Source organism: Miscanthus floridulus, chromosome 4 (genome assembly GCF_019320115.1).
Source record: "Miscanthus floridulus cultivar M001 chromosome 4, ASM1932011v1, whole genome shotgun sequence".
In the NCBI taxonomy this organism is placed as follows: domain Eukaryota; kingdom Viridiplantae; phylum Streptophyta; class Magnoliopsida; order Poales; family Poaceae; genus Miscanthus; species Miscanthus floridulus.
The window spans coordinates 117,324,320-117,394,039 of record NC_089583.1 but is presented as its reverse complement, the minus strand read 5'-3'; the positions used below and the strand labels follow the sequence as shown (position 1 = coordinate 117,394,039).

General features: G+C 44.5%; 6 protein-coding genes, 1 long non-coding RNA gene and 1 pseudogene across 16 annotated transcripts in view; 6 read left to right on the top strand and 2 right to left on the bottom strand.

The window, feature by feature from the left end:
* The first annotated feature begins 3,070 nt into the window (after positions 1-3,070).
* LOC136552818 (uncharacterized) lies at positions 3,071-4,119 on the top strand. Its single transcript, XR_010782883.1, has 3 exons — positions 3,071-3,134; positions 3,423-3,828; positions 3,920-4,119. It is a non-coding gene; the product is annotated as an uncharacterized lncRNA (long non-coding RNA).
* A 14,254-nt stretch (positions 4,120-18,373) lies between these two features.
* LOC136552817 (uncharacterized) lies at positions 18,374-22,651 on the top strand. The gene is made up of 6 exons (XM_066544390.1): positions 18,374-18,544; positions 20,019-20,069; positions 20,145-20,187; positions 21,091-21,131; positions 22,141-22,200; positions 22,294-22,651. Exons 1-6 carry the CDS (start codon positions 18,479-18,481, stop codon positions 22,351-22,353), a joined length of 321 nt encoding a protein of 106 aa, XP_066400487.1. The 5' UTR covers positions 18,374-18,478; the 3' UTR covers positions 22,354-22,651.
* On the top strand, positions 18,988-19,998 carry LOC136550667 (uncharacterized). Its single transcript, XM_066542284.1, has 4 exons — positions 18,988-19,011; positions 19,080-19,170; positions 19,368-19,384; positions 19,499-19,998. Exons 1-4 carry the CDS (start codon positions 18,988-18,990, stop codon positions 19,625-19,627), a joined length of 261 nt encoding a protein of 86 aa, XP_066398381.1. The 3' UTR covers positions 19,628-19,998.
* Positions 22,652-25,219: 2,568 nt separating the features above from the next.
* On the bottom strand, positions 25,220-27,080 carry LOC136552816 (10 kDa chaperonin, mitochondrial-like). The gene is made up of 3 exons (XM_066544389.1): positions 26,875-27,080; positions 25,927-26,069; positions 25,220-25,467 (listed from the first exon to the last, which is right to left on the bottom strand). Exons 1-3 carry the CDS (start codon positions 26,977-26,979, stop codon positions 25,419-25,421), a joined length of 297 nt encoding a protein of 98 aa, XP_066400486.1. The 5' UTR covers positions 26,980-27,080; the 3' UTR covers positions 25,220-25,418.
* A 292-nt stretch (positions 27,081-27,372) lies between these two features.
* LOC136552813 (protein-lysine N-methyltransferase efm3-like) lies at positions 27,373-31,420 on the top strand. 2 transcript variants are annotated; one of them, XM_066544387.1, is made up of 8 exons: positions 27,375-27,559; positions 27,658-27,725; positions 28,527-28,646; positions 28,721-28,794; positions 29,128-29,179; positions 29,267-29,368; positions 29,482-29,590; positions 30,961-31,420. In XM_066544387.1, exons 1-8 carry the CDS (start codon positions 27,468-27,470, stop codon positions 31,079-31,081), a joined length of 738 nt encoding a protein of 245 aa, XP_066400484.1. In that variant the 5' UTR covers positions 27,375-27,467; the 3' UTR covers positions 31,082-31,420. The 2 variants fall into 2 exon arrangements, with proteins under 2 accessions (XP_066400485.1, XP_066400484.1); XM_066544388.1 differs by lacking the exons at positions 29,482-29,590; positions 30,961-31,420 and having other exon boundaries at positions 27,373-27,559; positions 29,256-29,361.
* An 8,159-nt stretch (positions 31,421-39,579) lies between these two features.
* On the bottom strand, positions 39,580-49,644 carry LOC136552812 (uncharacterized). 9 transcript variants are annotated; one of them, XM_066544381.1, is made up of 7 exons: positions 49,240-49,644; positions 48,603-48,803; positions 47,949-48,472; positions 47,555-47,729; positions 46,459-46,584; positions 46,158-46,229; positions 39,580-40,058 (listed from the first exon to the last, which is right to left on the bottom strand). In XM_066544381.1, the coding sequence occupies exons 2-6, from the start codon at positions 48,640-48,642 to the stop codon at positions 46,207-46,209; spliced, it is 888 nt and encodes a 295-aa protein (XP_066400478.1). In that variant the 5' UTR covers positions 48,643-48,803; positions 49,240-49,644; the 3' UTR covers positions 39,580-40,058; positions 46,158-46,206. The 9 variants fall into 9 exon arrangements, 7 of the variants coding, with proteins under 7 accessions (XP_066400478.1, XP_066400480.1, XP_066400479.1 ...); XM_066544383.1 differs by lacking the exon at positions 39,580-40,058 and adding an exon at positions 43,182-43,249; XR_010782881.1 differs by lacking the exon at positions 39,580-40,058 and adding an exon at positions 45,672-46,036 and having other exon boundaries at positions 47,893-48,472.
* A 6,185-nt stretch (positions 49,645-55,829) lies between these two features.
* LOC136552811 (uncharacterized) lies at positions 55,830-58,953 on the top strand (annotated as a pseudogene).
* An 8,662-nt stretch (positions 58,954-67,615) lies between these two features.
* LOC136549182 (uncharacterized) overlaps positions 67,616-69,720 on the top strand; it is a 2,314-nt gene continuing 209 nt past the window's right edge. The window contains exons 1-4 of the mRNA XM_066540452.1: positions 67,616-67,756; positions 67,970-68,582; positions 69,136-69,284; positions 69,351-69,720. The exon at positions 69,351-69,720 is cut by the window's right edge and continues 209 nt beyond it. Coding sequence (XP_066396549.1) covers positions 67,616-67,756; positions 67,970-68,582; positions 69,136-69,284; positions 69,351-69,720 — 1,273 coding nt within the window. The remainder of the gene's footprint in view (positions 67,757-67,969; positions 68,583-69,135; positions 69,285-69,350) is intronic.

Sequence of the window (69,720 nt, the reverse complement as noted above, 5' to 3'; positions counted from 1 at the left end):
GAATGATTCGGTAAGATTTGGACTCAAAGTGACGGTCGAATTGGGGTTTGACTTTAAAATTTTTTGTATAGGCAATAGAGAACATAGATTGAGTCATGTATAATTTTGGTAATTTTTTGGATCCGTTTGATAATTTTAATTTATTAAGTGCAATTATAAAATTTTAATTGATATAAATTGAATTTAAGATATAACTGCATAAAATAATAAGTTTTTTTCTCTTCTGAGCTTGAAACTTTTTCTACTCTTTGCATACAATATGTGGTACTCCGTGTTAAGATTTGATATATTTCTGGATCTGTTTGCTATATTTAATTAATTTATTGTATTTTAAGGAATTTTTTAGTATAAGTCAAATTTGAACCGCAAGTGATTCAAATAATAGAATAAAATGAGTAGGAAAATGATATTCATGTTATTGAGTCCAGTGTGAGGCCTTACCCGGTAAATGAAAAGGAATTTTGAACATCTTGTTTAGGAAACACGACCACGAACATATGGTCGAATGATTTTTAAATTCTAAAAAAAGCAAACGAAGTCTAAAAATCATGACATTTGTCAAGATCTCATGATATCATACTTAGAGACTGTGGTAAAAATTGAGAAGGTTTCACATAATATATCATGTACGATGTTTACAATCTGAAGCATCTCAGAAGAAGAATCGTAGCGATGAGAATGATTCGGTAAGAAGAACTGCATGAAATAATAGAATAATATTCATAGAAAAATCAAATATATATTGTTGAGTGAATTTAACAAGGTATTTTCAAAGTACATCGGAACAAATTTAGAAAGACACATTATGGAAAAGAAGGAATTTAAGAAAAATGAAAAAAAAAACTAAGTTTGTCGGGTGCCCCTCATCTCCGAGTGTCAGATCTGGCACACTCGGCAAACCCTCCCCCCCCCCACCGGCCTAACACACGCACAGTCACAAAATGAAAAAAAAAGGGTTTACCGAGTGCCCCTGATCTGGCAGTCGGCAAATCTGGGGTTTTGCCGAGTGTCATATCAGGGGTACTCAGCAAACCCCCCTTATATGCACCCCACGGCTGGCCGCACGCACACACACAGCCACTGGCACACCCAGCGCCCTGCGCCCGCGCCCGCCGTCCTCCTGTCGTCGGCGCGCGACCCCCGTTGCCCGGCGCCCTGCCCCCGGCTTTCAACCTCCCGGCCCCGCCTCGCGCCGCCTGCTCCTCCGCCCCTGGCCCCGCTGCGCCCTCCATGGGGCCCTGCTGCCGCCGGCCACACACTCCCTGCGCTGGCCCAGCCTCGCGTCACTGGCCCCGCCTCGCGTCGCTGACCCGACGCGCCCGACCACGCCACCCCCACCACCGGCCTCGCGCCGCCGGCCCCGTGCCCCCTCCGCCGGCCTCACGCCCCTCCACACGCCCACCCACGCACCGCTGTTGCCCCCAACACCCAAGTAGGTGAGTGCCCTGGACCATGCATTGAAGGTGTTTGATGAAATGTCGATGAAGCTGTTAGCTTGTCAATAGCACCTGTTTGCCATATAACCTGTGAATCTTGATTTCAGAGAACTGTGAATTGTTTGAATGTGACATACTTGGTGGTTAGAAAAGTTGTTTGCCATAGAAAAGAAGTGCCGAAATATCTTACTAGAGACATAATAATTTCTTGTGTTTTCTGCTTGTCAGTAGTTAAAAACTATGGTGCAGCAGTTGTTAAATTGATTCTTGATAGGGCTGAATATATAGCAGAATGTAGCAAAATTAGTAGGAAAGATACAAATTTGACGTGAAGTAGTAGGTTACTAGGTCCGCATCTCATGTGAACCTGTTACTTGTGAGTTCAGTATAGTTCATTCAGGATTAGCAATTCTTGCATGAGGTAGGTTAACATCACATTTTCTGTTGAGAAAAACTGAATGCAAACATGATTTATTCGAATATTTTAAAACCACATGGAAAAGGAAAGTATGTTGAAAGATTAAGTTATATATGTTGTGTCTAATTGCCTTCGATATGGGACAGTACGTTCTTTCTTCAGAGTTAACTTATAACCATGAATCATGGTTGAACTGTTTCGTAGCTGGTGTTCTCCCTCATATTGGTTTGTAGATCCTTATTGTATTAAGCACTCCATAATGCACAGGGACATATGTCCATACACCTCATATTTAGAACTCAGTCCATACTCCATACACCTTTCATGCCAACTATTGCGCAATGTAGATGGCCATACGCCTGTTGTATCGCGTCTTGAAAAAATTAATAGGCTTTTTATGGAAATAACTATAAGTTCTATTTCAGTTTGTAACCTGTTGACTGAGAAAACTTCAAAAGGCTGCACATGTAGTGAAATATTTGTTTGAATTTTGTGTGGCACCCATCCGCGCGCCCACCCACGACACCGCTGCTGCCCCCGACGCCCAAGTAGGTGAGGGCCCTGGGCCATGCATTGAAGGTGTTTGATGAAACGTCGATGAAGCTGTTAGCTTGTCAATAGCACCTGTTTACCATATAACCTGTGAATCTTGATTTCAGAGAACTGTGAATTGTTTGAATGTGACATACTTGGTGGTTAGAAAAGTTGTTTGCCATAGAAAAGAAGTGCCGATATATCTTACTAGAGACATAATAATTTCTTGGTTAAACATACTTTTAGAAAGATAGTATAAAGAGATACTAGATGGAAAATGGCATAATTTTTTACTTAAACATACTTCGATTACATGCCATGAGCATAAGAAAGTTAGGAAATTACAAGTTCTTCTCTCGCTACACGCACATTTAATTTCAACATTCAAGTGACATGGCTTGTTTTATGTTTTAATAGGTTACGCGGCCGCCGCTCCCTGGCCCGCCCTACCGCCGCCGTCCGCCGCTCCGTACCTCGCCCTCCCGTGCCCCCCACCTTCTTCCTGTCGTGGTTTTACAAGGTATAAGCTGTGTATGTGGTTGTCGGCCATCGTGCCATTGGTTTGCTGTGTATGTGGTTGTCGGCCATCGTGCCGTTGGTTTGTTGCGGGTTGTGGTTACCTCACCGTGCAGGGGAGGTGCTGCCAAAATTTATAATTAACACTATTATGTTCCTTTGTTGCAGGAGAGGCCATTGCAAAGATCGTTCCCCACCGTCCTCAACTCGTCACTCTGCCCTACAGCAAGGTGAGGAATCCTACACCCCTCTTTCCATATGATGTGAAACATAGGATGTTTGTATATCACGTAACCTAGCTAGGCGTCTCCGTTCGAAAGAGATACGGTTGGAAATATGCAGATCTTTGCATATCTATAACCGTATCTGTTTCGAATTATTCACGTTTTTTGGATAGCCCAATGATGTGTAGATGGGGTTAGTTTCCATACTCTACTCTGATCCAAGACAAAGTTTCTGTAGCATCTCCCTATTGTTCTCCGGATACACAATCTCCATGTCAGGACATTTAATTGCAGGTGATTGAACAATGGTGGGTGGTATGAAGAGGATAACATCGCTTTACTCAAAAGCGACAGCGACGCGTAAAGGGTCCAATGCAGCTGTAGGGTCCGATGCAACAGAGGGGTCCGGGAAGAGACCTCGGGGTAGACCCAGGGGTTGAGTGAAGGGTGGAGGCAAGACAAGGCCACCGTCACCTGTACCTTCGTCGTCGTCTGAGTTACCTTCCGCTCACTCATCCTCTGAGGAGGAGGAGGTACAGGTGGAGGAGGAGGCAGGGGTGGAGAAGGCATGGGTGGAGGAGGAGACAGGGGGTACCTCTTCCTCTACTTCGTCGCGTGTGTGGTTGCGAGGTCCCTTGACCCTCTCGAGGCGATCGATACCTCTTGAGAGATGCCCGCTCATTCGACCCGATGGAGACAAGTAAGTAACTTTAGATGTTATCACTAATTTTTTGTTTGATATATTCAAAATTACAATAGAAACAAATAATTTATCTTAATCACTTGGGTAGGGGTTGGAGGAAGGTCGGTGGGGGCGATCACGCATGCCATGTGAACGACATCCTTGGTCTTTTGATCAAGGAAAAGTTCTCTAGCCTGGTGCAGTTCGGTGGAACTATCGAGCTGGACTACACGTGGGCCCACTATGCTGCTATCCCCGACGCCCCTGATTGGGATGGTAGGGTATTCGTCGACAAGGCGCAGCGTGTCAAGGCCGAGCTTTCGGTAAGTCTTTCTCGCACTACATTGCTCAATACATCGCATTGATTGGACATTCTTGAAATAATGATTGGATACATCACGTCTATATGCAGGATTTCTTTAGATGCGAGGAGGGATACGAGGCCAAGGCGTATGCTGTGGCTGACAAAGCCACCAAGAAACTTGTCATGGACATGCACTACAAGGCGCGCATCCAGGCCATGATCCAATACCATGCGAAAATTCTTAGAGTGAGGCTCCCTAAAAGTGCGGCAAGAACCATGAGGCGGACCCTAGAACAATATTTGAAGGTAAATACAGAACATTAATACTTATTTTTTGAGATTAATTATGCTTAATTTCATCTTCTTATATGTCATATACTTGATGACGTAGGTGCCTCCATGGTGGTGCGCCTACGATCTGTAGTGCTGGGCCTAGATGGTGGACAGGTGGTGCGACCCCGCGTGGGAGGAGAATCGCAACGCTTGCCGGGAGCGGTGTTTGCTGATGCAGGGTGCACCACACCATCAAGGCAACCTCAACCTCTTAGAATACGCGGCTAGATGGGTACGCGAAATCACTTCTTTATTCTAACGCGCAATTCTACATAATTTCTAATCATATTGCTTTTTTTGCAGTTGGCGGCACATGGTGGCGAGCCTTGCTCCTAGTTCATGGCATATGCTTTGGCCCACAAGGGCAAGGCAACGGCCGACGTCGCCTACAACCTGGAGGACCCACCCTCGGCGTACAGCACGAGTCCGTACACAGCCGCCTTGATGGATACACATCGATGGCAAGGGCGGTCTATGGCCTAGAGTACGATCCAAGCGCCCATGACCTTGATGGAGAAGTGGTCATGAGGGTGGGAGGAGGCAAGAAGCATGTCCGGTTCTGGATTAGCGACGGCACAATCAACATGGCCAGTACTCCCACTCTCTCCTAGATTCGAGCATGGAGCATGAGTTCTAGCCCGATGATACGCCCACGGCCGGACTCTACATGGTTTCAGATGAACACACTCTAGGTTATTTCTATTTTATTCATCGTTCATTGATTTTTACATACTTTTGCATTGACATTGTAACGTTGGAATGAAATGTTATAGGCTCAGCTGGGAAAAAAAATTAGGCACTGGGAGGAGCTAGAGGCGAAGATGGAGGCAGAGCGATAGAGGGCGGAGATAGAGCGGCAGAGGATGGAGGTAGAGCAGCTATAGATGTTTGAATATATAAGGGGTGTTTATGCTGCAATCGGTCAACCTCCGCCACCGATGACAGTCCCTCCTCCTTAACTTGCTCCAAATACTATTTCCAGCACTGCGAGTCACTTCACAACCTTATAATCACCGTTTCTAGTTTATGCAGAATCAATCTTACAAAGATGCCCAGACACTATAAACTAGAAACTAGAAATAAACTAGAAACTAGAAATAAATTAGAAACTAGAAACTAGAATGATTTATAGTTTACAAACTAGAAATAAACTAGAAACTAGAATGATTTATCTCTTTTCCTTTGTGCAGAATCAATCAGTGACATCGAATAAGCCTCATGACCCAGCGTGGTTAGAGTGGACACCGTGGCCTCCTCAATGACTACTTATGATTTTATTTGCATTTGTGGATTACTTGTGACTACTCAGTGGACACCATTGCACTCAGTGAATTTTATTTGCATTTGTGGTTGTGAATGAACCTACCTGTGATTCTTAAGTTTATTTGCATTTATGTGTTGTCGATATATCTATATGAACCATCTGTGATGCTTATTATGAACTATGTGTGATGCATGTGATGTTTATTTGAGTGGGGTACGTTATACATGATCAAACCATAAAAACTAGAAATATATGATCGCTTTGCTGAGTGTTACACTCGGCTAAGAGGCCTTTTGCCGAGTGCCAGGGTAAAAACACTCGGCAAAGCGGACATGTGGCCAAAATCTGTATATTCTGGGACTAAAATGGCTTCTTTGCCGAGTGTCAGCAAAGAAGCCAACATTTGTACATTCTGGGCCAGTTTTTGCCGAGTGTTCGGGATTTCACACTCAACAAAGCAGCCATGTTTGTCAAGTGCTCGGAATTTGACATTCGGCAAAGAAGCCATGTTTACCGAATGTTAGTGCCTGGACACTAGGCAAACGAGGGCATATTTGCCGAGTGCCCTGGCCCTGACACCCGGCAAACATGCCATGACTGTCTCCGCGCCGTCACGTTACTTTTTTTTGCCGAGCATCGGTTTTAGTTCTCGGCAAAGTATTTACCGAATGTCCGATAAAAAACACTCGGCAAAGAGACGTTTGTCGTCATTATAGATGTCGTATGCTGTTTGTTGAGTGTTTTTTTAGCTTTGCCGTGTACCTATGGCACACGGTAAAGCTACTGTTCCAGTAGTGGATGGCCTGTTGTTTGATCAATGCGCTTTCCTTCTGGAAAGTAGTCTATCCTGCCGACAAGTTTATTATCAAGCAATGACCCAGTTTACCTACTTCCTTACGTATATAGAATGAGGGCGCATGCATGGGTTGTCTAATTAAGATCTCTAAAATGCGCCAAATTATATGTAGGACACAGAGAGTATTATCTAACAAATACTAGGTCGATGAAATTACCATTTTGCATGTTCTCAACACCGTTGTGAGTATTTCTCACCCACTTTATAATTCTTGAATTTATTGTTCAAGTGTTTTAATCAATCATCATTTAATAGGCCAAGGAAAGTGTCGGTGCAGAAAGTGACCAACTAGTAAATATTTGTAGTTTTGATGTATGTTGTGATCGGAGGTGGCCTAGCACACAATGACACAGGATTTATACTGGTTCAGGCAACATGCCCTACGTCCAGTCAGGGTCGGTCGGTGACTTTATTCTTGAGCCTAGGTGCTCAAAGTCTATAGTGGGGGTACAAATGAGAAGGAGGAAGAAGGTGGGATACAAGAAGTTCGGTTGGCTCCGACCGGAAGGGTCACGGTCAGAACTGGATGGTCCTGCGGTTGGGAGTGTTGATGTCGATCTAGTGAGTCTGAGCTTGAAGAAGTCGATCTCGCCTTCGGGGGAGGGAGCGCATCCCCTTTTATAGATGAAGGGGTGGCTTTTACAGGTGTGTGAGAGAGAGAGTACAGATATTCCTAAGTCTTGCTACCTACGGTGATGAAAACTGGATAATGGTTGAAGCCCCCCAATACTGTCGATGTCGCTGTAGGATGTCGGATGTGCACAGGAGGTCGAGCTATCTTCTTCAGGAAGGATGACACCAGTACCTGCAAGATACTTCTTGATGCCTAGTGGCATGTGAGGAGCCGTGCTATGTTCACCCGGTATGGTAAATCCTGGAGCCCATACCGCAATCGGTGTCCAAAGACACATGGAGGGGGCTTACCATATGGGAGTTTCTAGCGGCCCCTACAATACTTTGTGTCAGGGTGGCTGCAAAGCACTGCTTCATGCAGAGTATGGTCCCTGGTATAGTGGTGTTGACTTGTGAGCCATGCCTTACCTTTCTCCGCATGACTTCTGGTTCTTTCCGAGCGGGCATCCCCGGTCGGATGGTCCCCAGTCGGTTCTGGCGTGCCAGTCGGAGAAGAGTGGTGAGCAGGCTTCCTGCGAGCCTTGGTCGCGAGGTCGAAGTTGGAGGCGGTCCTCGAGTCAGGCTTTCTGAGTGGAGGCCGTGCGGAGGTAGCCAAGGCCTAACGCTAGCACTCCAATCAGAGAGGCCGTTCGGAGCTGGCCTGAGCCTGAGCTAGTGCTTCGGTCGGAGAGATGGGCTGAAGGCGGCCTAGGCCTAAAGCGAGTGCTACGGTCGGTTGGTTTTAGACTTTTGGGCCGATCCAGAGGAAAGGAAGGCCATTTTTCTGGGCCGAGCCCTGGTGTGGAAGCCGGTCCCCGAGGGACCCTGGGTTTATGAACCCGACAGGAGCCCCCGAGCCCTCGGGCGATTTGGGCGGAATTGTCCGGAGGATTTTTGTCTTGCCGGCGGGTGCACGCGAGCGCACCTGCAGGTGTAGCCCTTGAGCCCCAGGCGGTTTGGGCTGAACTGGTTGGGGGTGTTGTCTCAGCAGGCGTGTATGCATATTTTTTAGTTTGAGGTGGAATTTTGTTTAACCATGGCGTCGTTGCGCAGCCGAAGTGTTTTTAAGCACGGGGATTAGATTGAGACAGAGCTTAATGATCTCGGCGTCGGTGCGTGCCAGGGATCAGACTAAGACAGAACTTAATGATCCCAGCATCGGTGTGTGCTAGGGATCGGACGAGGAAGTTTTTTAGTTTTTGAAACAAGCCCTGGCGTCGGTGCGCGCCGTGAACGGAAATAACTTAGTTTTAGATGCAACAGAGTTCGATCTTTGGTGTCGGTGCACATCGTGGGATTGGGTAAGGTGGAGTCACGAGTAGACCCAGGCATCGGTGCTCGCCGTGGATCAAAAGAGTTAGTTTTAGTTAGTGAAGCCGTCTGAAGCCGTTATGCGAGTTAAGGAGCCACGGTCCTAAGCCGTAGCCGAATGTCGCGTATCCCATCGACGCAAATTAAGGAGTCGCGGACCCAAGCCATAGCCGGATGTCACCTATCCCATCGATGCAAGTTAAGGAGTCATGGTCCCAAGCCATAGCCAGATGTCGCCATCCCGTCGACGCAAATTCGGAGTCACGGTCCCATGGCGTTTAAACCCTCGAGCCCTGTTGGGCCTTCGTGGGGGCTGTGAGTCATTTTTGTGCTACCCCATCTGGTTCCTCACAACCAGAGGGGCTGAGTTTCGTCGCCTGTCCCGATCGCTCGGGCTCGAAGACTAGCTCGGTGAGCTCGCTAACGGGTGTGATCGAGTGGAATCCGAGTCCGTCGTTCGTGACGGGGTCGGCATAGCCCTCTTGTGACATTCCACTACTCCTTTACCTGTAGCTCGATAGATGCCTAGGTCGTTCCATAGACCGACCCATGTGGCCTGACAGCCTCCCCTCAATGGAGATTCTGTGGGCTTGCTGGGTTCAGGATCAAATGAGAAGATTGAGATGACCCGGTTTACCAGACTGGGCGAAGGCCGCACGGGGCTCATCTATGGTTTTCTCCCCTGGCTCTGTTTGGTTGCTCATGTCGAATGAGGCAAGCCATCGCTTCGTGGTGCAACACAGAGCGTTTTGGTGCATTTCGCTGCACATGCGATGCTTAGTTCCCGAGCCCCCAGGTGGTTTATGCCCTAACCGTCCGGAGGGTTCAGGCGTATGAGATGAATGTGCATATGGATGTATGAATGCTTTAAATTGAAAGAAAGGGGCTTTGATGTTGTTTTACCTTAAAGACTGGAGCGACGGGGTTCGAAGAGCTCTAGTCAGAAATGCCCGTCCGAGACCTACGCTTGTCAATCGTGGGTTAGCTCTCGTGTCAACAGTTTTGTATTTAATGAACACATGCTTACCTTAATGACCTAAGAGATGGGTTTCAGAGAGCTTCAGTCGAAAATGTCTGACCAGGACCCATGCTCATCATTCGAGACGGAGTTAGCATGGGGCGCCCCTTTGCTTCCTACCTATATCTTAGGTGCTTATCCTGAGTGAATCGATCAACTCAGGAGGCCGGTTGATCTCTCCTGGGTGACTCGATCGACTTAGGGTGGTCTGGTGGTCTCTTCTAGCGAAGATTCCTTGCTCTTCCTTCTTCTTTCTCACCGAGAGTGCCTGTAAGCTGCGGTGGTTCCTAAGTGAGAGGAAGAGTGAGCGAGGGGGAGGACTTATGGATCCTTTTGCAAACCCGGAGCGTGATGTCAGATTGGAGGTGAATGTCGCCCTAGTCTTGGCCGAGCCAGATGCTGAATCATCGAGAAGTGAGCAGCTCGAGCCTTCATCGGTTGCACTGTCGTCGGATGTCGCCAGGCCACCCCAGTAGTATGTAAAAATAATAGTAGTTTAGTGGAAGCGGATAGTTTTAAATTTATGGGGGAAGCCCCCGTATAAAACATTCATGATCTTAACAATTATAATGGTATTTTGTTTTCTGTGATGGAGTTATTCTGTTCGGGGAATCTTGTTCCTTTTCGTTCCTTAGTTTTCCCTTAGCACAATTTTATTTTAAATTTCTTTCTATTTCGTACCTGCCCGTTTGTTTCATAGGTCGCAACTTTGCAAGCCTGGGGAGTGGCCCCGCAAGGCTCGGCCGGTTGTAGCCATAGGAAAAGGTGGGGTGCGATCAGTCGGAATCTTCTAAGGCAAAGTTACGTAAGGTAAAACAAAAGAACGAACTACCCTTCCATTAGGGTAGGAAGGAATTTTCCATACAACAGTAAACAAAATAGAGAGGTAGTACTCAATATTTGTATATTTATGGAGCCCCCGAGTGACCCGGGTTGAAAGCGTTCGGGCGGGGGCACTCTTATAGGAGTATGTGCTTTAATCGAAGGTGTTTAGACTGGTTTCTAAGGGAAAAATGATGTAGCTATTCAATGTTCCAAGTGTTGTTGAGAACATTGCCGTTGTTGTCCTCCAATCGGTAGGTGCTTGGTCGGATTACTTCGGTTACCGTATAGGGTCCTTCCCAAGGTGGAGAAAGCTTGTGTTTTTCCTTTGTTGATTGGGTCCTTCGTAACATGAGATCACCGACTTCGAGAATCCTTCCTCTAATCTTCCTTTCATGGTACCTACAGAGGGTCTATTGATAGCGAGCGGAGCGGATGACGGTTGTCTCACGGGCCTCTTTGAGCAGGTTGACTATGTCTTGTTGAGCTGTCGTGGCTCGATCGCGGTCGAAAGCTTTTACTCTCGGTGCGCTGTGGTCGAGGTCGGAGGGCAACATAGCTTCCGCTCCGTAGGCCAAGAAGAAAGGTGTGAATCTCGTGGATCGGTTTGGGGTCATTCTTAGGCTCTAGAGGATCGCTGGGACCTCTGCAACCCATCGCCCGATGTGTTTGTTGAGTCGGTCGAAGATGCACGTTTTGAGTCCTTAGAGGACCATGCCATTGGCACGTTCGACTTGACCGTTAGTTCGTGGATGTCCGACCAAAGCCCAATCGATTCTGATGTCGTATCCATTGTTGAAGTCTTGGAACTTCTTCCTGGTGAAGTTAGTCCCGTGGTCAGTGATGATACAGTTAGGAACGCCGAATCGGTAGATGATGTCAAGGAAGAATCTGACCGCCTCTTCTGAGCGGAGATTGGTGATGTGCTTGGCCTCTATCCATTTGGTAAATTTGTCAACTACTATGAGTAGGTGAGTAAAACTGCCTAGACCTTTCTTGAGAGGTCCTACCATGTCGAGGCCCCAGACCATGAATGGCTAGGTGATTGGGATGGTTTGGAGCTCTTGTGCTGGCAATTGGGTTTGCCGAGCATAGAACTGGCATCCTTCACACCTGTGGACGACCTCCTCTACATCTCGTAGTGTGGTGGGCTAGTAAAAACCTTGGCAAGAGGTTTTTCTGACCAGGGACCTTAGGGCCGCATGATGCCCGTAGATCCTAGAATGGACCTCGAGGAGGATCTGTTTTCCCCGGCTGGCGAGGACACACTTCATGAGTACTCCTGATGGACTCCGTTTGTAAAGTTCGTTACCGAGCACGATGAAGGTCTTGGTGTGTCGAGCGATTCATCAGGCTTCGGTTCTTTCAGGTGGGAGAACCTCCTTAAGGAGGTAGGCGAGTAGCGGTGCTCGCCAATTGGTTTGATCGGGTGCCAATACAGCGATGTTCACCGGTGACGTTGTTATAGAGGTACTAGGGTCAGAGCCCCCAAGCGCCGGCTAGCTGTCGAGGTGTGTCTGGGTTGGACCTTCCAGGATGCGGGCGGATGGCTCATGGGTGTCATTGACGAAGACTCCGCTCGGGGGCGGATCTCGCCTGGTGGCCAGTTTTGCGAGGAAATCGGCGGCGTCGTTGTCCCTTCGAGGGACGTGATGCAGTTCGATTCCCTAGAATTTGTCTTTGAGCTTATGCACCTCTTGGTAGTATGCTGTCATGAGGGGGCTTTTGCAGGAGGATTCCTTCATGACCTGATCAATGACTAGTTCCGAGTCGTCGCGAATGTAGAGTCGCGTAGCGCCGAGCTCGATGACGATGCGTAGTCCATTGATAAGGGCCTTGTATTCTATGGTGTTGTTTGAAGCCAAAAAGTGGAGGCGGATGGTGTAGCGGAGCCTACTCCCATCTGGGGAGATCAGAACCACTCCATCCCCCGAGCCGAGCACCATTACAAACCCGTCGAAGTACATTGTCTAGTACTCGTGGGAGACATCCTAGGCCAGTAGCTGAACCTCCGTCCATTCAATGACAAAGTCCATGAGAGCCTAAGACTTAATCGTGGTGCGGGGGGTATAGCTGATGTCATGGCCCATGAGTTCAAGGGCCCACTTAGAGATTCGTCCCGTGGTGTCACGATTGCAGATGATGTCTCCAAGTGGGTATGAAGTGATGACTGTGACTTCATAGTCGGTGAAGTAGTGTAGGAGCTTCCTGGCAGCCATTAACACGGTGTATAGGAGTTTCTACACCTGGGGGTACCAGACCTTGGGGTCGGTAAGTACTTCTCCGATGAAGTATACGGGTCACTGCACTTTGAGCTGGTGTCCCGGTTCCTCCCTCTCTACGACCAGGGCAGCGCTCACCACATGGTTACCTGCCGCGACGTAGAGGAGGAGGGGTTCTCCCCGCTTGGGAGCGATGAGGATTGGGGCCAACATTAGGAATGTTTTGAGGCTTTTGAGAGCCTGCTGGGCTTCCTCAGTCCAGATGAAGGCATCCATCTTTTTGAGGAGCTTGTAGAGCGGCATCCCCCATTCACCGAGTCGAGAGATGAAGCGGCTTAAGGCAGCCAGGCAACCGATGAGTCTCTGCATGCCCTTGACGTTGTGTATGGGGCCCATGTTGGAGATGGCCATGATCTTTTCGGGGTTGGCCTCGATGTCGTGCTTGGATACAATGTATCCCAGCAGTTTCCTCTTTGGAACCCCAAAAACACACTTTTTGGGATTCAGCTTGATGTTGAACCTTCGGAGGTTTGTGAACGTCGTGGCCAAGTTTGCGACTAGGTCGCAAGCTTGGGCCGTTTTGACCACTATGTCATCAACATAGATGGTGATCATTGGTTTTGGTTGCTCGGCCTGATCGGGCTGGTCGAGTGGGTCGATTTGGTTGGCGAAGCATTGCTGCATGCACCTTTGGTAGGTGGCGCCAGTGTTCTTCAGGCCAAAAGGCATGGTTATATAGCAGTATGAACCACACAGGGTGATGAAGGAGGTTGCAAGCTGATCAGACTCTTTCATCGTGATCTGGTGATAGCCTGACTAGGCATCCAGAAAGGAGAGGATTTCGCAACCCGAGGTGCAGTCAATTATCTGGTCTATGTGTGGTAATGGGAAATGATCCTTTGGGCATGCTTTATTGAGTCTAGTATAATCGACGCACATTCTCCACTTCCTGATCTTTTTTCTGATTAGGACGGGATTGGTAAGCCAGTCGGAATGGAAGACCTCCCTAATGAACCCGGCTACCAGGAGTTTGGTGATTTCCTCGCCTATGGCCCTATGCCTTTCATCGTCAAAGCGACACAGGCATTGTTTGGCGGGTTTAGAGCCTGGGGTAAGGCGTAATGCGTGCTCGGTGACCTCCCAGGGTATCCCTGGCATGTCAGATGGCTGCCATGCGAAGACATCGCGGTTGTCACGCAGAAAGTCGACGAGCTCGCTTTCCTATTTGGCTGAAAGCTGGGTCCCGACCTGGACTATCTTGGTTGGGTTGGTGGGATCGACACCCACCGCCTTGGTTTCCTCGAGCGGGCAGAAGGTCATTGAGGAGGTTGGTTTGTTGCAGTCTAGGACTATAGGGGTTGACGACTCCCCGAGCTGTAGGAGCTCGGATGAGTTGACGACCGTGGTGGCAAGCTCGTAGTGCTCGCGGTCACACTCGAAGGCGTGTGAAAAGGTGCTACTCACTGTGATGATACTATTTGGTCCTAGCATCTTCAGCTTGAGGTAGGTGTAGTTGGGGATCGCCATGAATCTTGCATAGCATGGCCGCCCCAAAATGGCATGGTAGGACCTCAAAAAGTCTACCACTTCAAAGGTGAGGACCTCTGAGCGGAAGTTGGCTCGGCTGCCGAACGTGATGGGCAGATCGATCTGTCCAAGCAGGTATGCCTGCACTCCTGGGATTACCCCATGGAAGGGGGAGCCCACCGGGTGGAGCTCTGATCGGGGGATGCGCATGGCATCGAGGGTGTCGACGTATAGGATGTTGAGACTGTTGCCCCCATCCATTAGCACCTTGGTGAGGTGCTTCTTGTGGACAATGGGGTCAACGACGAGCGGGTAACGTCCTGGTCTCGCGACATAGGAGGGATGGTCCCTCTAATCAAAGATGATTGGGGATTCTGACCAGCTAAGAAAAGAGGGGACGGCTGTTTCGGCGACGCATGCCTCCTTATAGCGTACCTTGTGCTAGTGTTTGGACCAGATGGCATCAGATCCGCCAAAGATCATGATGCACTCATTGGGTTTAGGGAAACCATCCCTGTCCTTGCCTGTCGCGCCACCCCTTCTGACTGCTGGCTCCTTGCCGTCCCCCTCCTTTGGCGCGTCGGCCTGTCGGAGGAAATGTTTGAGGAGCTCGCACTTCTTGTAGAGGTGTTTGATGGGATAGGCGTGATTGGGGCATAGACCATCCATGAGTTTGTTGAAGTGGTCAGGCAGTCCCTGTTGGGGTTACTTGGGTGTGCGATCAGCTGCAGCGATCAATGCAATATCATCCGTCCGGCGCCGATCCTTCCTGTTCTTTTTGCCCCTCTGAGTGGAGGGGCCTTCGTCCGGATCTACGCGCTTGGGCTTGCCTTTGTCTCGGCCTCCGCCGAAGACTACTCCGACTACCTCCTCGCCAGAGGCATGGTTACTGGCGACGTCGAGTAGATCGCGGGTGGTGTAGGGTTTTAGGCAGCCAAGCTTGTGGATCAGAGACTCACAGTTTGTCCCAGAGAGGAAGGCGCTGATGACGTCTGTGTCGACAATATTAGGGAGGGAGTTACAACGCTAGGAAAACCTACGAATGTAATCCTACAGGGATTCACCGGGCTCCTACTGGCAGCTCTTGTGGTCCCAGGAGTTTCCCGGGTGGACATACGTCCCCTAGAAATTCTCGACAAAGACCCTCTTGAGGTATGTCCAGTCGCGGATACTGTCGTGTGGAAGGAATTTGAGCCATGCCGAACATGCTCCCCTACGCAAATGGGAAGGTATTGGATGATGAAAAAGTCATCATCCACTCCTTCGGCTCAACAGGCGAGCCAGAAGTCTTCAAGCCAAATGTCTGGGTTTGTCTCCCCGGTGTATTTGGTGATGTTGGTGGGAGGCCAGAAACGCTACGGAAACGGCTCTCTCTGGATGCACCGGCTGAAGGCCTGTGGCCCTCAGGGCTGGGGCTCTGGTCATCTAGCCGGCGATCATGCCTAGGGCGTGTTTCTCCGCTTCCCTCAATGATTCGGCCAGGGTCTGTGTCACCTGCTGCCATATGGCAGACATCGTTACCATATTGGGCTTGACGACGGTTGCCAGCGATGCTACGAGCGTCCTGGTGCGGTTGGTGTGGAGCAGGCGCCTGGTTGGACCATGGCGCGGCTGCCACTCCCCAAGCCGAGCCTGCCGGCTATGGCGGCGAGTGAACAGATCGATCAGGCTAGTGCATCCCCGTCCCCCTGGTGGGGAGAGAGGGTGAGGGTCGGAGTCACGATGCGGAGCTTTCCACCTGTTGGACAGCGATGACCTCTACTAGAACCCAAAGGTTCCGGTAGACTACCCGCTCCTGAGGGTCGACGGGCTCGGGAACACCGTGGAGAAGCATTGCTGTAGCAGCGATATTCTGGCCAGCCCGGGCGAATTGTGGGACATCGTTCCCTTCACTCACGATGTCATGCTAAACCTGACGAGCGCGACCCCGGGCGCCACCCGTCAGGCTAGGCACGTGGGGTGCAACGTGCTATACCGACGGTGCCGGTGCAGACAGCGGCTGATTCTGTCGTCGTTGTCTTAATTCCTCAGCGTGTGCTTGCACAGACGTGAGGGCTCCTGCATGTGGGTCCGGAGGGGTGTGAGTCCGCATAGACTCTGCAACCACGGGTGGTTGTCATGGAGCGTCCGCCATAGCGCACTCTCGGGACGGATAGTGGTGGGGTGCCATGTCACCGATGCTTGAACTATCGCTCTCGCCATCATCATCCGGAAGTTTGTGAGGAATGACAGGAATGAAGCCCACTACTCCCATGAACTCGGACGGGAGGGGGGACGGTGCCAGCATCCTTCGGAGTCCCCGAGCATAGGCATCCGTGGAGGACGCAAGGCCATAGGGGAACCGATCGTATGGCATTTGTGGCGTGGGCGGTACATTTCCTTCGGGTGACTGGTGAGAGATAGTAAATAAAGAGTGAGTAGCATACATATTACTCACAGTGGGGTTTGAGCAGAGAGTTTGCTCGGAATGAAGCGCAGATGCCGCTCCATCGAAGTCATGCATCCCGAAGTCAATGGAGGACGTTCCTCCGATGGGTGCCGGGTCACGAGCCTCCTCGCGGAGGTGGAGTACGCCGAGTCGATCGACGATGAAGTCCAGGCTCCCAAAGTGGAAGGCCTGGAATGGCTCGAAGATGGGTGGAACCCGCATCCCGGCGGGCGAGACTACGGGGAACTCCAGCGAGATGAAACGAATCGTATCGTCAGAGCCCGCCACGGCGGGAGTGGCGGAAAAATGGGCCATCCGATGACCAAAAGGTGTTGAACGTACAACATCTTCCCCACGGACGGCGCCAACTGTTGGTGCAGAAAGTGACCAACTAGTAAATATTTATAGTTTTGCTGTACGTTGTGATCGGAGGTGGCCTAACACACAATGACACATGATTTACACTGGTTCAGATAATGTACCCTACGTCCAGTCAGGGTCGGTCGGCGACTTTATTCCTGAGCCTAGGTGCTCAAAGTCTGTAGTGGGGGTACAAACAAGAAGGAGGAAGAAGATGGGATACAAGAAGTTCGGTTGGCTCCGACCGGAAGGGTCACGGTCGGAACTGGGTGGTCCTGCGGTTGGGAGTGTTAATGTCGATCTAGTGAGTCTGAGCTTGAAGAAGTCGATCTCCCCTTTGGGGAAGGGAGCGCATTCCCTTTTATAGATGAAGGGGTGGCTTTTTACAGCTGAGAGGGAGAGAGTACAAATATTCCTAAGTCTTGCTGCCTACGGTGATGAAAACTGGATAATGGTTGAAGCCCCCCCAATGCTGTCGATGTCGTTGTAGGATGTCGGATGTGCACGGGAGGTCGAGCTATCTTCTTCAGGAAGGATGACGCCGGTACCTGCAAGATACTTCTTGATGCCTAGTGGCACGTGAGGAGCCGTGCTATGTTCACCCGGTATGGCAAATCCTGGAGCCCGTACCGCAATCGGTGTCCAGAGACACGCGGAGGGGGCTTATCATATGGGAGTTTCTAGCGGCCCCTACAATACTTTGTGTCAGGATGGCTGCAGAGCACTGCTTCGTGCAGGGTATGGTCCCTGGTACAGTGGTGTTGACTTGTGAGCCATGCCTTGCCTTTCTCCGCACGCCTTCTGGTTCTTTCCGAGCGGGCGTCCCCGGTCGGATGGTCCCCAGTCGATTCTGGCGCCCCAGTCGAAGAAGAGCGGCGAGCAGGCTTCCCGCGAGCCCTGGTCGCGGGGTCAGAGTCGGAGGCGGTCCTCGAGTCAGGCTTTCCGAGTGGAGGCCGTGCGGAGCAGCCAAGGCCTGACGCTAGCGCTCCGATCGGAGAGGCCGCTCGGAGCTGGCCTGGGCCTGAAGCGAGTGCTCCGGTCTGTTGGTTTTAGACTTTCGGGCCGGTCCAGAGGAAAGGAAGACTGTTTTTATGAGCCGAGCCCTGGCGTGGAAACCGGTTCCCGAGGGACCCCGGGTTTATGAACCCGACAGAAAACCTTACTAGGGAGGCTATGCATAACTGTACTCACTCTTGTCCTCCTTAGTGTGCTGCAAGACGGCGCGTCGTGTAAAAACTTACTCTACTTAATACAAAAGATGCGCCAACCTTTTAGAGAAAAAAATCAATCATCGCTTATACCCCTTATAGCGTGAAATGTGACCATTTGTTGATAAAAGCACCGGTGGTCTTTCGGCCAGAAGCTGACGGCCCACTAGTATTCTGCCCGGCCTTAGATATATTGGGCCCTCTAGTCTGACGAGTCATCCGGCCCATGTGGTGAGAGCCGAAGGCTCGAAGCGCGTTCGTGGACTCCAATCCATCTTCTCTCTCTAGCGAGTCCACATCCACATCCACATCGGCGTGGTTCGAGCCCTGAGCTGAGCCCTGAGCCCTGAGTCCGTCGCCGGAGACGTCGCGCCTGCGCCTGCGCCTGCGTCCACCGACCACCATGGACGAAAAGGAGTTCCGAGGCATGCTCGACCTCTTCCCCGTCGTCCGCTCCCGGGACTACTGCGTAATCCTCCTCCTGCTCCAGCCCCCTACCCCTCTCCTTTTCCGTCTGCCTGTGCCGCTAAGTCCCGGGTTCTGATTTGGGGATGTCCCAAGTCCCAAGCCGCGATCTGTGGCGTGGATCTCGATTGGGAATTCGGGGTAGCATAGTTTAATCTGCCTTCCTATCGATTCCGGTGACCCGATCTTCTGTTGCGACACACACTGCTTGCAGAGTGCAGCTCCGGGTTCCGAAATCAACTCGATGTTTGCAGAATTAGTTGCGGTAGAGGGCCATGTAATGTAGCCTTTGATTAGAGAACGTATTAAAGGTGATAGCACGTCAGCATCTTTTATAATGTTACTACTTTTGTAAAAAGGGCAGAATCAGTGCCGGAGGCTACCACATGAGTAGGGTCTGGAAAGGGATAAAACGAGACAAGCCTTTCCCCCGCAAAATCTGCGGAGATGCTGCTTCGAACCCACGACCTGGTAACTCAGTGAGACAGCTCTCACCGCTGTACTAGGCCTGCCCTTCTAATGTTACTACTTTTGTATAGGTGCAATACTGCAACGAAGAAAGAAAAGGGAAGCGAATTTTATCCATGTGCCCTGAACACCCTAGTTTTTCTCCCCTTCTTTTGGGTAAAGGTGCGTAGTGGAATCCTAAGCCAGGATAGTAACGTGAAGAGAGGCAGAGTAAGACCGAAGTTGACTTGGGTAGAGGCAATAAAAGGAGACTTGAAAGGATGGAATATACCCAAAGACTTAGCCATAGATAGGAGTGCTTGGAAAACAGCTATTCACGTGTGTGAACCTTAATTGCTTCTGCTGGGTTTTAACTCTAGCCTACTCCAACTTGTTTGTGACTTAAATGCTTTGTTGTTGTTGTTGTTTTGGGTAAAGGGGGATTACTCATTTTCACCCTTTTTTAACAAAGAAAGCCCCTCTAGAATGGGAATGATGCCTATCTTGACAGTCCTGCCCAATAATAGCCGGAATGCTTCTAGAAAGGGGTTCCAGGTTTAGTGTGTTGCTTCTTGCCCCTCAAGATAAGCAGGCTAATATTAGTGTTACACCGTGCTTCCCCTGCCGTTTAAGAAAGTAGGCATTGTTGGCCTCTTAAAGTTGGTAAATATTAGTGACAAACTTTCAGGTAGATTGACATCCTTGTCATCTCTGTGTTGAGCTACACGTAGTCACACAATGTCATGAATGTTTGTTTCTATTTGAGTTCAAGGTTTGTGGTTGAGAGAGTATTACATGGGGGCATGGCCGCATGTGACTATGGTGCTGCGCATTTATCTAAATAGAAAAAGCGGGTTGAACCAGAACAAAGAGCAATGTATCATAAGCACATTGATATGGAATCATAAGCAATTGTGTTAGATGTCCCTTTTGCTGACGTAACTGAATAAATATGGTTAGTTCTTATTTCGTGTTTTCAGACCTTTTGAGCATGAACTGATGCAATATTTTTTTTTGTGTGCCAAATGTAGGCCGATTCTGGATCATCCAGCAGAGGAATTAGACAGCGATCACGAGTTCAGGTGTGTTTGATTTAGTTGTCGAGGTGCTACCTGATTATACCTGTTAACTATTGCTAATGAAGCTATTGCTTGCAGGAGGCAACAAAGGGCAATAACAAGGACTCATCCGATGCACAAGGTATGCCAGTCAATAGTTTGTTGTTCATCTCATCTCAACAAATTTATATTAGAAAACTATTGCTAAACCCACAATGGCCATGTCCATGTGTAACTGTATCCTTATGCTTCAAATCTAACCTCAACAATTATTGTTGTAGAGGCAAAGGCTGATGTCCCCCTTCATCCTTGTTCAGTTGAATCCAAGGGGCAGTTATTCATGATCTGGGATATCAGTTAGACTTAGGTCTTTAGTATGTGCCCTGGCAACAATTTGTCATATCCATGGTCGATGATCGGTTGTGCATGCATTATTCTCATGGATTTGCTCTCTATCAAACAACTGAGATGTTGATAACTACAACTGGTTACATCCCAATTCAACTTATTTTTATCTGATTCGTTTGGATCTGGTTTTCCAAATTGGGTTCACAAGCAACTTATTATCAGCAACTGTAGTTTCTTTTACTCGACCTTTTTTCCCGTGAAAATCAATAATTGGCAGTAGAAATACCATTACTTCCAAAACATCAAACTGCAACCACACAATCCATCATTTACTACCATACAAATTTGATCCACGCAAAAGATACCTCTTACATATACAGTCTCTTACATATCTGATATGAAGGACTGAGCAGTTAAGCAATTGAATAACATGGCACTGAGATGTGCTTTCTGCAACAATTACTGAGTGACAAATACTTTTTCTCTAGGATGTCCACTCAATTTTTTTTTCAATGAATTGAGGCCATTAGTAAATGCCCACCTAATGAATGGGAATGCCAACTTTGGCACTGTAGTAATGGCAAACGACACACTTTCTTTTATTCTGCATTCCACTAACAATTATAGAATAGATCTAATTATGCTCCGATGCCGTAGTGAAGTAGAATAGTCACTAATTTTCTTGCATGTTTCACAGATATGTTTTTGCAGAAGTTGAAGATGGCTGCGGAGAAAAAAGTACGTATATTTCTTTTCCAGTATCAGGAAGCTAGCAACTCGATGCAGTGGTGTGAAACATGTTCTAGAGCTTTGAGTAATGTTGTGTGTCTTTTAGGTTTGTTGTTCGAGGAAGAATAAATTGGGGCGAAAAAACTGGTTCCATGTATTAGAACATCTGAAGTTTGAAAAATTCTGCTGAATATTTCCAGTTCAGCTAAACACCACCCGATGACCCAAACTTATAGGAAAATACCACTTGTATCTCCATTAAGGTCATGCTTTTATCTCAGTGCCAATTGCTGGTAGCCTACTCCTTTGTACCACTCCCTTCTCTGTTCACCACTCAAGTTGTGACCCAAGTCTTTTGTGGTTATGCCCATGGAGCTCCTGTTGGTCTGAGTGGCTGAGGGTTTGAGAGAAATGCTATTGAAGGATTTGCTAGGAGCTGACAAGCTTTTGTTGTATAGCTTGTCAAAGTAGAAGCTGTTCTTTTTTCATGTTGTTTGTGTTTTTTGGGAGGGAGGGAGGGAGGGAGGGAGGGATTGAAAACTGTTAACAGAAACCACTAGAGTCCCTTTGCCTCATTCTGGTGGTTTTACTGGAGTGAAACCAGTTTCTCCATAAATAGATAGAAAAGCTGTCATAAAAGCTTTACAGTCTGTGGTTGTTCAGGAATTGGCAAGTCATTTTAAAAGTTTAGGCAAAATAGATTGGTCTTCTTGGCTTCTGGCCTGTTAGATTGGTCTACCATTTGATGTCGATGGTAGCATCACTGCTCCACATCTGTCTTGGATACCATATTTCTGTTTATCGCATGCCACTTTCTTTGTTGGACTATATACTTGGGTAGTATTGTATGGTTGGTGCACTCTTGTACTACTCTCATGGATACCATATTTCTGTTTATCACATGCCATCTAACATCTTTGTTGGAATACATATTTGGGTAGCATTAACTATCTGGAAGTTCAAACACATTTTTTTTTCTTGTGGCTTAATAAATTGTTTTTGGCTCCCACTATGGCAGATTGGAGCGACAAAGGCAGAGTTCTTCTGCAAGGCATTTGAAGAAGCTCATGAGAAACTTGTACTGACTCACCTCCCTCATTCGACATTTTAATACCACAACTATTTATACACACTGAAGTTTATTTTCTGGGATTGACCCATGTGCGTGCAGGTTTACAAAGAGCTGAATTTGGATGCTGCTAAGAAGTTTCTGAGCGCATATGAGAGCTGATGATGAATAATAGATAGATGCTGCTCTAGGATCGGCTCTTCGGCAGGTGCCAATGATCCTGGAAAGTTGTTGATGCTGTTGAGATTTTTATCATTGGCAAACTTAGGCCCTTGACGTGTTGTGTGCAGACAGTAGATAACCCTTCGTGGTCAGCTACAATTCTTTTTTTCAGATAAACGTTTGAAGTTGTCCATTTGTACACTGATATACGTCTTTCTGTGTTTGCACCAGTATTTGTTGTTCATTTTTTAAATTCTGTAAAGGAGGACATATTACTTCCCTTTTTCTCTAGATAGAATCCTTGCACCTGTATTTGTTGTCCTTTTTAGATTTTTCTTTAGATAGAATCCTTGAAGCTAAAGTCAATCCTATACAACCAAGAATGCACCCATCTGTAGTTTGAGAAAACATTGGCGATGGAAAAGTAGGAGTTTGCAGTCACTTAGAGCAACTCCAGGGGTTCCTAAATGGACTCCAGATTTAGATTTTTTTTGGGAAAAAGAAAGAAAGATCATTCTAACATTTTGGTAAACCCAATCGGGTAGCTGGGGCTTCCTCATTCGTGATAGTGATGGAGATGTAGTTCTAACAGGGAGAGGAAAGGTTGATCACCTGCTGAGTGCGGTTCGTGGCTTCAACCGGCTGTGATAGGCTTTCTATGCTGAGTTAATTTCTTGGCATTGGTAGATTAATTTTGGAGACTGACACTTTATTGGTCTAGCAAGAGCTATCATCAGCTGATTCATGCGCAAGACCTGAAGGTTGCCTCGTGGATGAGTTGACGTCTCTTGTTCTTTTGAACTTTCTACGATTGTAATTTTGATAGAGCAGCCCATGCCATGACAGCGCTGGACTATGAGTGTTGAGGGGGAAGAGATCATTTCAAAGAAAAAACACTACTACTTAAAAGTAAATTGTCCCTCCAAGCCATAAATTTCCGTAGTTGTCCGGTATTTTTCTCGAGAGATCAAAGTACTGGACACATGAGTAAATTAAGAAAAGAAATAGTTCTAAATGAGAAAGTGGAAGACAAAGAAACTATTAAAAAAACATCTGGTTGCTTAGAAATAGTTGAGGTTCCCAATGCAAAATCATTTAGGAAGCTGGTATAGAAAACTATTAGAGAGATAATAATTGTTGAAGACTTATGATAAAATACCAAGGAATGTTATGTGGTGGGCTTTGGACAAACATAAAGTCCCAACGAAGTACGTTGGGCTCATTAAGGACATGTACAGCAATGTTGTGACTAGAGTTCGAACAAGTGATGGAGACACGGATGACTTCCCGATTAGGATAGGACTACATCAAGGGTCAGCTTTGAGCCCTTATTTATTTGCTTTAGTGATGAATGAGGTCACAAGGGACATACAAGGGGACATCCCTTGGTGTATGCTTTTTGCGGACGATGTAGTACTAGTTGATGAAAGCCGGACAGGAGTGAATCAGAAACTGAAGTTATGGCGGGAGACTTTGGAGTCCAAAGGTTTTAGACTTAGTAGAACTAAAACTGAGTATATGAGATGTGACTTCGGCACTACTACTCGGGAGGAGGAAGATGTTAGTTTGGAAGGTCATGTAGTGCCTAGGAAGGATACCTTTCGATATTTAGGATCAATGCTACAGAGGGACGGGGATATTGATGAAGATGTTAGCCATAGAATCAAAGCAGGGTGGATGAAGTGCGCGGCAAGCGTCTGGTGTCCTATGTGACAAAAGGGTACCACAGAAGCTAAAAGGCAAGTTTTATAGGACTGCGATTAGACCTGCTATGTTGTATGGTGCAGAATGTTGGCCTACGAAAAGACGACATATTCAACAGCTAAGTATCGCGGAAATGTGTATGTTGCATTGGATTTGCGGTCATACAGGAAGGGATCGAGTTCGGAACGATGATATACGTGAAGAGATTAGGGGTAGCGCCAATTGAAGAAAAAGCTTGTCTACACACCGGTTGAGATGGTTTGGACATGTGCAACGGAGACCTCTCAGACCTGCACCGGTGCGTAGTGAATCCTACCTAAGTCAGAATAGAATTTTGAAGAGAGGCAGATAAGACCGAAGTTGACTTGGGTAGAGGCAATAAAAGGAGACTTGAAAGGATGGAATTATACCCAAAGACTTAAGCCTAGATAGGAGTGCTTGGAAGAAGCTATTCACGTGCCTGAACCGCTTCTGTTGGGTTTCAACTCTAGCCTACCCCAACTTGTTTGAGACTTAAAGGCTTTGTTGTTGTTGTTGTGCTACTTATTTTGTTAACTCGCCTATTAGTTTAGCAAGTTAATTATAGAAGAAACAGCTGGATTTGATCTTGTAGTTCCAATTTTGAGAATTTTCACTAAATTTTCCTAAACAAAACCTGGTGAAACCGTTGGTTTATAAAGTCCAAAACATTTCTTTTTCTCTTGATTGACAAAACCATATATACATTTTCTTCAGGCACAAGAGTCATGATCAGATATATCAATGCGGATATAGAACATGTACCAACTATCCAACGGCACACCGCACGCATAGAAGGCACCCAAATCCTTAACCAGCATCGACGATCAAATAGCAACAGCCAACATCGCCTTTGATGGATCGTGCAAAGGTTAAGGAGTAATCGACCCCGTGCGTCCTAACAATAAGAATTCAATCCGTCCCAAATTATAAGACGTTTTGATTTTTCTAGTACATAGCTTTTGCTATACACATTTGCTATACACATTTGTATGCACATAGATATTCACTATGTCTAAATACATATTAAAAACAATATATATAGAAAAGCCAAAACGTCTTATAATTTAGAACCGAGGGAGTAATAAATCACTTGAACAGTTAACGAAAAACAGAGAGGACTGCAACAAGGGACAGGGGGGGCGAAGGGAACCACTTCAAACGCCAAAGTTGGCTCGCAAAAAGAAACAAGCAACAAGTCTTATCCTTATGATGTTTCACCACAAATTCTATGACATCACGACAGTTCAGAGTACTTTCTCAGGAACTTTGCTCCCAGCATCAGATCCTACGCATCTCACACTAGAACCAACGACTAGTGACAGGCTTGCTGCTGATCTGAATCAGTCCACAAGTGTGCCCAAAATGTCGTGCTCTCTGAAGAGGAGGTACCTGAAATTTTTCAGAAGAGGGCTCAGATTAAGTACCAGAGAAAGAATTGAAATGGCACTAAACAGAAAAAATAATCTTGAATGATAACAAATCCAACAAAAAGTTGCACATGGTATTTGTGACCCATAACTGATTGTGTTGCTAGTTAGCAAACAAAGGTTAAGATACAGCATGTCTTTTCTAAGTCACAAAAAGCATAGTTGACAAGCAGTATCAAACAGCCCAAAAACAATACAACATTTGACACAATTAAAACAGTCACTATCATTATTCCATATCATATCATGGGTTTGTGTCTGTTCAGCATACATCTTGATGATTTCATAAAACAGCAAATAATTACATCTGCAGGACAGTTTTTATAATTACAACAGTTCTATTGTGTGCCTAATTGATAGATTAATCAGGCAGTAGCAATATAGCACAACATTTTCAAGCACAGAAGAACGGTTCACCTACTCTTTATCAGCCGCAAGCTTGACTTCAGTTCCACCATACTCAGGCAGAAGAACAGTGTCGCCTTCCTTCAGAGCAACTGGGATCAGATTGCCTGCCTTGTCGCGCTCACCAGGACCAATAGCCACCACTTTAGCAGCATTCAGCTGCAACAAGAGCAACATATCGTCAAGCAGAAAATTGATTCTACAGCCAGAATAATTCGTTTCTCCAATTGAACACACCCAAATACAATGCTGAATACTAATTAATAAGTCAAAAGTGAAAACAAAAGTCAAATCTTTATCTGATAGACTTCAGAAGGCTATTTCCACATAAACATTGTCAAACAGTGAATTAATGCACAGTTCAAAAACATAAGCTAATTCAATTCTCCAGTTGAACACCACCACTATCCAAAAGCCAATATAAAAAAGTGTAAACTGCAACTAGCCATTAAAAACGTGAAAATAAATAGAATTGCAGATAGCCACCTGCACAGGAACAATTTCAGGTAAAAAATTGGTTATGCACTTCAAACAATAGCAACTTTATCTTACTTACCGTTTCGAACTATTTGGAAGTTGGAACTGCAGATAACCATAAAGCATGGCAATTTCACAAATATAAATTATAATAGCTACTTGAACGATAAAATTGCTACAGCTAAGGTAACAGCACTACCAAGAATCACAGCCTACACCAAGCAATCTGAGTCACTCGAACTAATCACAACCCAATCAGAACTAACTTCACCAGAGGGAGGAAGCACCTTGAGGATTTTTTTAGCTGCTTCCAACTATTCGCAACCTACAAAGCGATCCAAATCGCCCAACCTGGCGCGGAACACCTTGCCTGACAACATGATCTAAACACCCCCTCGCCGACAATCCACGCAAATTGAATCCACTACACTACTCAAAGCAACAATAGCAAGACGGGGGACTGGCGTCGGGCGGGCGATGGTGCTACCTGCTTGGATGTTTCCGGGAGGAGGATGCCGCCGGAGGTCTTCTTGGGCTGCACCAGCTTCTCCACCAGCACCCGGTTCAGCGACGGGAGCAGCCTCTTCGCCATCGCCGCCCTCCTCTCCTTCCCCTTCTTCTTGCGCAGCAGGCCAAAGAAGAAAGGAAAAGCTCGAAACTTCCACTCGCTTCACAGCCAACCGATCAGCCTGGGGTTTAGGGTTTTATGGACGGACGCGGGGGCAGCGGAAAAATTACGAGCCTACCCCTGGGAGATCGTGCGCCGCGCCGCCGCAACGTGCTCCGGCCTCTCGGGTGTCCTCAAGAACGTTCCTCGCTGGCTGGGCTGGGCCAAGCCTCGTGTATCCCGGGTGGCCCACTGATTTCACTAACAAGATTTTTTCGGCCCGCTAAGGACGAGATTCTTTGATGTGTCGTTGAATGCCGATGGCCCATTTATTTGGGTTTTGGGTCCATAGGCCTAGAACACGATCCAGCGGCCCAATCCAGCAGGTGGGTTAAGGTTTGGAGTGACGCTGCGGCGACCTCCACTGCAGTAGTCCTTGTTGCCGGCGGCGGCGGCGAGAAGTTCGGCGAACGATGGCGGACTCCGGTAGCCCGAGGAAGCGGGAGGAGAAGGAAGAGGAGGACGACATCGTCTGTCTGGATCCGTCTTTCTTCGTGGACCGCAGGTATGCGCGTCGTCCGTTATTCGTTTTGTGCGCTAGCGTGGTGAAGAGCTGAGGATTGGTTTCGTTTGCTGAATGGCTGGGTTCGTCTATGCGGGCAGCTACGAGATGACGACCTTCACCTTCGGGTCCCACGAGTTGCGCCTCCTCTGCCTCCGCGCCGCTTCCAGTTAGTGCTTCTTGCTCGTCATAGATTTCGTTTCTTTGAGAGTAAAATGGATTTGTGTTCTGCAAAATGGGTGATGCAGTTGTTCTACTGGTCAATTGGTAGTTTCTTGAACTGGGGAGCTAGTCATTTTTTTTAGCTTCAAGAGTTTTGAAGAAGAGAAACTGGGGAGCTAGTACAAGGGTCGCTGGGCATGGTTGATTGAATACAGTGTTTTACTGCTCAATATGTTCACCCATTTTTGGTATCAGTACTGCAACACAACTGTTCTGTTTGATCCTTTAGTGCTTGTACAGTGGATGCAGTTATCGTGATAAATTCTGTGCTTGCTGTTTCATTTGCTGAATCAGCTGTTACTGGAGTCTGTAGTATGCATATGCTTCATGCCTTGCTGCCTTGTTTTACTTGATGTAGTGGTGCTCGAGATATTGTCGTGACAGGTGTTTTTGTTCATTTTCTTATTTTGGCTTTCATAGCAGTAACTTTGGATGTTCATTACACAATCATGTGACTTAGGACCACTTTTGCCTCACATTCCTTGTGATCAGACAAATGAATGGTCATATTATCTGTTATGTCTTATTCAATCCCTTCATTTGCCTTTTATATCCAACTGTCAACATAAAGATAAATCTTGGCTTCTAAAGTTCTGTTCCACCAGTTCTGTGATGATATGGGTGATTTTATTCAAGCCTCAACGTCACAGAAGTTCTGTTGGTGGATTCCTCACAGTACATAATGCCTGTTCCCATTGATTCCTTGCCATGGCAGCGCCACTTACAGGCATCTTAATGATTTGTGCAGCTGATTTTGATCTTACTGGACAGTTAGTGTGGCCAGGGGCAGTCCTGATGAACAACTACTTATCTCAACACCCTGAAATTGTGAAGGGATGTTCAGTAATTGAGCTAGGATCTGGGATTGGTGAGAGAATTCGCAGCCATGCTCCCTTCAGTCTTTGGTCGTATGAAAGCTGACTATATTATGACTTGCTGTAGGCATTACTGGCATATTGTGCAGCCGTTTCTGCAAGGAGGTTGTCTTGACTGATCACAATGATGAAGTTCTGGAGGCAAGGTTCAATTTTTTAGGAATTCATTCACAGATACCTCCTAGCTTCATATAGAAATTATCGAACAAAGTACCATTGAGACTTTTGCTTCAGTTTTAGCAATTTTGTATATGTAGATAAATGCATACAGTTTACAACAGATAGACAAGGACATTTAGCCATGTGTATGGCAATAGTCATTGCGTACCTTTGTGTCCAGTGTACTGTCTATGTCTTGAATGAAGTGCTAGAAGGGTGGTAGAGCATAAATGATGCAGTTACCTTTTATACTTGCATCATTCCTTATTATTCAATTCAAGTGCCACATATTTATACTGAAGAATGACTTTGCAGATTATAAGGAAAAATATAGAGTTGCAGTCATGTTCTGAGAATGCACATGCAGGTTAGAGGTTGCCACCCCTTAACTTCAACATTCACAGAAAGTGAAATATGTTTGATAATGAGATCTATAATTGTAGTTCTATCGTAGTGTTGACAGCCGAGAAACTAGAGTGGGGAAACTCAGATCATTTAAGCGGTATTATTGAAAAACATCGTGGTGGATTTGATCTTGTTCTTGGAGCTGATATTTATATCCTTGAAATTTTCATACTTAACTGTTTTTATTTTAAGGCTCTGGCCTTTCTCTTCTATTCATTTGTTATATAGCAATCCTTGCAGTTTGTGGACCTTGACTCGCAGAAAGCTTCCAGCAATCTAGTATTTCTTGCCTCTTTGATACTGTAGAGAAGATTGTTCGTATTCAAGCTGGTAAATGCAGATTCATATTGGCTTATGTATCCCGAACTAAAGTGTATGTATTTTCTCTATTTATTATCTTCCTCCCATTTATATTTGAATAGATGAGTTCTCTTTTTTTTTGGCACATTAAAAACTGCCAGCAAATACTGTTCATCATAATTTCCATGTTACAGAGATCAACTCAGTGATTGTCCCAATTGACGAACTGTAATCAATTACAGTTGACCTCTTAGTTGATTATTTTGTAATGTCTAATTTGAATTCTCTTTGTTTAGTACTCCCTCCAAATATTTATCGAAAAGTGATATATGTATATTTTTATGAAAGTATTTTTCAAGACAAATCTATCCATATAGTTTTTACATTTCCAAACCCAACAACTTAAAAGCTATTCATGATTTATATTTCCAATGTTTGACCAAAGTCTTGTCCAAAATGACATCATTTTTTAGTATGGAGGGAGTACATGATTAAGGATAGGTGTCAATTTTCCATGTGTTTTGGGTTTGCTCTAATTTTCCGGTTATACATATTTATATTTGCTTGAGTTAACAGAATGCCATCATGACATAGCATTTTGACGAGAACAGTGCGCATAGCACAGTGGTAGGGGAGCTTGTGTTGGACCTATGGTCGGGAGTTGAACTCCCCGTTCTTAAAAAAAGGCAACTCCCTGAGCTATTTAATAGCTATGATTTGTGGCCTTTTCTTGACCCTCTGTTTGAGATTATTTTTCTTAAAGAAATATTCTGGGGGAGGCTTTCCCCAGGGGTCAAGTTTTTTTTTAGACACCGTTTTGAACCACTGAACAGAAAAAAGGAAGTTGCGATGAGAATATTCATTTGTAAAATTTGTCAGGTTATACATCAGTTAGATTAGAAAATTGTAATTAGAAGTACATGTGCCTGAGTACCTCAGAGAAAACAAGACAGGGAGAAGTACATAGTATCTCCAACTAACTGAAACGTTATATCAATCCATAAACCATGGATCCCATGGATCTAAACATTGAAGAGGTTTGTACTTCGTAGCAAAAATTTTTACTTCAGAATGGCATATACAGTAGCAGAAGTCCTTCTGGTTCACAGGCAAACAATTCGTTACCTGTCAGAGATATTCTGCAATTGTTTGTCTATTGCACTTGCGGAGAAAATGAGTGTCCAGTTGCATTCATGAGCAAACAGGATACACAGGTTGGCTTGCAGTAGTTTATATTATCATTTACTGACAACTATATCTGGTTGCATACTCTAGACTCATTATTTGGTATGTCCAGAATGTACTGTTAAAAAGGCTTGCATTACAAGAGAGGTGGGGGGAGGAATTGGACTATCTCTAACTTTTGTTAGTTCTCATTCTAATGTTCTGTAACAAACTTGGGCATTCTTTTAATTAAGCTAATTCCTTCTCATTAATGACCAGCATGGATGCGCTAGTACTCAAGGAAGCTGAAAAGCATGGACTGTGTGTTGAAGAAGTGGACGGAACAAAAACAACCATCTCAAATCTTGAAGGAGTCATATTTGACATTACCCTGAAATGACACTGTCCTTTGACTCTCCTTTGGCGAAATGCTTGGGTGGTTATTCGTCATGAAGATCCGTAGAACCTCCTTTTAGCAGGAAAATCGAAGTTCCGCATTATGATAAGCTGGAGATGTGTCAGTTGTATCTCTGTAGAGGACGAAGCACTACCTTGCTGTCACAGTAAGAACATTACCCAATGATGGTCTTCGATTCATATGCCGATTTGGTGTGGCTTTCTACTGTTTGACCACTCCATCCTTTTAGCTAATATATAAGATATAAGATGCGTCAATTCACCAGCGGTGAATGATGTTACAACTTTCTCAGACTATCTATCTATCAGTGAGATGACCAGACTCTGAAAGTTCTTGTGGCAAAGAGTTGCTGAAAGCAGCACCATCATGTATGAGTTGCAGATGCTTGTCTGAATTCTGAAAAAGGCTCTGGATTACCATGAGCTCGTGCTTGGTGCAGTAGCATGTAAAACACCAATTGAACAGAAACTTTCAGCACCTCCTTCAACCCATGTAACATGGTTCCAATTTTTCGCCTTGTTCTCTAGCCTGTTCTTGGTTCTTTGCTATATTTGTAAGTTTGCTGCGACAGCTTGTCAAGGCCTCCCTGATGCAACCTTGTCACTTAAGCGTAGGGCCACAGTTTTTTCGGCTTTCTTGGATGGCAGCCTGAAATCGGAGCTCCTGCCATATGGTCATGTTCTGTATAGAGCTGTCAGTGATGCATGCATTGCAGTGCTTTAGCTGCAATTTGAACAGGTCTGAACCTGACCTCGTGCTGACAATGTCAAAATTTATGGAGTGATGATATGCATTGAGAGCGGCAACTGGGCAAAGTCTGCATATTGTTTTGATTGATTCTACTCGTGTCCACAAGCTGGGCGTGATTCTACTCGTGTCCACAAGCTGGGCGACGGGAGGTTGAAACTGGGCCCCGGATGTGTAATGAAAAATCGGTGTTGGGGGCTCAACGACACTCCAACTAAGACAGTCTTTAGTGACCGCGACCTAAAATACAAGACATATTTCTCCTTTAGGTAGCGCTACAGTTAAAAGGATTTAATACTTATTTTTAGTCTTCTATAGCAACAAGATCTAAAAGATAACTATTTCTGCAAATAGGTCTTCAGGAGATAGGATACTTAGATTTGTGTTATGCCTCTTCTGACATTCAAAATGAGTCTTTCATATAGATACTCTGTTGGAGGCTATAGGTATTATATTGGAGACCTATTTTGGGTTTGTGTTTCGCAATAGGTCTCCTGTTGAAGACAGCTTGCAACTAACACATTTAAAGATCCATTTGGACATTTTTCAGTTTATACTGTATCTCGAAACTGCCACGTGTTGTTGACACATAACTTGAAGTGTTCATGGTCATCGGGACGTAGCTATTAGCGACACATTAACTCTGTTTTTTACATATCCTATCCTAAGTTAAATATTTATACTCCCTCATTCTCTAAATGAATCAATTCCTAAAATCCGTACAAGTCAAACTATCTTAAATTTGACTAACTTATATGAAAGAGTAACAACATTTATGACATAAAATGAGTATATTATAAAAGTATATTATATGGTATATCTAATGATACTAATTTGATGTCATAAATCTTGATGGGTTTCTTTACAAAATTTAACTTAAGACAACTCTAGAAATCTATTTATTCAGGGACAACAGGAGTGTCTTTGACCATCAATTTGAAAAAAAAAATTAGATTCATGACATAAGATTTATATTTTAAATTTACCATGAGAAATACTTTCATAATATATAATTGATAATTGATATGTTATGAAACTATAAGAATTTTTAGAAAATAGATGGTCAAAGTTAGTAATGTTTGACTTAGGACAAAGTTAATGTGACATGTAAAAATAAACGGAGAGAGTACTATATTGATATTACTAGATTTTATACTAAAATAGTTCCATCGTATTAACTCTTTCCATCAAACATAAATAATTTTTATAGATGTCAATAGTTAGGGAGTCATGCTAGAGAACGTGTAATGTTTAAGGGACATAGGACGTCAATAATAGTACAAATAGCTAATAGCTCTATGTGAAGAGTAAGCTCGTACACTTTCTAATGATTCGTGTGTTTATGGGTCTGTTGGGATGGTATTAAAGTCGGCTGAAGCTGTTTTGTTATGAGAGAAAAATACTGTAGATTCTAGCTGATAAGCCAGCTGATAAGTTCAAGCGAGCATGCCATATGCCTACACAGTTTTCTATGTGATTTATGGCTTTATTTATGCCCACGCAATTTTCTATACTATCACATATATATGGGAAATTATTTTCTACTTCCAGAGAGTAGTTACTCCCATGTGTATATCTCTAGATTTAGAGCGTATATGGCCCGACGAAGTGTATGTAGATAGAGTATGTCATCGTACTAGACCATCTAAGGTACTATGTATGACAAGTATGTATGTATACTTAGAGTATATGGTTATACTTATTTTATATGCTACTATCATAATATTATATAATATATTAAAAAAAGGGGCTCTTGCGTTTTTACCCATATTTTGTATCAAAATTGTGATTTTAACCCTTATGATTTCAAATCGAGGCACTACTTTGCCCTTATTCCGTCATCCTCCCCTAACGGTGTTAAATTTTGTACAAAATGACAGAAATGTCCTTGTGATTTTGCCCCTATTTGTTGTGCCTGTTTGTGGTTTTACCCTTAATTTTGGAATTAGATATTAATATTTGCTCAAATATATTTGCCACAACTTGCAATTATTTCAATTCAGTTTTGATGTCCAAAAAATATTCAAATTTTTGGCAGCACCTTGGTAATATTTTGATAGCATTATGACAACAATATGAAGCACAATAAAACACATGACAACAATCATGGAGAAACATGTCCATATCACATTTCAAAGTCTCCCATACACCATGTGAATATTTTCACAAAAGCTAAAAAAACAGTGCACTCACTCTGGCAAAAAACAGCAGTAGATAAGGGTTAGGGTTTGCTGAAACCACCTTTGCTCTTCCATGTCGATTTGAGAGATCCCGTGCGCTAAGCCGTCCTGGGTGACAAGCACCGAGCAGGATTGCAGCCATGCGGCTCTCTGAGCACCTTCGCGCCCCTCCCGTGCCCATAAGAACTGAGGCGGGCACCCCTGAGCCTTGCTCGAAAGGGAAGAACGGTGGGCGGGCGGGCGCCGTCGGGACCTGTGCCCAGGCGCCTGAGGAGACCCGCGGCCAAGCACCGCCGCTGCCCCGGTGCGCGAACAACCAGAGCCGCAGTCGTCCCCGCGCCCCGAAACTGCCGCCGCACCGTGCACGAACCAGAGCCGCACCAGTGCACGAGCCGCATCCGCCCCCCGTGCCCCACAACAACCGCCTCACCGCGTGCCCTAGGCCAGATGCGCCGCCGCCGATGGAGCCGCCCGCTACCGATGAGGGCTGTTCTGGATGAGGAAGAGTCAGGGGCAGTGTGGTCATTTCTACTATCCTTGTCTGCTTTAGAATTCTTTTAATTCATTTATTCCCTATCCATTTGACGGACATCAAAGCAAGGGCAAACGGACAGTTCATTTCAAAATAACAGGGTAAAAATACAAAGTAAAAAAAACAGGGGCAAAGTCACAATTGGAGTTCTGGACAAGGGTAAGAACATAATTTTCCCTAAAAAATATGTGCTCTTTTGATTTTTTTTTCACATAGTAAAGATCTAGAGTATATTAATATTAGTATGTCAACATACTCAAACTGATAAATGAGTATGTATATATACGCAACGTGATTTATTGATTATGGAAGTAACTACTTCAGGGAGTATATAAAATGTGTATATATATAAGGCTATTCTACAGCTGGCCATAGAATAATTTATTGTATAGCCACCTTTATTTACGATAATATTTGTACCAATTTACGATAACATGAATATGCATTTACGATACTCGTGTTACTACAACTCACGGTGATATTTACGATAATGTTGTAGTAAATCATTTAGTAAGGAGTTACTGTAATCTTGTAAATTAGCATGGTAATTATCGTAACTTAAAGTGGCCACAGAATAAGTTATTGTATAGCCAGCTGTAGAACAGTAGTTATATATATAAGTGTTTTAAAAAAAAGCCATCGGCATAGCTTATAAGTTGTGACCAAAGGAAGCATAAGAGTTCACCATCGATGAGACCCTTTTTTTCACGGTGGCATGTATTATGAGGTCCGACTCGTCATTGATTAATCTACCTAATGTAATTTAGGGTTTAGTATGTTCTAGTGTGACCGACAGTGCCTCTTATTATGAGGTTCACTGAATATACAATTGCGCTTTTCAGGATCATACAAGAAAAGGCATTATGGCTGATTAGTTTCTTTTAGCCTCCCCTTTTTACAGCGCATCCGATGCTGGGAGGTGAGGTCAAAGGTAGGAGGATGCCAAGAAAGAGGGCTGCATCCATCCAAAAACCTGAAAGGTGCACAAAAAGAAGAGCAAAATTTACTGGAGGGTACTGAGCCTAAAAAGCAAAAGTGAAAAGGAAGGAAGCAACAATGAGATCTCTCTATCTTCACCAGACACCGGTTGGGTGCCATGGCAAGCAAACATACAGCCTTCTGCAGCTGCAGCATTGAATTCCATTGCATAGGGCTTCAGGTTTCTTCCATTGTTTACTCACTTTGCATGACTGGCTGCAGAGATTCCCTTCCCAAAAGCCCAAAACATCTAGCATATAAACACATAAAGAGCGGTTGATTGGTTGGCCAATGATTGGGTGTATAATCCACATGAGAGAAGAATTCCATGCCATTACATTATGCAAGGCACGTGCCTGCCTCCATAAGACCATAACAAACATGCTTGTTGTTTATGTGGTAATCCACCTACCTGAAAACTGGCTCCTCTGTAGCACGAATTAGAGTACAGCACAGTTCTTGCCTGATGATAACAAAGCCATGCAATACAATGTTACATTACATGCAGAACTGTCTCACCCCAATGGCCACACAGCCTCCTCTTGTCTGGAATACAGGCACAGAGAATCCCTGCACTTATATGCAGTAGCCAGTAGCTGGCTACTAGTAGAAGCAGGCACCAAACTGTGGTGCCCAAATACCAACTGACTGATCTGATCAACAACACAGGCAAGAAAGATCTATTGGTTACTTGTCAATTTGTGAGAAGTATTAGGGCTTGTTTAGTTGGCGAAATTTTTGGCGAAATGATACTGTAGCACTTTCGTTGTTATTTGACAATTAGTGTCCAATCATAGTCTAATTAGACTTAAAAGATTTGTCTCGTGAATTTCGTCTAAACTGTGTAATTAGTTTTATTTTTTATTTATATTTAATGCTTCATGCATGCGTCCAAAGATTCGATGTGACGAGGAATCTTGAAAAATTTTGGGAACTAAACACTACCTTAATAACAGGTGACTAGATGAGGTGTGCCGGTGACACCACCCCTGCTGTTCTACCAGCTTGGTCCAGTCCAGACCAGGCCAGGCCACCACAATGCATACATTTTTTTGCAGGTGAGGTTGGCATGAAGAAAATCCAACTGGCCCCGGCCGGCATGGCGACAGGAAGGCTACCGGCCGGCTCGCCGGTGCCGGCGGCCGGCCGGTTGGTCAAAAAGGTTGATAAACTTGGTCTTTGTTCATGTATCAGTGTCCTGGATGGAAAAGTTGGGGACATAGACATAAATAATGTGGAAAAGATGATTGGAGGAACTGGAAATTTTGTATGATTCGGATGTAAGCTTTTGGAGGTGATAGTGGCATGACATGGACGCCACAGTGATGATAAACTTGTGACCTCACACTGCCAACCTGTGGGGCTCAAACAATCTACAAGTACTTGAAAAGTGAAATTTGCCGTTTCTTGTGGCAGAAACTGCACTAATTGCTGTGTTTAACAGTGCAACTAACAAGGCCACTGAATTAAAGATGGAGAATTTGACATGGCATGAGGTTATTTTCCTATGGTTCGTGGCAGTTTGGTAGTCAGTAGTCACCACTTACCAGTGAGTGGAGTGCTCAACTCAACCATCAGCCATGGCAGCTTGCAAATAAATATAACAGGTCAATGCGTTGTTGTAGCATGCATGTTTAGGACTGGCTGGAAGAACTAAAAAGAGCTTCTTCAATTCATCACTTGAATGGGTCCCCAGTGCAAGTTCAGATGAGCTGTGCTGCCCTCTCCTATACTGCTGTACAAGGATATATCATATATCATATATGGGTAGTTGCTGCGTACATGTCCAACAGAATGGACAACTATCATGCTTCCTCTGTGATAAAGTATCCGTAGTATGTACAGCTACAACCCCTAACAGAAAGATTTCTTTTTTAGTAGAGAAAAGCTGCAGGTAGATTGCTAGGTCGCCTGAACTGGGATTTTAATGCCTGGTCATGCATATGCTTTGCTTAATCTACACATGTTAGCCCATTGATTGGTAGTAGTGTTAAAATTGTTATTCGCTGTTTAACGCGTTTTTGGTAGTAAGGTAGTGTAGAGACATTGACTGAAACTGTATCGCACATAGTATGCCCTACAAAGACAGATCAAATATCAAATTATATATATGTCATCAGCTACTCCTACTAGTCACTGGACTCCATCAGCTGATGTAGTTGCAAGTTGCAACCAGTCTTGCATATCAGTGGAAGTTTATTCACTACTTGCAGGTCTTGAAAAGAGATAAATTTGATAAATTGTAGTGCCTCAGTTTTAAATGATATTACAGGCAGTACTTCTACAAATTAGCCTTATTGAATTATCTCGGAGATGACTTTTCCTTATTAAAAAAAAAAGATTGGATAGCTTATGGTGTCAGTGAAAATGATCTACCGAAAGAAAGTGGATAGCCTTCTACTCTAGGATGTCATCTGCTTTGTGCAGGAACCACTAGCAGATAATTTTGCTGGTGTAATGCTTCATGCTTGCTTCCTGTTTGAACTATCTAACCACTGTTTTTTCTACTACAAAAAATGGAAATAAAAGCAGAGAATGTCACACAGATGATGACAAGTACTGAAATAGTTGCAATCATAGGAGGACCTTGTTTGTAATCCAGAAGGATTGCATGGCTCATCTGCAAAGGGGATTTCTTGCAATGTGATGAAAGTAGCCCCTGGTCCATGTTAGCACATGTTCCTGTATCTTTATTATATATCCTTGGCCAACTACTATGTGTTTTTTGGGTTGGAGAGGGGGGGGGCTGCTATGATATAAAATACATACTATTGATCAGGTGTGACAATATTGAGGAATTACTGATACATGCAAGCAAAATGATCGCAGATGCAAGTCCCCTGCTGTGCTGTTAAAACAAAACTTACAGGAAAGCTGAAGAGATGAGAAGCATCATTGTAGGGTTTCCAAAAGGTTTCAGAAATAGTTATATATTTCAAGGTCCAACGGTAGCAACAAACTTCAATGAGTAGAAATATATGCCCACTCTTTTGGAGGCGAGATGATTGCTACATTAAACTCAGGTTAGTACTCTCAGAACTCCCGAAATCATGAGTTCTAGGCCTGCATAAACAACTTGGAATCGGGACCAACTGAAAGGCATTATTATATCAGGGAATCTGAGCAAGACTATCTTGGACCGTGCCAAATCCATATCTTATGATCAACTGGACCAAGGATCAATGCAGAGTGCAAAACAAGAACTAAAGTCATGAGTTTTTGTGTACATAGCTTCTAGTGCACTACTGTTACATATGTATATGTATGTCTGTAGTGCTGATATAGTTGTTCTCTTTATTCCTCAACTGCATTGTCGCCCAAAATATGCCCTTCTCAGTTTTCAGTCGGCAATTCCCAAGTGGGCGCCCAGAAATAAAGTGCATTATAGCAAATTGATGAAGCAATTTGCTTGAGCAGTTAGTGGGTGATGAAAGCAATGTTGGTAGTTATATATATACAAATATATTCTCTGGTTGCTTGTTTACAACAAGAGGGGGGCCCTATTTGCTTGGCTCGTCTGGGATTTGGTGAATGTGGTGCCACAGTGCCCCATGCCAGCAATGGCAACAAGCACTAGCTTCTCAATTGTTTCAGTTACCCATGTAAACTCCCTTGATTTCTAGTGCCTGATCGGATGTACAGCTAGTAATTTATACAGTACTTGCACAAGCTATTGAGCAAAACAAAATTCAGGAAACTGTCAGGTAGCAGCATGAGAGTTTGAATGCCATGCATGGGCACGATGCTGGTTGGACCAATGCAAAACCTGAAATTAAGCAGGTGGCAACCCTAGTCCTAACATGCATGAACAGGCCCTAAATTTATCAGCCGACTTAGAATCTACAGTATTTTTCTCTCACAACAAAACAGCTTCAGCCGACTTATCAGTCAGCTTTAATACCAGCCGAACAGGCCCTGCTACCTCAAAAAACAACTGAATTTCTTATCCTGCACAGCAGTGTGATGTCCCACGAGACCATGACGACGATAACTTCACGCAAAGAAAACAAACACCACAGGAGTCATCGATAATGTGGCTCGGAGGTTGTTAATCCGTGTGACGTCTGGAGAAGTTTATACAAATCTTCAGTTTTTACCTGCCTCGTTAGCAAATTCTGAGGAACCGGTAGGTACTCTCTACTAGTAAAAGATGGCAGCTTCCCCAGTTAAAAACTCTGACGAAAGATTACAGTGACAAGAGAAGGCGGTCAGGTCAGATCTGAAGAAGAAGGCGAATCGGAGATCCCAAACCCATGTCTCCAAGTCAACTTGCTTCGCGGAGGTGGAGGCGATGGACCTGGACGAAGCACCACAAGGAAAGGAAAGGTGGGGGCGAGCAAGCAGCATTGATGCCTCCATTACTCCTCCACCCCTGCTCAATTCTTTAGCTAGGAGGTTGGAGGAGGAGCTCACAAGGACAGCCTGTGCTCGTGGCCTTTTCGGGGAGGGGTGACGAACTGGTGAGGCAACAGTGACAGTGAGATCAGTCAGACAGCGCCACAAATTCTCACCCTGTACATTTCTGTAACAAGCAATGAAACAACAGAACATTATTATTAGGATTTAGTTTTGGCATTCTTGCTGAAAAATTGCAGTGGTAAATATTTTTCCCTGCCTCTGCTTGTGTCTGACCATGTTTCATGACAACGTTCTGAGGGAATTCAAGTAAACACATACACATGACATAGTTATTATGGTATGTTTTTGTAGGTTTGCAGCAAAGTGATGACCAGACCAAATAGATGGCAACAAAGCCAAGAACAAAAGAAGTGTGTGTCACCATGGGCAGGGCTGTGCTGTGCTGTGCCACCCCAACCCCACCACCCCATTTCCCCTCACCAAAGCACAGCACAGCACAACACACACACACACAGGGGCACAGGGCTAGAAAAGAGAAAGGAGACGACCAAAAGAAACTGGAGAAAAAGAAAAGAGCTCAAAAGCAAGGCGAGGCCTCCTCGGCCCCTTTTTCTCCCCTCCCAATTCACACAGGATTCACTCGCCCGCCTGAGCCTTTTACCTGTATGCAATTAAAAAAGTTTGTAATTACACACAAACCATTAAAAAAAGTTGACCGCACACATGTACCACTGCTCTAAACTTCTTTGCCTTATAAGTCATTCCGTCCTTATTCTGTTTGTTTTTCACCGTTTGGTAGCCCTTACAGGTGGGACCGCCCAGTAAAATTATCCATGTTGGCCTTAGGCGGTGGAGACCGTGTTGACTATGATTAACCGCCACCTCAGTTTTCTTTGTCTCCCCATGTGCCCCTCTCGGAGAAGAAGGGGAGCGCAGGGGAGAGTCGCGACCGCCGCCAAGAAGGCACGTCGTTGCCGGACCTCGCGGCCACCAAGCAAGCGCGTGGCCGCTGGGCAGGCTTGTGGCCGTCGAGACGTGACGCTGGAGCTCGAGACGCCGCCACCGGAGCTTGGGACGTGGCCGTCGGATCTCGAGAGGTGACCGCCGGAGCTCGGGATGCGGCCGCCAGGTTGTCGACGCGTGGGCGCGCGGTCATTGGAGCACAGGTCGTGGCTGCCGGGGGGCGCTGGGGCTCGGGGCGAGACCGCGGGGCCGTCGGGGTTCGCCACACGACCGTCTGGGAGGTCGTCGGGCCGAGTCGCGGGTCGGGTCGCCGAGGAGCAGGCGCTGGCACGCGGCCGGGCACGGCTACTGGCGCGAGGCATAGAGCGTGTGCGGTCGCCGGGGGCGCGGGGCCGGGCCGTCGCCACCGAGGGTGTAGGGCGGTGCCGGGGCCAGGGCCGGGAGGCGCTAGGGGCGAAGGGCAGGGCCGAGGCCAGGAGGTGCTGGGGCGTGGGGCCGGGCCACCAGGCACGGTGCTGAAGACGCGCAAGCCGCGTTGCGGTGCATAGGAGCGTCGGGGTCGTCATGGGAGGGGGGGGGGAAAGATAAGGAGGAACACAGAGAGAAAGAAAACTGAGGTGGCGGTCAATCGTAGTCAACACGGTCTCCATCGTCTAAAGGCAACATGGGCAATTTCACTGGCCGATGCCACATGTAAGGGGTACTAAACAGCAAAAAATAAACAGAACAAGAACGAAATAGCTGGGCAACTTTTTTAATGGCTTGTGTACAAACTTTTTTAATCTCCTACAACTAAAAAGAACAAAGCATGGATATTTTTTTGGTGCGACATTTGTTTTGGTTCGTTCGTCTTCCCACGCCCGTGCGATACCTCGCTCGCTTCGTCGCTCTGCCTTCGCCCGTGCGAGAAATTTTTTTGCCTCATCGCTCGCGTAAGTCACACCTCCAATCGCTCTCTCCCCCTCGCGAGATCCCTCTCCACCATGCGGTCGTGCCCCTCGCCGTGCGCATCGGCCACCGCATCGGCGCGAGCGGACGGCGTGGACCAGGCGCGGTGGACGACGTGGCTAAGGCGGAGAAGGTCGTCGGGGACCGTCGGTTTCTCAGGCGCTCGCGCGGGGCGCGATGCAACCAAGCCGGATCCGGTCGGCGCTTGGTCGGAGACGGCGTAGTTGAGGCGGAGAAGGTCGGCCAGGAAGGGAAGAAGCGTCGTGGATGAGGCGGCGGGCATAGGCGACAGCGCCCCCGCGGGCGGGCGGGCCGACGCGAGCGGCCCCCTCCCTTATCCCCACGTGGACGGGTCCCACACTAGATCCTCCGCCGTAGGTGCCCATCCTGAAGGTCCACGCCGCCACCCGCACCACCCCGACGCCCACAGCTGCGGCCACTGCTGCATCGTGGCTCGCACCCACGCCGGAGGCGGAGGTGACCGTCGACACCATACCTACGGCCGCCACTCCCCGCCTCCACTTTGGCCCCCGTAGGCAGCAGCACATCCGCTTCCCGTCCCTCCACCTCCTACGCGTCCGCATGATCTGGCGGGCGAGGACGCGCCGACGAAGTGGGTGGCTTAGGTTGATGAAGCAACCGCATACACCAGCGTGGTGCGCCGCCTTCACCTCCTGCCGCCCCCGGTTCCCCTCCGCGTCTCTCGCTTCTTAGCACGTGGCCGGCCGGCTTTAGCATCCCCGGACGGCTACAGGAGGGAGGTTTTCACTTATCCGCATCTGGGCGGGAGCAGCGGCTTGCATCTTGGTGAAGTCCGTCTGTGGCACGTGCATCAGCGCGGCGACGGAGGCTCGTGCATCAAGGGTGGCGTCGGCGTCGCGTGCGCATTGAGGCCGCGACTGCTGCTGCTCTGCTCCATCCAGCTTGGGCGGCGGCACGCGTACATCCGAGCGGCGGCGGCAGCTGCTACTCCTTCTCGGGCGGTCGACTCGCTCCAACCTCCAAGCTCAAGTGGTCCAGGAGAGCAAGCAGCACCAATCGGTCCCAACTTCAGCTACATAGTCCACGCATCTACCTTGACATCTCAACCTCATCCCCTTCCCATGCTGTTGCTGGTCTGCTCCACAATCCGCACTGCTCAACTGAAGTAGAATATCTTCTTTTTTCAGAGTAAGCATATTGTTCCCAGATTTCATTTTTCTTTTAAAAAAAAGCGTTGTGCTCGGTTATACTGAACCTGCAGAAGCTAACAGACATGAAGAAGATGTGCCCAGTTGTTCAGAACTTCAGATGCATCAATTGTCACATATAAGAAACTCATAGTAACCTACAGGCTAGCAACTACTAACCTGAAGCTAAAGATGACTGGGATCCATTTCACTAATTATTGAGTGCCTCATTATCACTTCTATTTTGTTCACGTGTAGCTGTTTGGTACTTTGCCTGTCCATTGCAATGGGAACAAAAAAAGATATAACCATGATAATTAAAGTTTAAATGTATGTTGTACCATTACCAAAAACAATGTTAAGAGTGTGGCTCATAATGACAAAAACTATATAACCATGCCTGGTATTTGGCTGTCAGTGTTCAGTAATTCAGTTTTCTATGTAACATGATTTTGTCTGTTTTCTTAACTACCAGTAATTCAGTATTCAATGGTCTGACTATAATCATTGGTCTGTGCTATGTTAAGAATGGCTTTGGTTGTAGTTTGGGCAAGTTTTCTCATGTACTACTCTTTGTCTTATTGTCTTTCAGGGATCTTAGCTAGGATCAGTTGAAGGGTGACATATCAGTCTTACTGCCTTGTCCTACTTGCTTGCCCTGTCCTGCTTTCTTCGGTGCACACGACAGGCTAGAAGGCACCACCGCCAACCTCTTCTCCAAATCAGATCTTGACCGGGTGAATCCCTCTCTTCTGGGAACTAGGATCCCCTTGCCCTTCTCCTATTTACCAAGATATCGGAGCTGCACGAGATGGTCAGCTGCTGGTTTGACCTACTGGAATTGATAAATTTTGAGAACGATATAATTGCTAGACAATGTACATGGAATCTATCTTTTTTTTGTTTTTTGTTTCATGGCAGGCCATGCTACTTGCGTGGGGATGGAGCCATTACAATGTATTAATGCCAATACGAATGTGCTACTCATCGTTGAAAATTTTGTATGATGTTTTGGGTTTAAACATTATGTCATAATGCATATGGTTCCTTAACAACCATAAATCATATCCAAAAAGTCATAGCACCTTATATTGACTTACCCATTTTTACCATTAACAAGACCGTCTAGAGTTGGAATACCAAGTCTCTCTTATGGCAGAAAGAAAACTCAACTTAAAAGCATATTTACAGTATCTACAATGGACTTTTACAGTTTAACTCTTCCTGTTATTGCATCATTATTTATTACAAGGAGTTCATTGATATTGTATCCTTTATGACTTGCATGCACACTATTTTTTCTTAGAGAAGTTTAATATAGACTGATATGGACTGCACGATCTGATAATATAGACTGGATGGTAAATCTCTGGTCACTTCTCATCTCCTGCAGAGATCATAGCAATTTGAAGATAAATTTAAATTGTACGCGACATTGCATCTAGATGAAGATAACTATAATATCCCATGATAAGCTTCCTAGCAAGCCTAGCTTAGACTTTATTATAACAATATATTGGATTATTGGTGAACATCTAACCTACCAATCTTAGATGGTATGTCTTGATGTCTCCTACAACTAAAAAGAACAAAGTGTGGACTCTATTTTGGTGCGACAATTGCCTTGGTTGGTCTGTCTGCCACCCCATACGATTGATCCCACCTCCCACGCTGTCCAATGGGCGAACGAGAAAAGGAAAGGCGCGATAGAAAAAGAAACTGCCATCCCTACGATCCCCGTCTACTTTGAAGAAAACAAATCGATCACTTGAGACCACATGCATGAAAGAAAACAATAATCATGCATGGAAGGAAACAATAATCATGTATGGAAGAAAACAATAATCATGCATGGAATGAAACAATAATCATGCATGAAACAATAATCATGCATGGAAGAAAACAATAATCATGCATGGAAGAAAATAATAATCATGCATGGAAGGAAACATCAGTGGTGCCAAATAAAAGATGTGTAGGTTATACATGGTGAGGCTGGTGAACCTTCTGTAATTTTTTCTAAACGAATATTCCCACCATTAGTATATAGGTCCATTCTCCTGCGTTTCTTCGTGCTCCCATTAGCATATAATATGAAAGTATTGTTGTGTTCATCACCACTTCTAGTTGACTACTCCCATCAGCATATACTTCCTCTACCCTAAAATATAAGTCGTTATGGGATGCGTGTAGGTCAAACTTTCTCAACTTTGACTAGGTTTATAAAAAATATGTGCACCATTTATATCTCCAAATAAGTTTATTATGAAAATATATTCAATGTTCTATGTAATGATAATAATTATGTATTATAAATATTAATATTCTTTTATATATAATTGGTCGAAGTTAAAAAAAATTAACTTCTCGGGAAGCGAGAATGAATTCTATTTTGGGACCTAGGGAGTATATGAAAGCAGTGTTGAAAATATTTTAACAATCAAGTTCGTCTCTGTCTGATTGGTAAGCTTAGACATCATAATGGCATCAAAAATTTTGACTCTCATGGACACCCTCATGGATCAGTGCAAAGCATCCCAATCCTATAACATACACAAATGACAACCTTAAAGTTACTAGTATAATACCCATGCTAACGCCACGCCTTTATCTTGGGTATCCACACGAAAACAATCAATGATTTTTTTCTATAGTTCAACTTTTACACAATTGTATTTGAGCATGTTTACAATCTGAGAAACACTTTTGCATAAAAAGGCATAGTAAAGTTATTTCTCATATTAACCATCTAAGTTACATTATGCCTAAGTCCTTAATCACGACTTGGAGGTCTTTAGGGAAGCTATCAAAACATTTATTTGCACGGCTCTTCAAAATGTTCGCCAAGAATCACATCCTCAGTGAAGTTGATAGTTGTACATGGAAGATAATAAGCTAAATTATTAATTTTCTCGTCGTAACAACTCCTGACACGTGCCATTCATAAATCGTACCCAACAGTAAAGCTCGCAAAGAGCAAGCAATGGCAGCGGCGATCCTGGTGCTGCAGGCTGAGCATCCAGCAGGTGTCTGCCTCCACCATAAATCAAGTAGTGTAGTCCTAAAAATTATGGACCAGTCTAAAAATCATTTTTAGTAGTGTTTAATGATTAGATTAGCATTAGCAATTATTTATAGCTAAACTCTAAGACATGAAAGTCATCAGGGATCAGAAAACTCACATAACCATGAGAGATGGCAGTTGTGAAAAGACATCAGGAATTGAGCCCTCTAACTTATTGTGTGATAAATCCCTGAAAATATATCAGAATTCAAAAATACAAATTTATCTTCACTGACTAAAATTCACTGTAGAATTAACGTGACTAAAAACATATAGTTACAAATACTCGAGTGCTTTGAGTTTGGCAAAGTAAAATGATACATCTCCATTCAACCCGCTGAATGAAGGTGTCTGTGTAAACATCCAAAAGTTCAGATGTCATAATTCAGACAAAAGTGTTGTTTATACTGAAAGCATACCTGCGATGTTGGTGATATCGCTTAGCGCATCGCGTGTATCTCCGAGCATAGACATTGCGAAGTACCAGCGATGATCTTCAGCTGGTAGTAGCAGCGGGCAGCAGGGTTTCATCCAAGATAAGATAACTGGGTACAAATTTAAGTGAATATTTGGTTTGGCACAAAACTAATTTGACATTATGTGTCAAATACAAATTTAACAGACTCATAAATTGGCATACCTTGCATCAAAATTAAGCCAGAAACATATCTGTGTTAGCTATAAGCTATGCTAGTAACTAAATCTGTGACCAGAGTACCAAATAGAGCACATGACTAGAACTTCAAATCATGAAAGTCAAGAAGGACCACATAGTAGGATCTTAAAAAACATGCAAGGGAGGTATATCTTTTTCCTCTTTCCTTCTACTTATTTTTCTTTTATATAGACATACCCCAAAAGTGAGTACTGATATGTAGCTCAAGCATTCATCATAGTCATGCAATGAAATTCAGAACAATTAGAACAAACCAGGATTATTGATCATGGGATAGTTACTCTTGTCCCATCTGAATTCAGAACAATTAGTACCTCAGTTCACAAATAAAAGGAATTCTGACATTTGCAACACATGAATATTATTTAGTATTTTTTTATATCACTCAAGTTGCAGTGTTGCACCGGCACTGGTACATATTGATCTAGAATGAAAAAAATATTGTTGACAAATAATCCATTAGATGATGGAAAAAAGAAGTGACTTCTGATATGAAAAAACTTGAGAAAGAAAAAGGCTCCATATTTACGAAGATACTTTATTTGACTCAATGTAATTTTTTTTTGCATATTATCATATTCTAGCACATGATTAAAACTGAAACTGAAACCAAACAGAGCACACGTTTTCTAGTTTTTTTATAGTAGCATAGTGTGTTAACTGCAGGCCAAGCTGCTAGGGTCAAGCCATAAAGCTCCTTTGGTTCGTTGCTAATTTTTTTTTGTAACTTTTCACTCCTAGAGTTTTTCGAACAAATGCAGAGCATTTGTCATATTGGAAATCATTCATGATCAGACTTCAGAGTCCCTATGATACTGATAGTAGACATTGTGAAGTACCTGCGATGACAATGAGATGTGGCCGGTCAGATCTTCTGTCGGCTACTCCGTAGATGCAGCCGGGCCGCCCGAGTTTAGTGGCCTGCTGCGCGTTCATCGCGGCGCCGGGATTATGGCCGGCCGGCCAGCCGACAGTAGCGACAGGCAGCAGGGTTTCCTCACCAGGTCCGGCAAACTGAGGCAATATAGCAATGAAAGCGTGCCATCGTTTAGGCAGATGAAGGTTGCACATTGTGCGACGACGCGAGGTCGTCGCTCTGAGTAGCAAGATGCTATAGCAAATTGCAGTGACTAAGATTCATGGCATATTTGAGAGATTTGCACTTATAATTAAGTACATGGGCAATGTCGTCGACGGTCACATGGATCTCGCCGTTGTTCAGACCCAGCTCACCAGGCACCGTGGCTTCCTCCTCCCCTCCGCGAAGGGTGTGGGCGCGGGCGATCGGCGGCGCCACGCCGCGACATACGGGCACTGCAGCTTCCTCCTCCCCTCCGCGAAGGGCGTGGGCGCATACGGGCACCTCGGCTTCCTCCTCTCCACGAAGGGTGTGGGCGTGGGCGTGGGCGATCGAAATGTTTCAACGTCGAACGGCGCGGCGGCAGCCCGGAAGGTTTTGAACGTGTTTTTTTTATTCGGTGATGATTGGCTCCGAGCGTTAAATCGTAGTCGCGACAGATAGAGGACACAAACAAGTTTCCATGAATTAGAAATTGGGAAGGTCACAAAGAGTTGTCTGGTGTGATAATTTTTATCCATAGTGGACAGAGGACACAAACAAACAAACAAAATTAGGGTGAGGTTCGCACCAAAGTCTGAAAACCTTGGTTTCGGCTTATGTAAGAACTCTGCGTACTCTTGAGATCCATTTTCTGTCTGGTGCAGCTGTAGCACTAAAGGCCTTCGCGTGACAATTCCTGTATACATATTATTATTATACAACTCAGAGAAAGTTCATTCCTTAATTTTTTGCTTAAGAAATTAAGTGATGAACTATAACATGTTGGGGATTGAATGAAATTGAAAAGGGCAAAAAGCTGAACTGACCCGATCCACGGGGAAGACAGTCGGTGCCAACCATGGCCATATTCGGCTTACCCCATATTCGACTTGTTCGACTTCTTTTTTCAACCGAAACAGTGTTTTTTTCTCACAACAATTCAGCCGAAACAGTGTTTTCAACCAGTTTCAGCCAAGTTTCAGACCAGCGAACGGGACCAATGCTCTCAAGTAGGATTTGCCCGAACTCTGTTGCACGGATTAAAAAAATATTGCTGGTAGATCAGTAAACCGGACCATGCAGAGTTATTAGCTATATCATGCATGCTGTCCTCAAATAAAGTGATCAATCAATAACATATATATACTCCCTTCATCCTAAAAATAAAACCAATTTTTAGAAGCACCTAAAGTCAAATTATCTTTAAGTTTAATTAAGTTTAACTAAATTTATAGAAAAGTATAACAATATCTGTGACACCAAATAAATAAGTTATGAAAATATATTTTATAATACATCTAGTGATAATTTGGCGACATAAATATTTCTGTTCTTTTCTACGAAATTTGGACAAACTTAACATTATTTGACTTGGCACAAAAAATATTAATTTCGAAAAGAGCGAGCATCTGGATGGGAGGATGGAGGACCGGAGGTCTGGAGAGAAATTGAGACGAGCAGCACCTGGCCTCCGACGACGGCGATGGTTGGGAGAGACTCCCAGAGGGTGGGCAAGTCGCTTTCTCCTCCGTGGTCTCCGAGGGCAGTGCAGGCGCGCTGGATGCAGTTCATCAACTCGATCAGGCCCTCCATGGACGCCATAACCTTCTTCTTCTTGATTTGCTTTCCCAAATTCACCTGTTTTCCAGTATGGGTGGAATTGTTCCGTTACGTTGCGTGGAGAAGAGGAGAAGGACCCAAGGACGACTGACTGGAAGAAGAAGGTTCGAAGAAACAGAGTCGGCCGGGAAGAAAGAAAACCCCCCAGCGAAGGAAGCCAAAGCCATTCCAAGGACGACGAGTCGACGACGACCTCCGGTACTCAGAAGACGACACGGCGGCGCTTCGAAATCTCAACGGGGCGAGGCAAGGTGCGGCGTGCGAGGAGGCCGCGGGTGAGAATGTTGGTATTCCACGTCTAATCGTGGTCATCGAATTTTATTTAGGTGTTTTATTAGCTTTTGATTTTAATGCAGATAAATTATTGTGTATTTTTCTGGGTGCACAATAGTTGGAGGTTTTCAGCGGGGAATTTTTTTCTAGGGGGACATAATACAATTTTGATTGGTCTATTATAGGAGAGATGTTATTTTTAAAGGGTGGACAATAAAGACTATCTTAGACGTTCTGGTATTAGAGTATATACGTGCAAACACATAGACATGGTGGTGCAAGTGAGCAGCCAGCGGGAGTCGAGAGTCAGGGGTGTTTGAATCGTAGGACTAAACTTTAGTCCTTATCACATTGAATTTTTAGATATCAATTGGGAGGACTAAATATGACCTAATTATAAAACTAATTACATAAGTTGGGGCTAATTCGCTTGCCAGCGTCGTATACAGGATGGTATGGAGATGTGGTACAACTAAAGATGGCAACGGGGAATTCCCCGTCGGGGATCGTCCTCCCATCCCCGTCCCCGCGGGGGAAGATTTTCCCCGTCCCAGTCCCCGCGAAAGCTCACGGGGGACATTCTGTCCCCATCCCCGAAACCGAGCGGGGAATGCATCCCCGACGGGGTCCTCGTCCCCGCGATATAAGCTTGGAAAAGAATTCCTCAAATCAACAATCTAGAAGAAGAAATGCTCACCACAGACGCATCTTGAATCAATATGAAATGAGATCGTTTCGTTTTACAACTCACAGCTCCTTTGCTGCCAAAATAGGAGGTCTAGGCTGGGTCCGGCACGAGGCGAGTGCGCATGCCGCCCCTCACCTCCCACACGCCCCCCGTGTCGTCTCCGGAGCTGCCGAGGGCCCCAGCGAGCGCCGGACTGGAGGAGCAGGAACAGGAGGAGGAACTCCAGGTGGAGGGCCTGGAGCCGCCGCCGCCACCACCTATCGTCGGGGTCAGGAGAATCCATTCCTCTCCCGCCATCGCCTCCACTTCCTCCATCGCTGCCGTCGGAGTCACCATAACCGTGGAAGTCGCCGAGACGACCGTGGGATGCCGCGAGGAGTGGTGGGGAAAGCTTGGCGTTGATGCGGTGGAATCTGAGGACGGTGAGGGATGGCGGCGGCGGCGGCCGCGAGGCGACGCGAACGAGGGAAGCTGGGGGTAAAAAGGAGAGGAGGAGGAAGGATTGCGGCAAGGTATTGACGGGCGAGCTGCTGGGAGTGGCCTCCGCGACCACTAGCGTGCGAGAGCGAGAGTGCGAGATGCCGAGCGAGACAGAAGGCGGCGCGACGGCTGGAGGACAGGGTTGGCCGGATTGGATTGAAGAATGAATTAGGGTTGGAACGGTGCATTATATACTCCATGACTTATTGGGCCTTTTACATGGGCCAGGCGAGTGGCGACCTGGCCGTCGTCTGGTGCTTTCTTCGCGGGGCGGGTCAACGGGGATTGGGGTCGGGGATCAGCGAACCATCCCCGTCCCCGCCATCCCCGACGGGGACAACTTTTCTACCAAATCCATCCCCGTGGGGATAAATTTTTCTCCATCCCCGTCCCCTAATGGAAGAATTCCCTGCGGGGAATCGGGGATCAGGTCCCCGTTGCCATTCTGAGGTACAACTTATTCATGGATTTGTTGGCGCACGAAAGAAATGGATATCGGAAATCTCTTCCTGCCGATATAAAAATAATCTTAGCCGCATCATGGAATGATCTACACAGTAGAGTTTGTGAGCCACGACGCCACGCTCTCTGTGACTGTGTAAATTTCACGAACTTAACTTTTTGGGTTAAATATCACTTTAACGTCGGTCATATACTTTTACAGTATTGTTATTTTATCGTGCGATCCGTGTATTTTTAGTACAAAAGTTTAGCTGCCCCATAGCAACGCACGGGCATGAACCTATTTACATATATACTCGAACATGTGTGTACATGATTATATAAAGATGCAGCGGAACTTATTTATGGATTTATTGACACATGAAAGAAATGGATATCGTAGAATTCTTTTTGCCGATATAAAATATTATCTTAGCCGTATCACGAAAAAGTCTATACCGTTGAGTTTGTGAGCTTACCACGTCGCGCTCTCCGTGACTGTGTTAATTTCACAAACTTTGCTTTTTGAATTAAATGTCACTTTGACGTCGATATTTAATTTAACAGTATTGTTATCTTATCGTGCGATTCGTGTGTTTTTAGTACAAAAGATTTAGTTATCCCGTAGCAATGCACGGGCACGCTACCTAGTAAGGTTAAAAGTTTAATCAGACATAGGTATCTATAGTGGTAGCATTTTTTTGAAAATTTTGCCATTGTGATCAGCTTATTAACTTCTCTAATGCAGTGTTATTGCTGCTCTGAGTCTACAAAAAATGCTTCTTGTGTCCATAAGTCGTTCCAGAAGAAAAACTAATGAGGTTGTATCTCTGCCAGGTGCCTGTTGAGTGTTGAGTGCCCTCCTAGATGCCTGTTGAGTGACCAAACCTGAGACACAAGGTAATTAAGTTAAAATCTTTAGATTCTTCCTTTAGGTCTCATCTAATCTGACATCACCCCCACCCAATCTGCACATGCACATACTGCCTGCATTTTGTTCCTCGCAGTGGATAAGCTTATCCTGGCAACTATAAATGCTTGACAACATATTTTCCATTGTAAGCAGTAATACATACTTTGGATTAATGGTCCTGTATGTACAGTTTTTATTGAGGTGTTTTTTTATGCTTAACTATATATATGCAGACAGTGACGGAGTCAGAAAAAATTATAGGTGGGGCGAAGTTCAACAAGGAAATGAACCAAAAAGACAACGTATTCATAACGCACCGCATTCGCATACTACAATCACACAAATCATGGCAAAAACACTGCAATCACACGTTATGGCGAAAAGTAGACAAGAAACACAAGATGTTATCACAAATTTGAAGATTAAACTAGTAGTTCTTGATCAGTTGATCCATACATTGCAAAATACAAATAACTAAGACTGATTGAACCTGTAGATTGAATGAATATCAATTAGTGTTTTAGTGAATAACAATAAAACGATGGTAGCCCTCAAATAATAGTGGACATTATGAGAATACACTTACTAGTGGTGAAGGACTAAGAACGTTGATGACATCGAGAGCTCTTTGGCAAGCTCACTCTTCGGTTTTTCATATATTCATCAAACCTCTTCTTAACTTTATCAATACCAAGTTCCTTGAAGATCCCTTTCTTGACGTTAATGGAGCTGCTACCCTTCCTCTGCCCCTAACTTGTCCGCGGCCATGGCCAGCCCTAGCGTCAGGTTCCTGCACCTCACCCCCTCCTCCTCTCCTCCTCCCTCCATCAGTAGCTCTAGTGGGGCAGTGGGCAGCTCCTGCTCCTCGAACCGCGGTAGACGGCGGGCGCACCTGGGCTAGGCTAGGCACCTGGCGGCTGTCGACGGGCGAATGGGCGTCAGGAGGGCCGCCGCCAGGTGGGTGGTGGCTGGTCGGCGGCCGCTAGCGTCTGGTGGCAGCCGGTAGATAGGGTAGCAGCAGTGTCGTGGCGGCAGGCGGCGGCGCGTGCTCGATGCGGCTAGATGAGGATGCGCTCGACCAATTGGGATTCAGGAACTAGGGACCAAATTTGGGCCTTTATTGGGCTAGACTAAACTGACAAAAAGGCCCAGCAGGGAGCAACAAGCCAGCAACCATGGACCTGACCGCTCAACGCTCGCCATGGCGCTCAGCCTCGCGTCATCGGCAGTCGGTCGCCAGAGATAGGGCAGAACTGCAGAAAAGAGGGTTCGATGGTCTGCGGCTACGGCGTCGGTAGCTAGGGCGGCCACCCCACCACGCCCCTAGGGCAGCTCCGTCGCTGTATGTAGAGAAAGCTGTCTAAAATACTGAAAAAACCTCCATGCAACTAAAATTTATTTTGCCCTAGCAAGTTATCATCAGTGAAGTTATTGGTTGTGCGAACAAGTTCATGGTATGAGATCAGCTGATAGTTCTGCAAGTTCGTGGTATGATTGTTGTGGATATAGTGAACTTGCTGCCCTATTTATGATAGATTTGTTAGGAGTAAAAGATAAGAATACACTCTATTTCTTAGACTGATACATTGAGAAATTGGTTATTTGCGTATGGCCAGCCAAAAGATTCGCCTCATCTTTTATTTGTGCTTGTTTAAATCCAGGAGGGGCTATGGCCAACTCTGGTCCAATGAAGCTCCATCCCTACTGGTATTGAAATTGTTTAACTTTTCACTTTTGACTGGGTCGTAAGCACAATAACATAGATGATTTTCATCGCCATAACCTCATATGCATGTCATGTCATGAGCTCATAGATAGAGTAAAGACTGAGCTCAATCTTCGGACTTATCTGATTGCTCAATCTTTGATAATTGAACCGTGTGTTGTATCTGCTGCACGAGTTGGGTGTTTGTTAAAGATTGCAAAATTCCGAGCTTGTCTTTCCTTCATATTGAGTGTTTGTGATTGTCAAGTCAATTTGCTTATGGAATTATTGATACAGCGAGTGTTTGTGTTTGTTAAGATATTTTCGAATTTGAATCCATTGCTTTGTAAACCTACCTGTTGTCAGTCTTGCAGCTACTCTGGACCTGCATGCTACCACTAATGGGAGTAGGAGGCTAAGGGCAGTGCTGACATTTTCGAGGGCATTAGGAAGAGCATCGGCTGGTGAGTAAAGCGCCACCCGAATTCTCAGGATTCGAGTTCATGTCATTCTGCCCTTATTTTAATGAATAGAGTTGCAGTGTGGTGTATGTTTCCGTCATTTTGCATCTATTTTGGGATGAGGTTTAAATATATAATATTGGGGCACTATACCGTCATTCTGCAGTGTTTCCTCCACTGTAATCTATGTGGCATAGTGCCTACCTTCTCTTTGATTTAGAAAGATATTAGTTGTTCCTTGGGAATATTGGTTAGCTGCCAAGATTATTGGCATTTCTGGATCTAAAAATATAGATAGATATGTTGATAAGGCACTGGATGGGCTTAGTCTGTAGTTGTTTACATAATTTTATGAATGGGTGGGTGTTCATGGGGAGACAACAGATTGCTTCTTGAATAATCGAGTGCAAATACTATCTCTGTTCGCAGGTAGTTCAGGCACAGGGCGTAGAAGCAAATCTGAAACAAAATAGGAGCTAGCAAGAAAAAATATATGTAAGGTGCTTGCTCGAGCTCCATGACCTGATGAACTGATGTTTTTTTAATCATCTTAGTACCGCTTGTTGCTTGTAGTATAATCCAGGGCAATATTTTAATATATGCAATTTGAGGAGTGTTGTTATCAAATTAGTCTCATGAGAAGAAAAAAATAATTTTTTTCTTACTTGAGATGGCTGATGAAGAAAGACTAACTCCCATATTTTGTGGAAGCCATATGAAAACTCCTTGGAATAAATACACTTTAGCTTAGATGCTTATGAAATTCTTGATACAGTGAGTGTTTGTGTTTGTTAAGATCTTTTCAAATTTGAATCCATTGCTTTGCAAACCTACCTGTTGTCAGTCTTGCAGCAGCTCTGAACCTGCATGCTACCACTAATGGTTTTCACCTTATAAATGAAAATGCGCACCTCGGAAATAGAAGCATCGAACTAGAATTAATATTTTTTTGCCATACGAATCAAGAGATCCAGCTCAGAAGGAAATGAACACGCACGAACCTAGAGGAACACACTGACATACTTGATAAGCAACTTTGTACTGATTGCCATAGAAAAAGACTTTCCCTTACCATATATTCAGACAACCTACCTGCTTTTTTGTACTGAACATTTTTTAAAGAATTGATTCATTGCGCGCACAGGCATATACCAGTTAAGGTGTTACATAATTATCAATTGATATTAGGACCTAAAAACAATTGCCCATTCGGTAGTAAATAGGATCCTGAATGGGCACGATAGGAGGCGACGCCCATTCAGGTAGTAAATAGTTTTAGCATGTGTCTCTAATGTTACTTATTTTGTATCATGAATATCAGTATTTTCTAATACAAACTTAGTCAGAGTATATTTTTTAGACGGAGGGAGTATTTCACTCTTTCTAGCGTCAATGGAAGTTTTTATCACTGCTCTCATCGACAAGTTTGATAATACGAATTTATTGGTCAATTTTGTGTTCAATGAAATCACAATGGAACATATGCAAAATAATGAAGGTCGTGCACCATTTGAAGACTTGACAAACATCATGAATGGAGGTAATTGTTTATACTCATGTCCATAGACGCATTCACTTGTATTATTTATGGTAATTAATCAAATATTTATCAACTTTTTTTCAAACAGGTGACCATACAACATCAAATTCACAAGCGTAAATAGATGAACGTGCGCAGCGTAAAAGAGAAAGAAAAAAAGCACGACATGCATCACTGACTCAAGAAGAAAGGGATGAAAAAAATAAAAAAAAACTTAGGGAAAAGTATCTTAAGACAAAGAAAAACGCGGATGCCACCAAGCTAAAAAGGAAAAGGGAAAAGGCACGATTGGCGGAAATGACTCAGGAAGAAAGAAATGAAAAAATACAAAGCGTCGTGAACGATATCATCAGAAAAAAGCAAGTAAATTTGATTTTGCTTTTCTGAATTCGGTGTTGCCATTTTTAGTTTATTTAATATATAGTGAATACTATGTGGTACCAGTTGGAGTTGATTTGACCGCGAAAAGCACTGATGTCTATGAAGATAGTGACTGGCTACATCAAAACAACTCATACAATCCCATGAAGATTGATAAAGATAACACATGTACCATTTTGGTTTTTTTCCTAAATACTAATTATTTTTTCTTGTGTTTGTATGATGCCGAGGCCAAGGTTAATATCATGTTATTATATATATGTAGATGAATACTCTGATAAATGTATAGATCAAAGTGGCATGATTGGCATGACTGATGCATCACCTGATCTAAACCCAGGTACATTGTTTTTTTTCATTAATGTTATCTATTTGAGAAAAAAAAGTGTAGTGGGCAACCCAATTGTGGTTCATGACAATGTAATAATAAATTAATGTTCTTACAATATGTGCCCTTCTGTATTTTATTTGAGACCGTACTTTTCTATTATATATAGATGTTGTAAATGCATCTAGTTCCATCGACAATATTATCACGTGTCCAAAAGAGCGTAAGCGTGAGCTAGATATAGCATGAAGGGCTGCAATGTCTCCTGAACAAAAGGCGCTTTTAAATAAGAGACGGCGTGACTTGTATGCATAGAAAAATGCTACAAGAAAACTACAAACGACTCCACAAGAGAAAGAGTTGAAACGAAAAGAGAGCAAGAAAAAATACAATAGGATGGTGAGAGAACACCGAGCCAACAATTTATATCTAGACTCAATAGCCTTGGAGAGCCCTCACTTTAACCCTCAGTTTATTTTTCCTTCTTTACCTCAATCGCATGAAGCGCCTTCACACGAGATGGAAATACGCGAATTGAGGGGCACGCCTGTTAACGTCACGCTGACTGCAGTTCAAAATCTAGAAGTCCAGACCCCTAAAGTGGCTGCGACACTGACCATACATAGGCAACGAGTGACCACTGGAGAGAGAAATGCCCTTCTATCCTGTCGCAATCGGGCTTTTGAAGCAAACAATGGAAGAAGTGCTAGAGGGTGTGCAGATGAAAAGTGCAATGATTCAAATGACCCAACTCAACCGAGTGTGGTTTACAATGGTAATTAGCCTTGATCAGTATATATTGTCGGTACTTTCACCTTCGCTCTTCTATTCTAAAAACTCATACCTTTTGTTACTACAGGTGGTGTCACTCAGGAAACTCTAGTTCCACCACCTAATAATTACACAGGTACACAGAAACAACCATCTATAGTTGACGGTACCTCTTCAATGCCTCCAAACGGTGCACAAGCTCATACGCCAGACTCTATGGTTGAGGATGATATTTTCTTTATTAAATTTATCCTTTTTTTGTTTTTTGTATGCCATTATGTTTCTCTCATCATATATGTGGCCGTGTTGCACAAACTGTGATGAGGATGTCATATTTGAGGAGGACAAGGAAGAGGATGAGGCATACTTTTTCGTCGGACAAGGTACATCGTGTAATAGTCAAAACATTCTTTCATAAACTTTCTTTCAATGCGTCGTAACACATCAACATTTTATTAGAAGACGACGAGGATGGAACTGATGTTGAGAACATTCTTGACATGGATGAGGAAGAGAACAGTGAGCCTAATGTCCTAGGTCCATACGATAGGGTTTACGCTAATGTCCCGTCAGAGTCACACATGCTACCATCGGTGCTGAACTGCGAGCACTGCAATGCAAAGAAATTCGAGGGTGAACCACCCAGATTCTGTTGTTGGGGTGGAAAGATTCATCTTTCAACTCCTAAGACACCACCAGATCTCATGAGGTTGTGGTCAAACTCGGACGCTGATGCTAGGCACTTTTGTGCAAACATCAAATATTTCAATGGCCACTTCTCTTTCACTTCTCTGTACTACCACCTAGATCATGTGACCACTAACATACAAATCTGTGGTGTCTACACATTCTATGCCCATGGACAGATTTACCATAACATACGATCATTTGGTAAAGAGCATGGTGTCGAAAAGAGACACCTCGAGCTTTATTTTTATGACGACAATCCGTCCCTCGAGCATCGAATGAGCAAGTGCTATGAGCAATGCACCCAAAGAGATAGAGAAGTTATAGAGCAATTGGTTAGTATCTTTAATGGGAATCCCTACTCTCAACAACTAAGGAGTATGGGACACGTTGAAAACCTCGAGGATTACCGGGTCGAGTTGAACCTTTACCAGCGGCTTGACTAGAGAACATATAACGTGTCATTGACATCAGAGGTGGCCGTCGTCTGGGTTGAGGGGAGTGGGCGTCATGGCCAATTCGAGCATAGTGTTCTCCTACAAGGGAAGGATCAGTCTATACACTACATCCGCTCATATAATGCATGCTATGACCCACTGTCATACCCGTTGTTCTTTCCAATGGGTGAGCTCGGGTGGCACAACTGTATTCCAAAAGTGGGTGTGACTATGGCTCAAGTTGATCGAGCTCGAGCAATCCGCAAAAAGCGTGCTGAGAATGGTGACGATGATGTAACTTGAACTCTTTTCAATAATGCATTATAAACTCTTTTCTATTAGCGCATGATACTAATTCAAACAATGTCTCCCTGTAGAACCTGTTTCGAATACATGTGTCTCCATGCGCAACTACTACTACTACAAGTTCTAGATGCAGCCAAGGATATTTAATCCAATACTCTATGGCCGGCGTCTTTTCCAGCAGTTCGCCATCGACACCTACATCAAGATTCAGAGCTCGTGTTTAGACTACATGAGGAACAATCAGGATACTTTGAGGGCTGACCTATACTAAGGCCTGGTGGACAGCATGCATTCGGGTGAAGGATTTGCTAAGAATGTCAGAAGGCGTACTGTCCTGTCTTCGTCATTCATCAGAGGACCCCGTGATATGAGGTGTCGATACATGGATGCAATGGCTCTGGTGCGAAAGTATGGTAAACATGATATCTTATTCACAATGACGTGCAACCCTAACTAGGATGAGATCAAGAATGAACTTTATCCAGGCCAGACACCATAGGACCGCCCAGATCTCGTCACATGGGTCTTCAGAGCAAAGTTAGAGGCGATGAGGAAAATGTTGATGGAGAAAGACATACTTGGGAAGGTGAAGGCCTACGTATATGTAGTGGAGTTCTAGAAGAGGGGCTTGCCGCATGCACACTTCTTGCTGATAATGGAACAGAAGTACAAGCTCACATGTCCCAAGCAACATGACATGATTATCAGTGCAGAGCTACCAAACAAGAAGAAGTACCCTGAGCTCTACAAGATGGTGATGAAGCATATGATGCATGGTCCCTGCGGGACACTAAATCCATATTGTCCATGCACGGTGGGCCATGGGTCATGCAAGAACCGTTACTGCGTGCCCATTCTGATGAGGACATCACTCCTTTGGATGTACCCACTGATCCTCTAACTGTCATGCAAGGTCCAATGACCCGGGCTCGAATGCATCAACTCAATTTAGAGATGAGCTCGTTCTTAAGCGATTCTTTTTATACTTTTGAGAATAGACTACTACCTAATGATGTTATCTTGCTTAGGAACATTAGAGAGGGTCATGAAGGACTTAGAGGACATGGTGGAGGTGAAGATGACCAGCAAGGACGTCCAATAGGAACTGGAGGCCCGGTCCAACATGATTTCGAGTCTGCCTCAACCTCCAGGACCAGTCTGCCTTAAACTGGTCACCCAGGACACATTCGGACTCTGTTTTCGATGATCCACATATGGACGGAAAGCTAATTTACTAAGGAATCCAATCCAAGTGATTTCACATCAATAGCTGTTCGAAATCAACAGGAATTGTGGTCACAAGTTAGCATCTAGAATCTGCCAGGGTACTACGACACCGTCTTTTAGTCCGTTGGACCATGTATCGAGTTTGGGCCCATTAGGGACACGTCCAGGGGTCTTGCATGACCCTAGAGTCTTCATAAACAGCCGCTGCCCCTCCATTAGGGTTTGAGTTTTTCTTAGATTATTCATCAAGAACAGTTTCGCCATTCATCGGTTTGTGAAACCCCAACTTCGTGAGATTAATCATTCATCTGCAATTTGGTTGTGTTCTTTCTTGTTCTTGCTTGTGTTCTTCGTTATGTAGGCAGGGATTAGCCTTCTTGGCGAGGTCAACCTGGTCTATGACTTGGTTGATAACCAAAGGAGCTATGGTGCTAAGATTGCAGGGTTTGATCTTTCGATCTGAAGCCGGATCGGTGTGTCATTCTCTGCTATAACGATAGTTACCTCTACCTAACGGAAGATCAGGATCCCTATTTCCATTAAGTGGTAATCAGAGCTAAGATATACCATCAGGTTCACATTTATCCCCTAGTTTTGAGTGTTTTGCTTTCGTCCCATAGTCCAGTGCCATATTTTTTTCCCTATCCTAGAACCTTCCGCGCCATAGCCTTTGTATATTTCGGTTTCAGAGTCCGTCGTATTGAGTTTGTGTCCTGATCAAGGTCTTGTTGCTAGTTAGGTCATGTTAGAGTCTAGTTCGTGTATTTTCCCCCATTATTTCCATCAAATCTTTGCTGTTGTGACTAATTTTGCGCACATTATTCCCGTTTTGTCTTCTAATTCGGAGCCAATTCTTAAAACTGGTCTAGTTTTCGCATATGAATTCTGGTTTCAATGTTCCATATATCAAAGTTGATCAGAAAAAAATCAAATCCGTCCATCCCTCACTATGTCGGGGTTGGAAAATTTTAAATTGGTCAAAAAGTGGTCATAAGATCTTCTTTTCGTGGTCACAAGGTTTTTATCGATTTTTAGCAAGTTTTCTAAAAATTCCACAGGCCACGTCTTTCACTTGTTTAAGCTCATATTTTTTGTGGTTACTTCTTTTATGCTCCTAAGTGAAGAAAAAATATCAAAAAATAAAATAAAAAGTCAAAATTTCCCAAAAAAACAATGACAGCCCAAAAAATAGAAAAAAGAGAGGGATAAAAGAGGAACAATATCTAGAGGAGCACATAGAGAAGAGCAAAGTGAGCTGTGTTAGCATGTGTTGTCTGGTTCCTTGTTTGTGTTGTTGTTTCCATCTACCATACTTGTTTTTCACACACCAGTCTCCTTGGTATCCACCATACTTGCTTGTTTGTTACACACCTGATACTTGGAGCATTTTAGATCAGCAATGAGAACAAATACTTTAGACTATAATTCAGCATTACTTTCTGTTACTGACTTGTGTGCTAGATATACATATTACTCTTTGTTTGTCTTCTAAGCTCCACAAATTCTTTAGATCAGTACAGAAAAAGGGCTTTGCAATCTCAGTACCACTGCCTCATAGGTATCACAAACCAGCCACCGGTTGTACCGCCCATTGCTTGTGTTGGTAAGAACTTTGTAAGAGCTTGGTAAGATGCTTCCACTTGCTGTGAAAAGTGACACCACTACAACAACGTAGTCATTTGGTAGGGATAACTTTCACCGTTTGTTCTTGTTTTTGTGTTTACAATAGCAGGAGGTGATCAGACTGGAGATAACAATCCTAAGGGTTTCAGCGAGTTTGTCAGCCAAGAGTAACTACAAGCTATTGTAGAGGATGCCCAAAAAAGGATGAATGAGGCTATCAGGAAGGCCGTCACTAGCGCACTCATTGAACTCAACATTGGCAACAACATGGAGAGATTGGATAAACAAATTTCCACGCTAACCGACAAGGTTACTGAGTTGGAAACATTGGTGGCGGTCAACAACAATGACGTCTCCGGCAGCAACACCGATGGTCTCTTGCCAGAAGACACGATGCATGATGCCGTTGGGAACATAGATCGAGCAGCCTTCTGACAAACAAGATTACGACGACGTCTTCGTCGCAACACGACAGGTATGGGTGGTGTCCACCACCATCAAGGTAATAATCACCGTGTACCCGATGATCCTTATGCTAAGATTAAGTTCACAATACCATCTTTTTTAGGTCATTATGATACTGAGGGATATCTTGATTGGGAAATGACAGTAGAACAAAAGTTTAGTGCCCACCTTGTGCCTGAGCATCATAGAGTTCGACAAGCTACTAGTGAGTTTAAGGATTTTGCCATTATTTGGTGGAATGGGCTAGCTGCACAGGATGCTTTACCTGGTATGTGGGAAGAACTTAAGGTAGCTATGCGTGATCGCTTTGTTCCTCCTTATCATAGAGATTTGCGTAAGAAATTGATGTGATTAGAACAAGGAGATAAATTTGTATAGGATTACTATGGTGAGCTCCAAAAGGGATTGATGCGTTGTAGTATTGTGGAGGAGAACGAAGTTGCCATCTATCGTTTTTATTCGGGTTTGAGGCATGAGATTCAGGACATTGTTGATTATAAAGAATTTAACACTATCAACCAGTTATTTCAGTTTGCTATGCTTGTAGAAAAGGAATTGTAGGGGCATGAACAGTAGAGCGAGAGTAAGGTCAGCACCACATACATGCCACGCTCGGCACCATCTTCGGGGCTGACCAAGCCAACCACTTTTCGGGCGCCTCCACCAACGAGCAAGCGACCAATAGCCTCTAGAGTTTCTGCTACACCTAAGGCACCTCCTACACGACCTTCAGATTCAGGTAAAAATTCTTTGCAGGTGCCTACCAAGAGTGCCTCATCTGTTGCATTAATGGGACACACTTCGGGCATTCAGTGCCACCGCTGCCATGGCATTGGCCATGCGCAGAAGGACTACCCAAGTCAGTGGGCATATATTGCTATAGAGGATGATTACATCAGCATCTCTGATATTGAGGATGAAGAAGACCAACATGCAGATGAGGAGGACGATGAAGTCCTTGGTGACAAGGCCACGACATCCTATAGGAGCATCATTGTACAATGGGTGCTCAGCTCACAAGTTCAGTAACCTGAGAAGCTACAACACCATAACTTGTTCTAGATTTTCTTCGTCATCAGCAACCGTCGAGCACGTGTCATTATTGATGGAGGTAGCTGCAACAATTTGGTGAGTTCTAATTTGGTCAAGAAGCTTGGCTTGACCACACACCCACACCCACGTCCATACCATATTTAGTGGCTAAATGATTCTGGTAAAGTAAAGGTAACACAAACTTACAGAGTTTTATTTTCCATTGGTTCTTATGCTGATTCTGTTGATTATGATGCGGTACCTATGCAAGCTTGTCACTTTTATTGGGTCGTCCTTGGAAACATGATAATGATGCTACACACCATGGTAGAAGTAATAAATATACTTTTGTGCATAAAGAAAAGAAAAATACTTTGGTACCTTTGACACCTGCTCAAATTGTACAAGCGGATAGAGAACGCACTAAAAAGGATAAGTCTACATCTATTTGAATGATGTTCAATCTAAAAATCAGCAAGTTGCTAATTCTATTTTTCCACCTAAAAAGGATAAGTCTACATCTATTTCTAAGGCTGAGGGAATTAAATTAAAGGGTGGTGTTATGCTTGCAACAAAATGTGACTTTGCTGAAATTTCTGATGATGATATTTGCTATGCTTTGATATGTAAACGAGCTATGTTTTCACTTGATGATATTGTTAGCTCAGTGCCTCCTGCTGTCACTAACCTTTTACAGAACTATGAGGACATTTTTCCAGCTGAGATACCCTCGGGGCTGCCACCTATGAGAGGAATAGAGCATCAAATTGATTTGATTCCGGGAGCAACCTTCCCAACCGTGCTGCCTATCGAACCAATCCTGAGGAGACTAAGGAAATTCAGCGGTAAGTCCAAGACCTTTTAGACCATGGGTATGTACGTGAAAGCCTTAGTCCTTATGCCATTCCTGTACTTTTGATTCCTAAGAAAAATGGAACTTGGCGTATGTGTGTTGATTGTAGAGTCATCAATAATATTACTATTCGGTATCGTCATCCTATTCCTAGGCTAGACGACATGCTTAATGAGTTATGTGATTCTATAATTTTTACTAAGATTGACTTGTGAAGTGGCTACCACCAGATTAGAATGAAACTTAGAGATGAATGGAAAACTGCGTTTAAAACCAAATTTGGGTTGTATGAGTGGTTAGTTATGCATTTTGGTTTGACAATGCACCTAGCACTTTTATGCAATTAATGAATGAGATTTTAAGAGCTTTTATTGGTCATTTTGTGATAGTTTACTTTGATGATATATTGATTTACAGCAAGTCTTTTGATGAACATATGGATCACTTATGTGTTGTTTTTAATGCTTTACGAGATGCACGTTTATTTGGTAACCTTGAGAAGTGCATCTTTTGCACAGATCGAGTTTCTTTTCTTGGCTATGTTGTAATTCCATAAAGAATTGAGGTGGACGAGATGAAAATTGAAGCCATAAAGAGCTGGTTGGTTCCCCAAACCATCACACAGGTGAGGAATTTTCTTGGTCTTGTAGGATTCTACCGCCTCTTCATCAAAGATTTCAGCAACATTGCTGCCCCATTGTATGAGTTGATGAAGAAAGGGGTGGTGTTTTATTGGGGAAAGGCACATGAGGAGTCATTTGACACTTTGAAGGACAAGCTTACACACGCACCATTGCTGCAACTTCCAAACTTTGGTAAGACTTTTGAGCTAGAATGTGATGTTAGTGGAGTTAGCATTGGAGGTGTTTTGATGCAAGATGGTAAACCCATTGCTTACTTTATTGAAAAATTACATGGCCCTGTTCTTAATTATTCCACGTATGATAAGGAACTGTATGCACTTGTTCGTTTTTTAGAGACGTGGCATCATTATTTATGACCTAAAGAATTTGTTATTTATTCTGATCATGAATCGCTTAAGTATCTTCATTCTCAAAATAATTTTGAATCATAGGCATGCTAAATAGGTTAAATTTATTGAATCTTTTCCTTATATTATCAAACACAAGAAAAAGAAGGATAATATGATTGATGATGCTTTGTCCAGAAGATATACATTGTTGTCCCAACTTGATTATCAGATTTTTTGTCTTCAATCAATAAAAGAATAATATGTGCTTGATCCTGATTTTAAGGATATGTTGCTTAATTGTAGAGAGGGACGTGCATGTAATAAGTTTATGATCAATGATGGGTTTTTGTTTAGAGCTAACCGCCTATGCATTCTAGTTAGTTCCGTTCGTCTTTTGTTGTTGCAGGAGGCACATGAAGGCGGATTGATGGGACATTTTGGTGCCAAGAAGACGGAGGAGGTACTGTCCACACACTTCTTTTGGCCAAGGATGAGGCAAGATGTAGAGCGATACGTGGCTCGGTGTGCCACATGTCAAAAAGCTAAGTCACGGTTGAACCCACATGGTTTGTATATGCCTCTTCCTGTTCCTTCTACTCCTTGGGTTGATATATCTATGGATTTTGTGTTGGGTTTGCCAAGGACTAAGAGGAGGAGGGATAGTATTTTTATGGTGGTTGATCATTTTTCTAAGATGGCATATTTTATTCCTTGTCATAAGAGCGATGATGCTATTCATATTGCTGACCTTTTCTTTCAAGAAATCGTTCGCTTGCATAGTATGCCTTCTACTATTGTTTCAGATTGCAACGTAAAATTCTTGAGTCATTTTTGGCGCATGTTGTGGAATAAATTGGGGACCAAGCTGCTGTTTTCTATAACATGTCATCCCTAAACTGATGGCCAAACTAAGGTTGTGAATCGAACATTGTCCACCATATTGAGAGCAATTTTAAAGCGCAATTTGAAGATGTGGGAAGAGTGTTTACCGTATGTGGAGTTTGCATATAATAGGACGAAATATTCCACCACCAAGGTAAGTCCTTTTCATATAGTGTATGGTTTCAACCCCCGTGCTCCTATTGATCTTTTGCCTTTACCTACCACTAAGAGAATACATAGTGATGCTAGAGAGCGTGCTAATTTTTATTCATAAGTTGCACGAAACAACTAAAGCAAATATTGAAAGAATGAATGAAAAGTATAGAATTGCTGGTAGTAAAGTTAGAAAAGAGATTAAACTTGAATCGGGTGATTTGGTTTGATTACATTTGAGAAAAGATAGATTTCCTGAGCTGCGTAAGTCTAAATTAATGCCAAGAGCAGTTGATCCTTATAAGATAATTGAGAAAATAAATGATAATGCCTACAAACTTGAGTTGCCATCCGAGTTCGGGGTTAGTCCCACCTTTAACATTGCAGATTTGAAACCTTATTTGGAAGAAGAAGATGAGCTTGAGTCGAGGATGACTCCATTTCAAGAGGGGGAGGATGATGAGGACATCACTCCTTCGGATGTACCCGCTGATCCTCCAACCGTCATACAAGGTCCAATGATCCGGGCTCGAATGCGTCAACTCAATTTAGAGGTGAGCTCGTTCTTAAGCGATTTTTTATACTTTTGAGAATATACTACTACCTAATGATGTTATCTTGCTTAGGAACAATGAAGAGGGTCATGAAGAACCTAGAGGATGTGTTGGAGGCAAAGATGACCAGCAAGAACGTCTAACAGGAACCGAAGGCCCGATCCAACATGATTTCGAGTCTGCCTCGACCTCTAGGACCAGTCTGCCGTAAACTGGTCACCCAGGATGCATCCGGACTCCGTTTTCGATGATTCACATATGGATGGAAAGCTAATTTGATAAGGAAGCTAATCCAAGTGGTTTCACATCAAAAGCTATTCGAAATCAATGGAAATCATGGTCATAAGTTAGCGTTCAGAATCTGGCAGGGTGCTGCGACACCGTATTTTGGTCCGTTGGACCATGTATTGAGTTTGGGCCCATTAGGGGCATGTCCAGGGGTCTTGCATGACCCTAGAGTCTTCATAAACAACCACTGCCCCTCCATTAGGGTTTGGATTTTGCTTAGATTATTCTGTCAAGAACAGTTTTGCCATTCATCGGTTTGTGAGACCCCAACTTCATGAGATTAATCATTCATCTGCAATTTGGTTGTGTTCTTTCTTGTTCTTTCTTGTGTTCTTCATTGCACAGGCATGGATTAGCCTTCTTGGTAAGGTCAACCTGGTTCGTGACTTGGTTGATAACTAGAGAAGTTGTGGTGCTAAGATTGCAGGGTTCGATCTTTCGATCTAAAGCCGGATCGGTGTGTCATTCTCCGCCACAACGATAGTTACCTCTACCTAACGAAAGATCAGGATCCCCGTTTCCATTACATTATATGAGGCAACATCATAGGGAAAGGATTCGTACCCCATCTATCGGCGATGCAATGATGGCCGCACAATAAAAGTTTGAGGCCATTACCTAGACAATCAATGGGTCATGCCTTACAACCCTTGCCTGCTACATACCTTCAACTGCCATATCAATGTTGAGGCCTGTGGGAGCATTAAATCAGTAAAGTATCTATTTAAATACATATACAAGGGACATGACAGGGCATCGATGGTGATGAGGGAGACCGACAAAGCAGACAAGAAAGGGAACATTGATGAGATCAAGCAGTATAGAGATGCTCGGTGGGTGACACCTCCAGAAGCACTATGGAGGATATATGGCTTTGACTTGAGCAAGAACCATCCACTAGTACAGTAGCTGCAGCTTCATCTACCCGACATGCACATGGTGGCATTTCATAAACGGGATAAGGTCGAACAGATCGTTAATAGGCCAGGTGTAGAAGAGTCAATGCTGACAGCATACTTCGATGCAAACAGGCATCATGAGGAAGCCCGTTGAATCTTGTATCGGGACTTCCCAGAGCATTTTACCTGGCAGTCTGATGGTAAATTCTGGCAGAAAAGGAAAAACTCTGTTTTTCAAGTTGGAAGAGTCATCTCAGCTCATCCTGCTAAGGGAGAACGTTACTTTCTTTGTGTTCTCTTGAACAATATTGCTGGTTCTACCTCATACAAACATCTGAGGACGGTTGATGGCATGCTACTACCTTCATTCCATGAAGTTGTAGAAAGGAGGGGTCTAATCGAAGAAGACAATACACTGGATGAATGTCTAACTGAAGCTACTTTATTCCAGATGCCTTCCTCTCTACGGAGGCTATTTGCAACAATATTGGTATTCTGTGAGCCACATGATGTGACGGGGTTGTGGAAAAAATACTACGATACAATGTCAGAGGACTACAACCCCAATCATCCATCCCCGGATCTAGTGCAACAAATGGTTTTGATAGACATTAGAAACATGCTGCAATATATGGGGAAGGACATAAGGTCATTTCCTCTTCTAGATATTGATCACTCATACGACGATGCTAGCCATATTTCTCGTGAGATATTTGAGGAAGCTAGCGTCGAGCAGAATCCTGAAGATGTGCTATTGTGCGACTCACTCAACGCCGAGCAAAGGTCTGCCTATGATGAGATAATGGCCGCTATCTGCAGCAAACAAGGTGGGTTGTTCTTTGTGGATGGACCTGGCGAGATCGGAAAGACATTTTTGTATAGGGCACTTCTCACAAAACTACACAGCTAGGACAAGCTTGCCGTGGCTACAACTACATCTAGAGTTGCAGCAGCCATAATGCTAGGCGGGAGGACGGCCCACTCGCGTTTCAAGATACCCCCACTCTTCAAGAGGGTGGTTGTTGTAGCTTCACAAAACAGAGTGGTACTCCAAGTTGCCGCAGCAAGCAGCTCTCATAATTTGGGACGAGACATCGATGACAAAGAGGCAAAATGTGGAAGCACTAGACAACAGCCTACGGGATATAATGGGCCGGTCAAACCTACTGTTTGGTGGAAAGACTGTTGTCCTTGGTGGGGATTTTAGACAGGTCCTCCCTGTTGTGCGGAAAGGATCCAAAGCTCAAATAGTCGGTGCTTCTCTACGAAGGTCATATCTTTAGGAATCCATGCGCCACCTAAAGCTCGTCCACAACTTGAGGCCTCAGAGTGACCCGTAGTTTGCATATTATCTATTGCGCATTGGTGGTGGAACGGAAGAGGTTAACGGAGATGACAATGTACGTATTCCAAACGAGATATGTGTCCCATACTCTGGAGATGCCGAGAAAGATCTTCATACATTGATCGACATCATCTTTGCAGATCTAAATGCAAATATGGCGGACAAAGTCTACATCACCACCAGAGTGATTTTATCTACACGTAATGATTGGGTGGATATGATCAATATAAAAATGATTGATATGTTCTAGGGCGGCGAGACGGTGTATCACAGTTTTGACTCTGCGGTAGATGATCCACATAACTACTATCCATCGGAGTTCCTTAACAGTTTGACCCCCAACGGGCTACCTCCACACGTCTTGAAGCTCAAGCTCGGGTGTCCTGTCATATTGCTTAGGAATATTGACCCTGCCAATGGGCCATGCAACGGTACAAGGCTGGTGGTGCGGGGGTTCCGAAGAAATACAATCAACGCTGAAATCGTGGTGGGGCAGCATGCGGGGAAGCGGGTATTCCTTCCTCGAATATCGCTATGCCCGCCTGATGACGAGATGTTCCCGTTCCAGTTTAAGAGGAAGCAATTTCCTATCAGGCTGAGCTTTGCCATGACGGTCAATA

Coding starts and splice junctions, on each gene's coding strand:
- LOC136552816 (XM_066544389.1), bottom strand. CDS start 26,979: ATGGCGAAGAGGCTGCTCCCGTCGCTGAACCGGGTGCTGGTGGAGAAG. Junction 26,070..26,874: donor TCCCGGAAACATCCAAGCAG/GTAGCACCATCG, acceptor CTCTTGTTGCAG/CTGAATGCTGCTAAAGTGGT. Junction 25,468..25,926: donor AAGCTTGCGGCTGATAAAGA/GTAGGTGAACCG, acceptor GAAAAATTTCAG/GTACCTCCTCTTCAGAGAGC.
- LOC136552812 (XM_066544381.1), bottom strand. CDS start 48,642: ATGGCCATGGTTGGCACCGACTGTCTTCCCCGTGGATCGG. Junction 48,473..48,602: donor CTGTCTTCCCCGTGGATCGG/GTCAGTTCAGCT, acceptor ATATGTATACAG/GAATTGTCACGCGAAGGCCT. Junction 46,585..47,554: donor ACATCTCATTGTCATCGCAG/GTACTTCACAAT, acceptor ATTTGTACCCAG/TTATCTTATCTTGGATGAAA.
- LOC136550667 (XM_066542284.1), top strand. CDS start 18,988: ATGCTGCTTCGAACCCACGACCTG. Junction 19,012..19,079: donor TGCTTCGAACCCACGACCTG/GTAACTCAGTGA, acceptor ACTTTTGTATAG/GTGCAATACTGCAACGAAGA.
- LOC136552813 (XM_066544387.1), top strand. CDS start 27,468: ATGGCGGACTCCGGTAGCCCGAGGAAGCGGGAGGAGAAGGAAGAGGAG. Junction 27,726..28,526: donor CTGCCTCCGCGCCGCTTCCA/GTTAGTGCTTCT, acceptor TGATTTGTGCAG/CTGATTTTGATCTTACTGGA. Junction 28,795..29,127: donor ACAATGATGAAGTTCTGGAG/GCAAGGTTCAAT, acceptor ATGACTTTGCAG/ATTATAAGGAAAAATATAGA.
- LOC136552817 (XM_066544390.1), top strand. CDS start 18,479: ATGGACGAAAAGGAGTTCCGAGGCATGCTCGACCTCTTCCCCGTCGTC. Junction 18,545..20,018: donor TCCGCTCCCGGGACTACTGC/GTAATCCTCCTC, acceptor TGCCAAATGTAG/GCCGATTCTGGATCATCCAG. Junction 20,188..21,090: donor GGACTCATCCGATGCACAAG/GTATGCCAGTCA, acceptor CATGTTTCACAG/ATATGTTTTTGCAGAAGTTG.